This window comes from Camelina sativa, chromosome 14 (assembly GCF_030686135.1).
Source record: "Camelina sativa cultivar CO46 ecotype springtype chromosome 14, ASM3068613v1".
Classification (NCBI taxonomy): domain Eukaryota; kingdom Viridiplantae; phylum Streptophyta; class Magnoliopsida; order Brassicales; family Brassicaceae; genus Camelina; species Camelina sativa.
In genome coordinates, this window is record NC_141893.1 from 20,744,731 (window position 1) to 20,816,819 (window position 72,089).

General features: G+C 40.5%; 2 protein-coding genes, 1 non-coding gene and 1 pseudogene across 3 annotated transcripts; 3 read left to right on the forward strand and 1 right to left on the reverse strand.

Annotated features, from left to right (window-relative positions):
* The first annotated feature begins 20,363 nt into the window (after positions 1 to 20,363).
* Positions 20,364 to 23,543, forward strand: LOC147928465 (uncharacterized). Its single transcript, XM_087486160.1, has 4 exons — positions 20,364 to 21,174; positions 21,244 to 21,450; positions 22,027 to 22,925; positions 23,112 to 23,543. The coding sequence occupies exons 1-4, from the start codon at positions 20,364 to 20,366 to the stop codon at positions 23,541 to 23,543; spliced, it is 2,349 nt and encodes a 782-aa protein (XP_087342286.1).
* A 2,375-nt stretch (positions 23,544 to 25,918) lies between these two features.
* On the forward strand, positions 25,919 to 30,601 carry LOC147928466 (uncharacterized). Its single transcript, XM_087486161.1, has 5 exons — positions 25,919 to 27,416; positions 28,008 to 29,099; positions 29,418 to 29,539; positions 29,600 to 29,963; positions 30,594 to 30,601. Exons 1-5 carry the CDS (start codon positions 25,919 to 25,921, stop codon positions 30,599 to 30,601), a joined length of 3,084 nt encoding a protein of 1,027 aa, XP_087342287.1.
* A 24,565-nt stretch (positions 30,602 to 55,166) lies between these two features.
* On the forward strand, positions 55,167 to 55,872 carry LOC147928467 (secreted RxLR effector protein 161 pseudogene; annotated as a pseudogene).
* A 9,883-nt stretch (positions 55,873 to 65,755) lies between these two features.
* On the reverse strand, positions 65,756 to 65,862 carry LOC147928468 (small nucleolar RNA R71). Its single transcript, XR_015581057.1, has one exon. It is a non-coding gene; the product is annotated as a small nucleolar RNA R71 (small nucleolar RNA).
* Positions 65,863 to 72,089: the final 6,227 nt, after the last annotated feature.

A 72,089-nucleotide genomic window follows, 5' to 3' on the forward strand; every position in this document is an offset into this window, starting at 1 on the left:
AAATGCATTGGATTGTTACATATTTTGACCATAGAAAGAGTAACATAGCTGTGTACTGCTTCGAATCAATGTTTTCTCTCGCTTTTAGCCTGTTTTCTTGGTTTAAGTCGGTTTTTGGATAAAACAGGTTTTATGTGTTGTCTAAACACTCCAAATTCATCCCGAACTCTTACAATTATTCAAATGCGTTGTATTGTCAAACATTCTGACCCTAGAAACAGTAAAAAAGCTGTTTACTGCTTCGAATCAATGTGTTCTCTCGGTTTTAGCCTGTTTTCTCGGTTTAAGCCTGTTTTAGGATAAAACGGGTTTAAGTTTTGTCTAAACACTCCAAATTCATCCCGAACTCTTACAATTAGTCAAATCCATTATATTATCACAGATTCTGACCCTAGAAACAGTAACAAAGCTGTTTACTGCTTTGAATCAATGTTTTCTCTGTTTTAGCCTGTTTCGGGACAAAATGTGTAAAAGTGGTGTCTAAACACTCCAAATTCAACCCAAACTCTTATAATTAGTCAAATGCATTGGATTGTTACATATTTTGACCATAGAAAGAGTAACATAGCTGTGTACTGCTTCGAATCAATGTTTTCTCTCGGTTTTAGCCTGTTTTCTCGGTTTAAGTCTGTTTTGGGATAAAACGGGTTTAGGTGTTGTCTAAACACTCCAAATTCATCCCGAAGTCTTAAAATTAGTCAAATGCATTGGATTGTCAAACATTCTGACCCTAGAAACAGTAACAAAGCTGTTTACTGCTTTGAATCAATGTTTTCTCGGTTTTAGCCTGTTTCGGGACAAAATGGGTAAAAGTGGTGTCTAAACACTCCAAATTCAACCCAACTCTTATAATCAGTCAAATGCATTGGATTGTTACATATTTTGACCCTATAAAGAGTAACATAGCTGTTTACTGCTTCGAATCAATGTTTTCTCGGTTTTAGCCTCTTTCGGGACAAAATGGGTGAACATGGTGTCTAAACACTCCAAATTCAACCCGAACTTTTATAATTAGTTAAAACAATTGGATTGTTACATATTTTGACCCTAGAAAGAGTAACATAGCTGTTTACTGCTTCGAATCAATGTTTTCTCTTTGTTTTAGCCTGTTTTCTCGATTTAAGCTTGTTTTGGGATCAAATAGGTTTCATTGTTGTCTAAACACTCCAAATTCATCCTGAAGTCTTACAATTAGTCATATTCATTGGATTGTCACAGATTCTGACCCTAGAAACAGTAATAAATCTGTTTACTGCTTCGAATCAATGTTTTCTCGGTTTTAGCCTCTTTCGGATCAAAATGGGTTAAAGTTGTGTCTAAACACTCCAAATTCAACCCAAGTTTTTATAATTAGTCAAAAGAATTGGATTGCCACACATTCTGACCCTAGAAACAGTAACAAAACTGTTTACTGCTTCGAATCAATGTTTTCTTGGTTTTAGCCTGTTTCGGGACAAAATAGGTAAAAATGGTGTCTAAACACTCCAAATTAAACCCGAACTCTTATAATTAGTCAAATATATTGGATTGTTACATATTTTGACCCTATAAAGAGTAACATAGCTGTTTACTGCTTCGAATCAATGTTTTTTCGGTTTTAGCCTCTTTTGGGACAAAATGGGTAAAAGTGGTGTCTAAACACTCCAAATTCAACCCGAACTTTTATAATTAGTTAAAAGAATTGGATTGTTACATATTTTGACCCTAGAAAGATTTACATAGCTGTTTACTGCTTCGAGTCAATGTTTACTCTTGGTTTTAGCCTTTTTTCTCAATTTAAGCTTGTTTTGGGATAAAATTGGTTTAATTGTTGTCTAAACACTCCATATTCATCCCGAACTCTTATAATTAGTCAAATTCATTGGATTGTCACAGATTCTGAGCTTAGAAACAGTAACAAAGCTGTTTACTGCTTCGAATTAATGTTTTCTCGGTTTTAGCCTCTTTCGGGACAAAATGGGTAAAAGTGGTGTCTTAACACTCCAAATTCAACCCAAACTTTTATAATTAGTCAAAAGAATTGGATTGTTACATATTATGACCCTAGAAAGAGTAACATAGCTGTGTACTGCTTCGAATCAATGTTTTCTCTCGGTTTTAGCCTGTTTTCTTGGTTTAAGCCTGTTTTGGGATAAAACGGGTTTAAGTGTTGTCTAAACACTCCAAATTCATCCCGAACTCTTACAATTAGTCAAATGCATTGTATTTTCAAACATTCTGACCTTAGAAACAGTAACAAAGCTGTTTACTGCTTCGAATCAATGTGTTCTCTCGGTTTGAGCCTGTTTTCTCGGTTTAAGCATGTTTTAGGATAAAACGGGTTTAAGTGTTGTCTAAACACTCCAAATTCATCCCGAAGTCTTATAATTAGTCAAATCCATTGGATTGTCACAGATTCTGACCCTAGAAACAGTAACAAAGCTGTTTACTGCTTCGAATCAATGTTTTCTTGGTTTTAGCCTGTTTCGGGACAAAATGGGTAAAAGTGGTGTCTAAGCACTCCAAATTCAACCCAATCTCTTATAATGAGTCAAATGCATTGGATTGTTACATATTTTGACCATAGAAAGAGTAACATAGCTGTGTACTGCTTCGAATCAATGTTTTCTCTCGGTTTTAGCCTGTTTTCTCGGTTTAAGTCTGTTTTGGGATAAAACGGGTTTAGGTGTTGTCTAAACACTCCAAATTCATCCCGAAGTCTTACAATTAGTCAAATGCATTGGATTGTCAAACATTCTGACCCTAGAAACAGTAACAAAGCTGTTTACTGCTTTGAATCAATGTTTTCTCGGTTTTAGCCTGTTTCGGGACAAAATGGGTAAAAGTGGTGTCTAAACACTCCAAATTCAACCCAACTCTTATAATCAGTCAAATGCATTGGATTGTTACATATTTTGACCCTATAAAGAGTAACATAGCTGTTTACTGTTTCGAATCAATGTTTTCTCGGTTTTAGCCTTTTTCGGGACAAAATGGGTGAACATGGTGTTTAAACACTCCAAATTCAACCCGAACTTTTATAATTAGTTAAAACAATTGGATTGTTACATATTTTGACCCTAGAAAGAGTAACATAGCTGTTTACTGCTTCGAATCAATGTTTTCTCTTTGTTTTAGCCTGTTTTCTCGATTTAAGCTTGTTTTGGGATCAAATAGGTTTCATTGTTGTCTAAACACTCCAAATTCATCCCGAAGTCTTACAATTAGTCAAATTCATTGGATTGTCACAGATTCTGACCCTAGAAACAGTAATAAATCTGTTTACTGCTTCGAATCAATGTTTTCTCGGTTTTAGCCTCTTTCGGATCAAAATGGGTTAAAGTTGTGTCTAAACACTCCAAATTCAACCCAAGCTTTTATAATTAGTCAAAAGAATTGGATTGTCACACATTCTGACCCTAGAAACAGTAACAAAACTGTTTACTGCTTTGAATCAATGTTTTCTCGGTTTTAGCCTGTTTCGGGACAAAATGGGTAAAAGTGGTGTCTAAACACTCCAAATTCAACCCAACTCTTATAATCAGTCAAATGCATTGGATTGTTACATATTTTGACCCTATAAAGAGTAACATAGCTGTTTACTGCTTCGAATCAATTTTTTCTCGGTTTTAGCCTCTTTCGGGACAAAATGGGTGAACATGGTGTCTAAACACTCCAAATTCAACCCGACCTTTTATAATTAGTTAAAACAATTGGATTGTTACATATTTTGACCCTAGAAAGAGTAACATAGCTGTTTACTGCTTCGAATCAATGTTTTCTCTTTGTTTTAGCCTGTTTTCTCGATTTAAGCTTGTTTTGGGATCAAATAGGTTTCATTGTTGTCTAAACACTCCAAATTCATCCCGAAGTCTTACAATTAGTCAAATTCATTGGATTGTCACAGATTCTGACCCTAGAAACAGTAATAAATCTGTTTACTGCTTCGAATCAATGTTTTCTCGGTTTTAGCCTCTTTCGGATCAAAATGGGTAAAAGTTGTGTCTAAACACTCCAAAATTCAACCCAAGCTTTTATAATTAGTCAAAAGAATTGGATTGTCACACATTCTGACCCTAGAAACAGTAACAAAACTGTTTACTGCTTCGAATCAATGTTTTCTTGGTGTTAGCCTGTTTCGGGACAAAATAGGTAAAAGTGGTGTCTAAACACTCCAAATTAATTAGTCAAATATATTGGATTGTTACATATTTTTAAATATATTATTGGATTGTTACATATTTTTATTGATCAAGGTGACCGTACGGACAAGGTGACCGTACGGACATAGGACCGTACCGTACGGACACCGTACCACACTCAATGTCACATGGGCCAAAATAACGAGACAAGAGGAGTGTGTGTGTGCTCGGCCCATACAAGAGGTCTAGAATCATCTATTCTAGCCGTTGGAGTGAGAAGAGGAAGAAGTCACATGTTCTCTTAAGCCAACGGATGGGTCACTATCACCTTGGTCGCATACACCGCTCTCCTAATGTCACTATCACTTGTTTCTATTCTTGTCTTAGGAAGGTTGCCCTACTTCTAGTGTCTATTTAAAGGTTGTAAGACAACAATTGTATATGTCCATTCTAGTGGAACCGATTCTTCTTCTTCTTATTCTATTTGTTCACCTAATCTCTCTATCTCAACTCTTCTAAACTCTCAAGTCTTTCGCTAATTCTAACATGGTATCAGAGCAAGGTTGTTGTTCTTGACAATCTAGTTCCACTATTCTCTTATTCTCTAACTCGCCTTACTCTACCTCTCATCCTTACCGTTCTTATTCTCCGGGTAAACGCTTTATCCAACGGTCCATAGCATCCAAGCCATGGAAAATGCTAAACCTCTTGTTACACCGGTTGTTCTTAAGGGAACAAACTACTTGCTGTGGACAAGAACCACAAGAACCGCCCTTGGAGGTCGTGGCCTTTGGAGTCATGTCACAACCGACTATGTTTCAAAGCAAAACCTCAAAGGAGAAGATGAAGGCGCTTCTGAAGGGGAAGTAGAGGAAGAGAACGAGAGAAAGGCCAAGTGGTTTCAAGAAGACCAAGTGGTCCTGTCTGTTCTCCAGAACTCCCTAGATACGCCAATCCTTGAAGCCTACTCCTACTGCGAGACGGCCAAGGAGCTTTGGGAAACGCTTAAAAGCGTGTATGGTAATGTCTCTAACTTGACTCGATTCTTTGAAGTTAAGAGAGCCATCAACAGTCTGAGCCAAGATGACTTGGAGTTTACTAAGCACCTTGGTAAGTTCAGGGCCCTTTGGTCGGAGCTTGAGGCCTTACGGCCAAGTTCCCTAGATCCGACGGTTCTTAATGAGAGGAAAGAGCAAGACAAGATCTTTGGTCTCCTACTCACACTCAACCCACCTTTAACGACCTCATGAAGCATATTCTAAGAGGAGACAAGCTTCCTAGCTTTGAAGAAGTGTGTTCCCAAGTTCAAAAGGAACAAGGCTCACTCGATCTATTTAGTGGTAAGGGGGAGCTAATCACGGCAAATAAGGGCGTGTACAAGCAGGAAGAAAGGAAGGTGTGGGTGTGTGACCACTGCAAGAAGAAGGGTCACATGAAGGACAAATGCTGGATACTTCACCCCCATCTTAAACCAGCAAAGTTCAAAGCAAATCTCTCCAAGGAAGCGGTAGGTGAAAAAGGGGTCGGGCCATCAAGGCAAGGAGAAGAAACGGCCATGACTGCGTCCTATGGAAAGGTGGTGAGGAAGTCTGATATAGAGGCCCTTATTCGTTCTATTGCCTCACTCAAAGAATCCGGTAACTCGTTTCTTGCTTCTAAACCAAGTAGGTCTCTTGTTGTTGACTCGGGTGCTTCTCACCACATGATCAGTAACCCTAGTCTAATTAACAACATAAAACCGGCTTTAGGGAGTGTTATTATTGCTAATGGAGAACACATACCTGTGAAAGGAGTAGGGGACTTGAAATTGTTTGATAAATACTCAAAAGCTTTCTTTATGCCTACCTTCACTTCTAATCTTTTATCGGTTAAGAGGGCCACTAATGATCTGAATTGCTATGCTATCTTCGGTCCTAATAGTGTTCATTTTCAGGATATTGAGACTGGGAAAGTTCTTGGAGAAGGACAAGGGAGTGGAGATCTCTATGTCCTAGAGAAAACTTCACCAAACTTAGATACATCTATTAAATCTTGTTTTGTTGTTAATTCGAATATGGTGTGGCATGCTAGGCTAGGTCATCCACATTCTCGTGCACTTGGTTTAATGTTTCCTAGTGTTTCTTTTGATAACTCAAGTTGTGAGTCTTGTATCCTTGGAAAACATTGCAGGTCTATTTTTCCAAAGTCAACTACTATTTATGAACATTGCTTTGATTTAGTTCATTCGGATGTATGGACATCACCATGCCTATCTAGGGATAATAACAAGTATTTTGTGACATTTATTGATGAAAAATCGAAATATACTTGGGTCACACTATTACCATCTAAAGATAGGGTGTTTGATGCCTTTGTTAATTTTCAAAATTATGTTACTAATCACTTCAATGCTAAAATTAAGGTACTAAGGTCGGATAATGGTGGGGAATACACAAGTCACAAGTTCAAAGAATATCTCTCTAGGCATGGTATTCTCCAACAAACTAGTTGTCCCTATACACCCCAACAAAATGGTGTGGCCGAAAGGAAGAACCGACACCTCATGGAAGTTGCGCGATCAATGATGTTCCACTCACATGTTACAAAGAGATATTGGGGGGATGCTGTGATGACCGCATGTTACTTGATCAACCGGATACCAACCAAAGTTCTAAATGATCTGTCACCATTTGAGGTATTAAACAAATTTAAACCATCTCTTGATCACTTACGCGTCTTTGGTTGTGTTTGCTTTGTGTTAGTGCCTGGAGAGCAGCGAAGCAAACTGGATGCGAAAAGCACAAAGTGTATGTTCATCGGTTATTCAACGACTCAAAAGGGGTACAAGTGCTATGACCCAACCACAAGCCGGTTATATGTCTCTAGAGATGTTCGGTTCATGGAGAATATTGGCTACTTTGATAATAAGGATTGGGACAGCCTTAAGGACCTCTCACACTCACCAAATGACCGGGCCTCCAGCTTAAAGTTTCTTCTCGATCATCTTGGTCAACCGTCTCCGCCAACAGGTCCTATCCGGTCCGCGCCTCGTCCGCCATCCACAGTAGGAAGGCAGGCTCATGATACTGTCCCTGAAGGTGACTTCCCCTCAGATCACACTATTCCTGAGCCAAGCCCACCCGTAGCCGGCGGCCATGGTGACCCTGCCCCCATGCCACCTACCGCAGCACCCTTGGCCGGTACCGGAGGTCACTCGGATGGGGCCACTACGGACGAAGGCAGTATTGAATCCTCTGGTGTCGTTCTGCCTATGCAACCGGTCCTACGAAGGAGTGACCGTGTTAAATATCATCCATCCACTTGGAGAGATAAGCGCGTCTATTACAACGGCCAAGCCGTTGCCCATCCTATCCAGGCGGTCTGTTCACTTGAGCTGCTCCCAAGAGATCACCAAGCATTCTTTGGCCAAGTTGATGCTCACTGGGTCCCTCAAACCTATGACGAGGCTAAGAACCGCAAGGAATGGTTAGAGGCTGTCCATGACGAAACTGGTGCCATGATCCGGAACCACACGTGGGACGAAGCCGACCTTCCCAAAGGCAAAAAGGCCGTGAGCTCCAAATGGGTTTTCACCATCAAGTTCCTAAGCACCGGCGCCATTGAACGTCACAAAGCCCGGTTGGTTGCACGCGGCTTCACCCAAACGTATGGTGCTGACTACACGGAGACGTTTGCACCGGTAGCCAAACTCCACACGGTTCGGGTCGTCCTTTCCATTGCCGTCAACCTCTCATGGGATTTATGGCAGATGGATGTCAAGAACGTGTTTCTTCAAGGAGAATTAGATGAAGAAGTTTATATGACGCCTCCTCCGGGCCTTGAAGACCTGGTCGCTCCCGGGAAAGTCTTGAGGCTCCGTAAGGCCATCTATGGCCTCAGACAGTCCCCGCGTGCCTGGTATCACAAACTGAGCTCTACCCTCAAGACTCAAGGTTTTCGCCGATCGGAGGCCGATCACACTCTGTTTACACTTCAAACATCTCTTGGCCTTGTGGTGGTGCTTATCTATGTCGACGACATCATTGTGACTGGCGACGATAAGGCTGGCATTGAGGACACCAAACAGCACCTCAAATCCGCCTTTGATATTAAGGACCTAGGGGAACTCAAATACTTCCTTGGCATTGAAATCTGTCGATCTCCGGAGGGGCTCTTCCTCTCTCAACGCAAATATACCCTTGATTTGTTGGCTGAAACGGGCAAGCTTGGCGCGTCTCCGGCTCCTACACCACTTGATGAGGACTACCAGCTCAAGCGAAAGGGGGAGAGCATTCGGGCACAAGAAGGCCAACCACGGGCACCCATGGATGAGCCGTTCCCGGATGTCACACGCTACCGCCGGCTTGTAGGTAAGTTGATATATCTTACCATTACGCGCCCTGACATATGTTATGCTGTGAACCAGGTCAGTCAACACATGCAAGCTCCAACCAAGTATCAATGGAGCATGGTCGAGCGGATTCTCAGCTATCTCAAGGGGAGTCCGGGTCAAGGCATCTGGATGGGCAAGAACGATAACACTGAGATAGTGGGCTACTGTGATGCGGACTACAATGGAGATACCTTGGATAGGAGGTCAACCACTGGATATTGTACCTTCATTGGTGGAAATCTAGTCACATGGAAGTCTAAGAAGCAAAAGGTGGTATCTTGTTCAAGCGCGGAGGCCGAGTATCGAGCAATGCGGAAGCTAACAAACGAGTTGACTTGGTTAAAGGGGCTGCTCAAGGATCTTGGTATTGACTCAAAGCAACCGATCACTATGCATTGTGATAATGAGGCTGCAATCCACATAGCCACCAATTCTGTTTTCCATGAGAGAACTAAACACATTGAAAGCGATTGCCACAAGGTTCGGGAGAAGATTGAGGAAGGTGTGGTATTACCGTGTCATACTCGGAGTCAAGATCAATTGGCTGATATATTCACCAAGTCTGCGAGTCCTAAGGTTTGTGATTATATTCATAACAAACTAGGACTTGTAGACATCACAAGACCTTGATCATCTTCTCTAATCCGTGGACAGCACACTCTTTTTCCCTTGAATTAGTTTTGTCCCATGAGGTTTTCTAAGTCAAGGTTTTTAATGAGGTGCTGCTTCACGGGTTCCAAGCTTAGCCAATGCATTTGGCTAAGCTTGAGGGGGAGTATTGATCAAGGTGACCGTACGGACAAGGTGACCGTACGGACATAGGACCGTACCGTACGGACACCGTACCACACTCAATGTCACATGGGCCAAAATAACGAGACAAGAGGAGTGTGTGTGTGCTCGGCCCATACAAGAGGTCTAGAATCATCTATTCTAGCCGTTGGAGTGAGAAGAGGAAGAAGTCACACGTTCTCTTAAGCCAACGGATGGGTCACTATCACCTTGGTCGCATACACCTCTCTCCTAATGTCACTATCACTTGTTTCTATTCTTGTCTTAGGAAGGTTGCCCTAATTCTAGTGTCTATTTAAAGGTTGTAAGACAACAATTGTATATGTCCATTCTAGTGGAACCGATTCTTCTTCTTCTTATTCTATTTGTTCACCTAATCTCTCTATCTCAACTCTTCTAAACTCTCAAGTCTTTCGCTAATTCTAACATACACAACTATGTTACTCTTTCTAGGGTCAACATATGTAACAATCCAATGCATTTGACTAATTATATGAGTTCGGGTTGAATTTGGAGTGTTTAGATACCACTTTTACCCATTTTGTCCCGAAACAGGCTAAAACCGATAAAACATTGATTCGAAGCAGTAAACAACTTTGTTACTGTTTCTTGGGTCAGAATGTGTGAGAATTAAATGCATTTGACTAGTTGTAAGAGTTCGGGATGAATTTGGAGTGTTTAGACAACACTTAAACATGTTTGATCCCAAAACAGGCTTAAACCGAGAAAACAGACTAAAACCGAGAGAAAAAATTGATTCGATGCAATAAACATCTATGTAACTCTTTCTCGGGTCAAAATATGTAACAATCCAATGCATTTGACTAATTATAAGAGTTCGGGTTGAATTTGGAGTGTTTAGACACCACTTTTACCCATTTTGTCCCGAAACAGGCTAAAACCGAGAAAACATTGATTCGAAGCAGTAAACAGCTTTGTTACTGTTTCTAGGGTCAGAATGTGTGACAATTTAATGCATTTGACTAATTGTAAGTGTTCAGGATCAATTTAGATTGTTTAGACAACACTTAAACCCGTTTTATCCCAAAACAGGATTAAACCAAGAAAACAGGCTAAAACCGCGAGAAAACATTGATTCGAAGCAGTACACAGCTATGTAACTCTTTCTAGGGTCAAAATATGTAACAATCCAATGCATTTGACTAATTATAAGAGTCCGGGTTGAATTTGGAGTGTTTAGACACCACTTTTACCCATTTTGTCCCGAAACAGGCTAAAACCGAGAAAACATCGATTCGAAGCAGTAGACAGCTTTGTTACTGTTTTTAGGATCAGAATATGTGACAATCCAATGCATTTGTCTAATTGTAAGAGTTCGGGATGAATTTGGATTGTTTAGACAACACTTAAACACGTTTTATCCCAAAACAGGCTTAAACCGAGAAAACTGACTAAAACCGAGAGAAAACAATAATTCGAAGCCGTAAACAGCTATGTAACTCTTTCTAGGGTCAAAATATGTAACAATCTAATGCATTTGACTAATTATAAGAGTTCGGGTTGAATTTGGAGTGGTTAGACACCACTTTTACCCATTTTGTCCCGAAACAGGCTAAAACCGAGAAAACATTGATTCGAAGCAGTAAACAGATTTGTCACTGTTTCTAGGGTCAGAATGTGGGACAATCCAATGCATTTAACTAATTGCAAGGTTTCGGGATGAATTTGGAGTGTTTAGACAACACTTGAACCCGTTTTATCCCAAAACATGCTTAAACCGAGAAAACAGGCTAAAACCGAGAGAAAACATTGATTCGAAGCAGTACACAACTATGTTACTCTTTCTAGGGTCAACATATGTAACAATCCAATGCATTTGACTAATTATATGAGTTCGGGTTGAATTTGGAGTGTTTAGATACCACTTTTACCCATTTTGTCCCGAAACAGGCTAAAACCGAGAAAACATTGATTCGAAGCAGTAAACATTGACTCATAGGATTGTTACATATTATGACCGTAGAAAGAGTAACATAGCTGTGTACTGCTTCGAATCAATGTTTTCTCTCGGTTTTGGCCTGTTTTCTTGGTTTAAGCCTGTTTTGGGATAAAACGGGTTTAAGTGTTGTCTAAACACTCCAAATTCATCCCGAACTCTTACAATTAGTCAAATGCATTGTATTTTCAAACATTCTGACCTTAGAAACAGTAACAAAGCTGTTTACTGCTTCGAATCAATGTGTTCTCTCGGTTTGAGCCTGTTTTCTCGGTTTAAGCATGTTTTAGGATAAAACGGGTTTAAGTGTTGTCTAAACACTCCAAATTCATCCCGAAGTCTTATAATTAGTCAAATCCATTGGATTGTCACACATTCTGACCCTATAAGCAGTAACAAAGCTGTTTACTGCTTCGAATCAATGTTTTCTTGGTTTTAGCATGTTTCGGGACAAAATGGGTAAAAGTGGTGTCTAAGCACTCCAAATTCAACCCAATCTCTTATAATGAGTCAAATGCATTGGATTGTTACATATTTTGACCATAGAAAGAGTAACATAGCTGTGTACTGCTTCGAATCAATGTTTTCTCTCGCTTTTAGCCTGTTTTCTTGGTTTAAGTCGGTTTTTGGATAAAACAGGTTATATGTGTTGTCTAAACACTCCAAATTCATCCCGAACTCTTACAATTATTCAAATGCGTTGTATTGTCAAATATTCTGACCCTAGAAACAGTAAAAAAGCTGTTTACTGGTTCGAATCAATGTGTTCTCTTGGTTTTAGCCTGTTTTCTCGGTTTAAGCCTGTTTTAGGATAAAACGGGTTTAAGTTTTGTCTAAACACTCCAAATTCATCCCGAACTCTTACAATTAGTCAAATCCATTATATTATCACAGATTCTGACCCTAGAAACAGTAACAAAGCTGTTTACTGCTTTGAATCAATGTTTTCTCGGTTTTAGCCTGTTTCGGGACAAAATGTGTAAAAGTGGTGTCTAAACACTCCAAATTCAACCCAAACTCTTATAATTAGTCAAATGCATTGGATTGTTACATATTTTGACCATAGAAAGAGTAACATAGCTGTGTACTGCTTCGAATCAATGTTTTCTCTCGGTTTTAGCCTGTTTTCTCGGTTTAAGTCTGTTTTGGGATAAAACGGGTTTAGGTGTTGTCTAAACACTCCAAATTCATCCCGAAGTCTTACAATTAGTCAAATGCATTGGATTGTCAAACATTCTGACCCTAGAAACAGTAACAAAGCTGTTTACTGCTTTGAATCAATGTTTTCCCGGTTTTAGCCTGTTTCGGGACAAAATGGGTAAAAGTGGTGTCTAAACACTCCAAATTCAACCCAACTCTTATAATCAGTCAAATGCATTGGATTGTTACATATTTTGACCCTATAAAGAGTAACATAGCTGTTTACTGCTTCGAATCAATGTTTTCTCGGTTTTAGCCTCTTTCAGGACAAAATGGGTGAACATGGTGTCTAAACACTCCAAATTCAACCCGAACTTTTATAATTAGTTAAAACAATTGGATTGTTACATATTTTGACCCTAGAAAGAGTAACATAGCTGTTTACTGCTTCGAATCAATGTTTTCTCTTTGTTTTAGCCTGTTTTCTCGATTTAAGCTTGTTTTGGGATCAAATAGGTTTCATTGTTGTCTAAACACTCCAAATTCATCCCGAAGTCTTACAATTAGTCAAATTCATTGGATTGTCACAGATTCTGACCCTAGAAACAGTAATAAATCTGTTTACTGCTTCGAATCAATGTTTTCTCGGTTTTAGCCTCTTTCGGATCAAAATGGGTAAAAGTTGTGTCTAAACACTCCAAATTCAACCCAAGCTTTTATAATTAGTCAAAAGAATTGGATTGTCACACATTCTGACCCTAGAAACAGTAACAAAACTGTTTACTGCTTTGAATCAATGTTTTCTCGGTTTTAGCCTGTTTCGGGACAAAATGGGTAAAAGTGGTGTCTAAACACTCCAAATTCAACCCAACTCTTATAATCAGTCAAATGCATTGGATTGTTACATATTTTGACCCTATAAAGAGTAACATAGCTGTTTACTGCTTCGAATCAATGTTTTCTCGGTTTTAGCCTCTTTCGGGACAAAATGGGTGAACATGGTGTCTAAACACTCCAAATTCAACCCGAACTTTTATAATTAGTTAAAACAATTGGATTGTTACATATTTTGACCCTAGAAAGAGTAACATAGCTGTTTACTGCTTCGAATCAATGTTTTCTCTTTGTTTTAGCCTGTTTTCTCGATTTAAGCTTGTTTTGGGATCAAATAGGTTTCATTGTTGTCTAAACACTCCAAATTCATCCCGAAGTCTTACAATTAGTCAAATTCATTGGATTGTCACAGATTCTGACCCTAGAAACAGTAATAAATCTGTTTACTGCTTCGAATCAATGTTTTCTCGGTTTTAGCCTCTTTCGGATCAAAATGGGTAAAAGTTGTGTCTAAACACTCCAAATTCAACCCAAGCTTTTATAATTAGTCAAAAGAATTGGATTGTCACACATTCTGACCCTAGAGACAGTAACAAAACTCTTTACTGCTTCGAATCAATGTTTTCTTGGTTTTAGCCTGTTTCGGGACAAAATAGGTAAAAGTGGTGTCTAAACACTCCAAATTAAACCCGAACTCTTATAATTAGTCAAATATATTGGATTGTTACATATTTTGACCCTATCAAGAGTAACATAGCTGTTTACTGCTTCGAATCAATGTTTTTTCGGTTTTGCCTCTTTTGGGACAAAATGGGTAAAAGTGATGTCTAAACACTCCAAATTCAACCCGAACTTTTATAATTAGTTAAAAGAATTGGATTGTTACATATTTTGACCCTAGAAAGATTTACATAGCTGTTTACTGCTTCGAGTCAATGTTTACTCTTGGTTTTAGCCTATTTTCTCAATTTAAGCTTGTTTTGGGATAAAATTGGTTTAATTGTTGTCTAAACACTCCATATTCATCCCGAACTCTTATAATTAGTCAAATTCATTGGATTGTCACAGATTCTGACCTTAGAAACAGTAACAAAGCTGTTTACTGCTTCGAATTAATGTTTTCTCGGTTTTAGCCTCTTTCGGGACAAAATTATTGATCAAGGAGAGAAGAACATTCGACCAAGGGGTGTCCGTACGATTACCTGTACTGACGTCCGTACGAGTGTGTGGTGAATGGGCTACGGTCCAACAAGAATGATGGACTAAAGAGGCCATAGGAGATGCAAGTTTAGTAGGAAGAAGGATCTAGAAGAGGCAGCACACAAAATATCTCAAGTGTACTAGCGCATGGTTGGTGAGAAGAGTCACATGTGTGGGTTAAGAGAAGTCAAACCTCGGACCCGCCACTTTCACTATGCTCTTGGTCTAGAGAAGCTTCCTTTATGTCCCTTTCCACATTAATGCTCCCCTAACGGCTATATGTCGATTGTATGGCTATAATAAGCCATATACACATATTTGTAAACAACTAATCTAAGTAATATTCTCTTATTCTTATTTCTTTGTTCTTACGATTCTCTCTCTCTCTCAAGTCTTTGATTCCGCAAGTCTAACATGGTATCAGAGCTAGGTTGTTGGTCTTGACAATCTAACTCTTCTATTCTTCACATTCTTCAATCTACTCACTCGATTCTTGCTCTTGTTTCGTTTTACTCTCCGGATAAAGTCTTTATCCAACGGTCCCTAGCACACAAGTATGGAAAACTCAAAACCACTTGTGTTACCAACCGTTCTCAAAGGGGTAAACTACCTCCTGTGGTCAAGAACCACCAAAACCGCACTATGTGGTCGCGGACTATGGAACCATATCGATGGTGGTAAAATCCCAAGAAATGTCACCAAGGAAGATGGAAAAGAAACCATCAAAGAAGATGAAGAGGAGGCTAGACTCGAAGAAGAAGCCAAATGGTTCCAAGAAGATCAAACCGTCCTCTCCATCCTCCAAAACTCTCTTGAAGCTCCAATACTCGAGGCGTACTCATACTGTGAGAATGCAAGCGAGCTATGGGAGACTCTTAGGAATGTCTTTGGAAACATCTCCAACCTAACCCGTGTCTTTGAGGTCAAGAAAGCAATAAATGACTTAAACCAAGAAGATATGGAGTTTAACAAGCACTTCGGCAAGTTTAGATCTCTGTGGGCCGAGTTCGAGATGCTTAGGCCAAACACAATGGATCCGGCTGTGGTCAATGAACGAAGGGAACAAGACAAAGTGTTCGCTCTTCTACTAACCCTCAATCCGACGTTCAATGACCTCATCAAGCATATCTTGAGGTCGGACAAGCTTCCCAGCCTAGATGAGGTTTGTTCTCAAATCCAAAAGGAACAAGGGTCTCTAGGTCTCTTCAGTGGAAAGGGGGAGCTTGTCACTGCGAACAAAGGGGTTTTTAAGCCGGAAGATAGAGGACCTAAGGGAGGATGCGAACATTGCAAGAGGAAGAACCACACCAAAGAGAAATGCTGGTTCCTACACCCTCACCTTCGGCCTAGGAACAACAACAACGGTCCAAGGGCTAATCTGACTCAATCCAAGGAAGAACAAGGTCAAGCCAGTTCATCAAAAGGAGGGGAGGAGATAGCTTCTGGAGACTATGTTAAGAAGTCGGACCTAGAGGCCTTCTTTAAGTCATTGGCACTTAAGGAGCCGAGTGGTAAACCCTTCTTCACCTTAAAACCTAATAGCTCTCTAATAGTAGATTCGGGTGCTTCCCATCACATGATCAGTAACTCGAATTTGCTAAATAACATAGAACCAGCTAGAGGTAATGTTATAATTGCTAATGGAGATAGAATACCAATTCAAGGATTAGGTGACCTGAAACTGTTTAATAAAGAGTCTAAGGCATTTTACATGCCTAAGTTCACCTCTAATCTCTTATCGGTTAAGAGAGCCACTAATGATCTTAACTGTTATGCTATATTTGGGCCTAATGATGTTTACTTTCAGGATATTGAGACTGGAAAACTGATTGGTGAAGGTGGAACCAAAGATGACCTCTATATTATTGAAGATAGTTCACCAAGCTCATCCAAATCATTTTCTCTTAGTTCTCATCTTGGTGTTTCCTTTAATGTTATGTGGCATGCTAGATTAGGTCATCCTCATTCTAGAGCTCTTGAATTGATGATACCTAATGTTTCTTTTGATCACTCTAGTTGTGAAGCTTGTATCCTTGGCAAACATTGTAAGACAGTATTTTCTAAGTCTACCACTTTTTATGAAAAATGTTTTGACTTAGTTCATTCTGATGTTTGGACATCACCTTGTGCCTCTAGGGATAACAACAAGTATTTTGTGACTTTCATAGATGAAAAATCAAAGTATACTTGGGTTACTTTACTTCCTTCCAAGGATAGAGTGATTGATGCCTTCACTAACTTCCAAAATTATGTTACTAACCAATTTAATGCTAAGATTAAAGTGTTTAGAACAGATAATGGGGGCGAGTATACTAGCAATCGATTCAAAGAACACCTAGCAAAGCATGGCATTATACATCAAACAAGCTGCCCATATACTCCTCAACAGAACGGAGTGGCTGAAAGAAAGAACCGACATTTGATGGAGGTGGCGAGATCAATGATGTTTCACACCAATGTTCCTAGGAAATATTGGGGAGATGCCGTGATGACAGCATGTTATCTCATCAATCGAACCCCCACAAAGATCTTAGATGATCGGTCGCCATTTGAGGTATTAAATCAATTTAAACCATCCATTAGTCATCTAAAAGTATTTGGGTGTGTTTGTTTTGTATTAGTACCGGGGGAACTCAGAAACAAATTAGAAGCCAAGAGCATGAAATGTATCTTCCTAGGCTATTCGATAACTCAAAAGGGATACAAATGTTTCGATCCGATCAACAAGCGCACTTGGGTGTCTCGTGATGGCAAGTTCCTTGAGGAACAAGGCTACTTTCAAAAGAAAGACTGGGATGATCTTAAGGACCTTGCAACCCCTAATGATCAGTCAGCCAGCCGTCGGTTCCTTCTAGATCACCTTGGTGCACCATCAACTACAACCACACCGCTGTCCCAGGATTCTACACCTGACTCAACCGGCGAGACAACCACGAATCTACCTCAGCCTTCAATGACCGAGTTACACGATCCTATGGTTCCTGAGCCGGAGGGGGAGAACACCATGATCGAAGAAGAAGTAGAGACAGTAGAGCCGTCAGATTCGTCTCCTATCTTAACCGATCAGATCGATCCGCCTCCGCAACCAAGACGTAGCACTCGAATCAGGTCACATCCATCAACGTGGAAAGACAAAAGAGTTTACTATAACAATGAGGCCATTGCTCATCCAATTCAAGCCGTCTGCTCACTTGCTCTTCTACCGAACGATCACCAAGCCTTTCTAGGGAAGATAGATGAACACCATATACCACAAACGTATGAAGAAGCCAAGGAGCGTAAAGAGTGGTTGGATGCGGTTGATGATGAAGTGGGAGCTATGAACCGAAACCATACATGGGACGAAGCCGATCTTCCTCCGGGCAAGAAAGCCGTGAGTTCCAAGTGGGTCTTTACAATCAAGTTCTTAAGCAATGGAGATATAGAACGGTACAAAGCTAGACTGGTAGCAAGGGGCTTTACTCAAACATATGGAGAAGACTATAAGGACACTTTTGGACCGGTAGCTAAGCTCTCCACTGTAAGGGTTATCCTCTCTATTGCTACGAATCTGTCTTGGGATCTATGGCAGATGGATGTCAAAAACGCCTTCTTACAAGGAGAATTAGAGGAAGAAGTGTATATGACACCACCGCCCGGTCTTGAAGATACGATCAAACCTGGAAAGGTTTTGCGCTTAAGGAAAGCAATATATGGTTTAAAACAGTCACCGAGAGCCTGGTACCATAAACTCAGCTCCACACTAAAAGATCATGGGTTCAAGAGATCACACTCGAATGCTACCCTATTCACACTACAAACTGCTAAAGGTATAGTGGTTGTCCTCATATATGTAGATGATCTAATCATCACAGGAGACAACCAAGAAGGTATTAAAGAGGTTAAAGCTCATTTGAATTCAGTGTTTGATATAAAAGACCTTGGAAAACTCAAATATTTTCTTGGGATTGAAGTCTACCGTTCTCCGGAAGGTCTTTTTCTTTCTCAAAGAAAATACACCCTTGATTTACTATGTGAGACAGGGAAACTAGGAGCAAAGTCTATGGACACACCACTTCCAGATGGTTACCAACCTGAGCGAAAGGGGGAGAGAAAGGATCCTCCTCATGATAATCCCTCTCGCTACCGTCGTCTTGTAGGTAAGTTAATCTATTTAACACTCACTAGACCTGACATTTGCTATGCTGTGAATCAGGTAAGCCAATACATGAAGAACCCTACAACATATCATTGGAGTCTATTGGAGAGAATACTACATTATCTCAAAGGGAGCCCTGGGCAAGGCATTTGGATGGGAATGAATTCAAACACCGACCTTGTGGGCTATTGTGATGCTGATTGGGGTGGTGATAAGACAGATAGGAAGTCAATAACCGGCTATTGCACATTCATAGGAGGCAATCTTGTTACTTGGAAGTCGAAGAAGCAAAAGGTAGTGTCAATGTCAAGTGCCGAATCAGAGTATAGAGCAATGAGGAAGCTCACAACCGAACTTACATGGCTCAATGGTCTACTCAAAGAACTTGGCATCAGCATAAACACTCCTATTCCCATGCACTGTGACAACCAAGCCGCCATTCACATTGCTACGAACTCAGTCTTTCATGAAAGGACCAAGCACATTGAATTGGATTGTCACAAAGTTCGTGAGAAGATTGAAGAAGGAGTCACACTACCCTATTACACACCAAGCAAGGATCAACTGGCAGATATCTTTACCAAGGCCGCGAGTCATCAAGTCTGTGCTCACATTCACAACAAGCTTGGACTTGTGGACTTAACACACCCTTGATCTCAAGTCCTCTAGCCATGACCATTACACTCTTTTTCCCTCAATATATTTTTGTCCCATGTGGTTTTATGTATTGAGGTTTTTAACGAGGTATTGTGTCACGGCATTCCAAGTTTAGCCATCTCACTTGGCTAAACTTGAGGGGGAGTATTGATCAAGGAGAGAAGAACATTCGACCAAGGGGTGTCCGTACGATTACCTGTACGGACGTCCGTACGAGTGTGTGCTGAATGGGCTATGGTCCAACAAGAATGATGGACTAAAGAGGCCATAGGAGATGCAAGTTTAGTAGGAAGAAGGATCTAGAAGAGGCAGCACACAAAATATCTCAAGTGTACTAGCGCATGGTTGGTGAGAAGAGTCACATGTGTGGGTTAAGAGAAGTCAAACCTCGGACCCGTCACTTTCACTATGCTCTTGGTCTAGAGAAGCTTCCTTTATGTCCCTTTCCACATTAATGCTCCCCTAACGGCTATATGTCGATTGTATGGCTATAATAAGCCATATACACATATTTGTAAACAACTAATCTAAGTAATATTCTCTTATTCTTATTTCTTTGTTCTTACGATTCTCTCTCTCTCTCAAGTCTTTGATTCCGCAAGTCTAACATGGTATCAGAGCTAGGTTGTTGGTCTTGACAATCTAACTCTTCTATTCTTCACATTCTTCAATCTACTCATTCGATTCTTGCTCTTGTTTCGTTTTACTCTCCGGATAAAGTCTTTATCCAACGGTCCCTAGCACACAAGTATGGAAAACTCAAAACCACTTGTGTTACCAACCGTTCTCAAAGGGGTAAACTACCTCCTGTGGTCAAGAACCACCAAAACCGCACTATGTGGTCGCGGACTATGGAACCATATCGATGGTGGTAAAATCCCAAGAAATGTCACCAAGGAAGATGGAAAAGAAACCATCAAAGAAGATGAAGAGGAGGCTAGACTCGAAGAAGAAGCCAAATGGTTCCAAGAAGATCAAACCGTCCTCTCCATCCTCCAAAACTCTCTTGAAGCTCCAATACTCGAGGCGTACTCATACTGTGAGACTGCAAGCGAGCTATGGGAGACTCTTAGGAATGTCTTTGGAAACATCTCCAACCTAACCCGTGTCTTTGAGGTCAAGAAAGCAATAAATGACTTAAACCAAGAAGATATGGAGTTTAACAAGCACTTCGGCAAGTTTAGATCTCTGTGGGCCGAGTTCGAGATGCTTAGGCCAAACACAATGGATCCGGCTGTGCTCAATGAACGAAGGGAACAAGACAAAGTGTTCGCTCTTCTACTAACCCTCAATCCGACGTTCAATGACCTCATCAAGCATATCTTGAGGTCGGACAAGCTTCCCAGCCTAGATGAGGTTTGTTCTCAAATCCAAAAGGAACAAGGGTCTCTAGGTCTCTTCAGTGGAAAGGGGGAGCTTGTCACTGCGAACAAAGGGGTTTTTAAGCCGGAAGATAGAGGACCTAAGGGAGGATGCGAACATTGCAAGAGGAAGAACCACACCAAAGAGAAATGCTGGTTCCTACACCCTCACCTTCGGCCTAGGAACAACAACAACGGTCCAAGGGCTAATCTGACTCAATCCAAGGAAGAACAAGGTCAAGCCAGTTCATCAAAAGGAGGGGAGGAGATAGCTTCTGGAGACTATGTTAAGAAGTCGGACCTAGAGGCCTTCTTTAAGTCATTGGCACTTAAGGAGCCGAGTGGTAAAACCTTCTTCACCTTAAAACCTAATAGCTCTCTAATAGTAGATTCGGGTGCTTCCCATCACATGATCAGTAACTCGAATTTGCTAAATAACATAGAACCAGCTAGAGGTAATGTTATAATTGCTAATGGAGATAGAATACCAATTCAAGGATTAGGTGACCTGAAACTGTTTAATAAAGAGTCTAAGGCATTTTACATGCCTAAGTTCACCTCTAATCTCTTATCGGTTAAGAGAGCCACTAATGATCTTAACTGTTATGCTATATTTGGGCCTAATGATGTTTACTTTCAGGATATTGAGACTGGAAAACTGATTGGTGAAGGTGGAACCAAAGATGACCTCTATATTATTGAAGATAGTTCACCAAGCTCATCCAAATCATTTTCTCTTAGTTCTCATCTTGGTGTTTCCTTTAATGTTATGTGGCATGCTAGATTAGGTCATCCTCATTCTAGAGCTCTTGAATTGATGATACCTAATGTTTCTTTTGATCACTCTAGTTGTGAAGCTTGTATCCTTGGCAAACATTGTAAGACAGTATTTTCTAAGTCTACCACTTTTTATGAAAAATGTTTTGACTTAGTTCATTCTGATGTTTGGACATCACCTTGTGCCTCTAGGGATAACAACAAGTATTTTGTGACTTTCATAGATGAAAAATCAAAGTATACTTGGGTTACTTTACTTCCTTCCAAGGATAGAGTGATTGATGCCTTCACTAACTTCCAAAATTATGTTACTAACCAATTTAATGCTAAGATTAAAGTGTTTAGAACAGATAATGGGGGCGAGTATACTAGCAATCGATTCAAAGAACACCTAGCAAAGCATGGCATTATACATCAAACAAGCTGCCCATATACTCCTCAACAGAACGGAGTGGCTGAAAGAAAGAACCGACATTTGATGGAGGTGGCGAGATCAATGATGTTTCACACCAATGTTCCTAGGAAATATTGGGGAGATGCCGTGATGACAGCATGTTATCTCATCAATCGAACCCCCACAAAGATCTTAGATGATCGGTCGCCATTTGAGGTATTAAATCAATTTAAACCATCCATTAGTCATCTAAAAGTATTTGGGTGTGTTTGTTTTGTATTAGTACCGGGGGAACTCAGAAACAAATTAGAAGCCAAGAGCATGAAATGTATCTTCCTAGGCTATTCGATAACTCAAAAGGGATACAAATGTTTCGATCCGATCAACAAGCGCACTTGGGTGTCTCGTGATGGCAAGTTCCTTGAGGAACAAGGCTACTTTCAAAAGAAAGACTGGGATGATCTTAAGGACCTTGCAACCCCTAATGATCAGTCAGCCAGCCGTCGGTTCCTTCTAGATCACCTTGGTGCACCATCAACTACAACCACACCGCTGTCCCAGGATTCTACACCTGACTCAACCGGCGAGACAACCACGAATCTACCTCAGCCTTCAATGACCGAGTTACACGATCCTATGGTTCCTGAGCCGGAGGGGGAGAACACCATGATCGAAGAAGAAGTAGAGACAGTAGAGCCGTCAGATTCGTCTCCTATCTTAACCGATCAGATCGATCCGCCTCCGCAACCAAGACGTAGCACTCGAATCAGGTCACATCCATCAACGTGGAAAGACAAAAGAGTTTACTATAACAATGAGGCCATTGCTCATCCAATTCAAGCCGTCTGCTCACTTGCTCTTCTACCGAACGATCACCAAGCCTTTCTAGGGAAGATAGATGAACACCATATACCACAAACGTATGAAGAAGCCAAGGAGCGTAAAGAGTGGTTGGATGCGGTTGATGATGAAGTGGGAGCTATGAACCGAAACCATACATGGGACGAAGCCGATCTTCCTCCGGGCAAGAAAGCCGTGAGTTCCAAGTGGGTCTTTACAATCAAGTTCTTAAGCAATGGAGATATAGAACGGTACAAAGCTAGACTGGTAGCAAGGGGCTTTACTCAAACATATGGAGAAGACTATAAGGACACTTTTGGACCGGTAGCTAAGCTCTCCACTGTAAGGGTTATCCTCTCTATTGCTACGAATCTGTCTTGGGATCTATGGCAGATGGATGTCAAAAACGCCTTCTTACAAGGAGAATTAGAGGAAGAAGTGTATATGACACCACCGCCCGGTCTTGAAGATACGATCAAACCTGGAAAGGTTTTGCGCTTAAGGAAAGCAATATATGGTTTAAAACAGTCACCGAGAGCCTGGTACCATAAACTCAGCTCCACACTAAAAGATCATGGGTTCAAGAGATCACACTCGAATGCTACCCTATTCACACTACAAACTGCTAAAGGTATAGTGGTTGTCCTCATATATGTAGATGATCTAATCATCACAGGAGACAACCAAGAAGGTATTAAAGAGGTTAAAGCTCATTTGAATTCAGTGTTTGATATAAAAGACCTTGGAAAACTCAAATATTTTCTTGGGATTGAAGTCTACCGTTCTCCGGAAGGTCTTTTTCTTTCTCAAAGAAAATACACCCTTGATTTACTATGTGAGACAGGGAAACTAGGAGCAAAGTCTATGGACACACCACTTCCAGATGGTTACCAACCTGAGCGAAAGGGGGAGAGAAAGGATCTCTCTCTCTCTCTCAAGTCTTTGATTCCGCAAGTCTAACAAAAATGGGTAAAAGTGGTGTCTTAACACTCCAAATTCAACCCAAAATTTTATAATTAGTCAAAAGAATTGGATTGTTACATATTATGACCCTAGAAAGAGTAACATAGCTGTGTACTACTTCAAATCAATGTTTTCTCTCGGTTTTAGCCTGTTTTCTTGGTTTAAGCCTGTTTTGGGATAAAACGGGTTTAAGTGTTGTCTAAACACTCCAAATTCATCCCGAACTCTTACAAATAGTCAAATGCATTGTATTTTCAAACATTCTGACCTTAGAAACAGTAACAAAGCTGTTTACTGCTTCGAATCAATGTGTTCTCTTGGTTTGAGCCTGTTTTCTCAGTTTAAGCATGTTTTAGGATAAAACGGGTTTAAGTGTTGTCTAAACACTCCAAATTCATCCCGAAGTCTTATAATTAGTCAAATCCATTGGATTGTCACACATTCTGACCCTATAAACAGTAACAAAGCTGTTTACTGCTTCGAATCAATGTTTTCTTGGTTTTAGCCTGTTTCGGGACAAAATGTGTAAAAGTGGTGTCTAAGCACTCCAAATTCAACCCAATCTCTTATAATGAGTCAAATGCATTGGATTGTTACATATTTTGACCATATAAAGAGTAACATAGCTGTGTACTGCTTCGAATCAATGTTTTCTCTCGCTTTTAGCCTGTTTTCTCGGTTTAAGTCTGTTTTGGGATAAAACGGGTTTAGGTGTTGTCTAATCACTCCAAATTCATCCCGAAGTCTTACAATTAGTCAAATGCATTGGATTGTCAAACATTCTGACCCTAGAAACAGTAACAAAGCTGTTTACTGCTTTAAATCAATGTTTTCCCGGTTTTAGCCTGTTTCGGGACAAAATGGGTAAAAGTGGTGTCTAAACACTCCAAATTCAACCCAACTCTTATAATCAGTCAAATGCATTGGATTGCTACATATTTTGACCCTATAAAGAGTAACATAGCTGTTTACTGCTTCGAATCAATGTTTTCTCGGTTTTAGCCTCTTTCGGGACAAAATGGGTGAACATGGTGTCTAAACACTCCAAATTCAACCCGAACTTTTATAATTAGTTAAAACAATTGGATTGTTACATATTTTGACCCTAGAAAGAGTAACATAGCTGTTTACTGCTTCGAATCAATGTTTTCTCTTTGTTTTAGCCTGTTTTCTCGATTTAAGCCTTTTTTGGGATCAAATAGGTTTCATTGTTGTCTAAACACTCCAAATTCATCCCGAAGTCTTACAATTAGTCAAATTCATTGGATTGTCACAGATTCTGACCCTAGAAACAGTAATAAATCTGTTTACTGCTTCGAATCAATGTTTTCTCGGTTTTAGCCTCTTTCGGATCAAAATGGGTAAAAGTTGTGTCTAAACACTCCAAATTCAACCCAAGCTTTTATAATTAGTCAAAAGAATTGGATTGTCACACATTCTGACCCTAGAAACAGTAACAAAACTGTTTACTGCTTCGAATCAATGTTTTCTTGGTTTTAGCCTGTTTCGGGACAAAATAGGTAAAAGTGGTGTCTAAACACTCCAAATTAAACCCGAACTCTTATAATTAGTCAAATATATTGGATTGTTACATATTTTGACCCTATAAAGAGTAACATAGCTGTTTACTGCTTCGAATCAATGTTTTTTCGGTTTTGCCTCTTTTGGGACAAAATGGGTAAAAGTGATGTCTAAACACTCCAAATTCAACCCGAACTTTTATAATTAGTTAAAAGAATTGGATTGTTACATATTTTGACCCTAGAAAGATTTACATAGCTGTTTACTATGAACACACACACCCCTGTCCGTACGTCCGTACAACTAACACATTGGGCCGTCCGTACCATTTAGGGGCCTTGCAAGTCCAACCCATTGAAGACAGCCTCCAACGGTCACAAGACTTCGAGAACCTCCCCATTTAGCCGTTGGCGGCATTGTGCAAGTGGATGTGCAAGTGGGAAGCCAAAGGAAGAATCATATGTGCTATTAAGGAGATGTCTCTTTCAGTGTGTGTATTTGTGCATAGCATCTTAGTAGAATATTCTCTTTGTATATGACTATATTTAGATTGTAACCATGAACTAAATCAAGTAAGAAGGTCTTTTCTTCTTCTACACTTTCTCGCTTACACTCTCTCCCCGTCTCTCACTCGTTTACTCACTTAACTAAACACAAACTCACTTGTTCTACACACTCGATCTCCTCATTCTCTTTTGTGTCTAAACTTACATGGTATCAGAGCAACATTGTTCCTAGTTACACACTCATCACAAACTTCCGCTTTATTGTTCCTCTTGTGTTGGTTTCAAACGCTAAACACTCTTCTCTTTAACCGTTGGGTAATACTATAAACCGGTGGACAAAACTCCATGGAAGGCACCAAGACCTTGATTGTTCCAGTTACTCTCAAAGGGGAGAACTACTTGTTGTGGGCAAGAACCACAAAGACGGCACTATGCGGCCGAGGGCTTTGGACCCATATTACCACAAGTGAGGCTCCCAAGGAAGAGCCTACCAAAGACGGCAAAGAAGCGGTCACAAGTGGTGAAGACAAATGGTTTCAAGAAGACCAAAGTGTGCTTGCCATCATCCAAAACTCTCTTGATGCTCCAATACTCGAAGCCTATTCATATTGTGAAACGGCCAAGGATCTATGGGACACATTGCAAAATGTGTTCGGTAACACCACCAATTTGAACCGAGTCTTTGAGATCAAGAGGGCCATTAACAATCTTAGCCAAGAAGACATGGAGTTCACAAAACACTTTGGAAAGTTTCGGTCTCTTTGGGCTGAGCTTGAAATGCTTAGGCCGGCGACGCTTGATCCGGCCATCTTGAACGAGAGGCGCGAGCAAGACAAGGTGTTCGGCCTCCTTCTCACACTGAATCCATCTTACAATGATCTCATAAAACATATCTTGAGGTCCGACAAGCTTCCTAGCCTAGATGAGGTGTGCAGCCAGATACAAAAGGAGCATGGCTCCATGGGGCTATTTGGAAATAAAGGTGAACTTGTAACCGCAAATAAGGTGGAGGCAGCGGCTGCAAACAAAGGATACTACCGACATGATGACAAAAATCCTCCAGTATGTGACCATTGTAAGAAGCCCGGCCACTTCAAGAGCCGCTGCTGGATCCTTCATCCCCACCTTAGAGTCAACCGAGGCATGACCAACCGTGGAGGTCCAAAGGCTCACCAAGCGGCTATAGTGGGGGAAGTGACAACAACGGACACAAACCACCGAGTTATTGAAGGGAATGGTACTGCACTAGCCCCATCCTCGGAGCTGGTGAAGAGGTCAGACCTGGACGCCCTCATCAAAGCCATCAAGGAGGCCTCCGGTAACTCATTTCTTGCCTTAAAACCGGATAAACCCCTTATAGTAGATTCAGGGGCATCTCATCACATGATTAGTGATCCTAAGCTGATTAGTGACATTGAACCTGCCTTAGGGAATGTGACTATTGCAAATGGTGAAAAAGTACCGGTTAAGGGAATAGGAAACTTAAAATTATTTGATAAAGTATCTAAGGCCTTTTACATGCCTAGTTTCACATCTAACTTGCTATCAGTTAAGAGAGCTACCACTGATTTAAATTGCTATGCAATATTTGGTCCTAATAAGGTTTATTTTCAGGATATTGAGACAAGTAAAGTTCTTGGCCAAGGAGGATCTAAGGATGATCTCTATGTGCTTGAGGATTTGAACCTATCTTCTTCTTCTTCATCTTGTTTTAATTCGGTTATTGTTAAACCTAATGATCCTATTTGGCATGCTAGGCTAGGACACCCTCACTTTCGAGCTCTAGAACTCATGTTTCCAAATATTTCTTTCAAAAATGCTGAATGTGAAGCATGTATCCTTGGTAAACATTGCAAATCGGTTTTTTCTAAGTCTTTAACTATTTATGAAAATTGCTTTGATCTTGTTCATTCTGATGTATGGACATCTCCATGCTTATCTAGAGAAAATCAAAAGTATTTTGTTACTTTTATTGATGAAAAGTCTAAGTATACTTGGCTAACCTTGCTTCCTTCTAAGGATAGAGTTCTTGAAGCATTTATTAGTTTCCAAAATTATATGACTAACCATTATAATGCAAAGATTAAAATATTGAGATCAGATAATGGGGGAGAATACACAAGTCATGCCTTTAAACAACATCTCACCAAATTTGGCATAATTCATCAAACCAGTTGCCCTTACACTCCACAACAAAATGGTGTTGCGGAAAGGAAGAACAGGCACCTAATGGAAGTGGCTCGGTCCATGATGTTTCACACTAATGTCCCAAAACGTTTTTGGAGTGATGCTGTCCTTGCGGCGTGTTATCTCATCAATCGCATACCCACAAGGATTTTACAAGACGTCTCTCCATTTGAGGTATTAAACAAAGAAAAACCTATGTTTGACCACTTAAGAGTATTTGGTTGTACTTGCTTTGTGTTGAGACCAGGTGAATTACGCGACAAACTTGAGGCCAAGAGCACCAAGGCAATGTTCATTGGCTATTCGACAACACAAAAAGGGTATAAGTGCTATGATCATGAAGCCAAAAGGGTCTTAGTATCTCGGGATGTGAAGTTCTTGGAGCATCAAGGATACTACAACAAGAAAAACTGGGACGACCTACGAGACTTGTCAAACCCTCCATCCGATCGGGCAACAAACCTCCGGATCATACTCGAACGGCTAGGCGTCACAAACGATCAGAACGATTGGGACGCCCCTATCTCACCCGAGCCAAACCCACCAAGAGAGCCTGAGCCACCTATTGAAAGCAGCTCCAGCGAGTCTAACAATCACCCAACGCCAATGGCCCCATTACATCATGAAGCGACTCCCTCGGAGAATCTTGAGGATGCGGTTCATCCGGACGAGACAAATGAAAACCATGTCAATGGATACGAGGGTGATGACATTGAGGAAGTCATTCCCTTGAGACGCAGCCAAAGACTCAAGTTTCCCCCGTCTAACTGGCAAAACACGCGTGTGTACTACAACAATGCCGCCGTAGCACATCCGATTCAAGCGGTGTGCACGTTGGCTCACTTACCGGTGGAACACCAAGCCTTCCTTGGCCGAATTGATAAGCATTGGATCCCACAAACATATGATGAGGCTAAGGAGCACAAGGTATGGTGTGATGCGGTTCATGCTGAGAGAGTAGCTATGGAGAAAAACCACACATGGGATGAAGCCGAGTTACCCAAAGGGAAGAAGGCGGTCACCTCACGATGGATCTTCACCATTAAATACAGGAGTGATGGGGAGATTGAACGCCATAAGGCCCGCCTCGTCGCACGCGGGTTTACACAAACGTATAGGGAGGACTATCTTGATACGTTTGCTCCGGTGGCCAAACTACACACAGTTCGAGTAGTTCTATCCTTGGCCACCAACTTGGATTGGGAGCTTTGGCAAATGGACGTTAAGAATGCGTTCTTACAAGGTGAACTAGAGGATGAGGTGTACATGAGGCCACCACCTGGCCTAGAAGACACCATTGGACCTGGGAAAGTCTTTAAGCTCAACAAGGCCATATATGGTTTAAAACAATCTCCAAGAGCATGGTACCACAAACTAAGCACTACATTGCTTGGGAGAGGCTTCCGCAAATCAGAAGCTGATCACACCCTCTTCACACTACCAAGTGATAAAGGTATTATAGTCATTCTAGTATATGTTGATGATATCATCATATCTGGAAGTGACAAGGTAGGGATTCAAGACACCAAAGATTTCCTAAAATCAGTATTTGATATTAAAGACCTTGGAGAACTTAAGTATTTCCTTGGGATAGAGGTATGTAGGACTAATGAGGGATTATTCTTATCACAAAGAAAATATGCACTTGATCTCTTAGCTGAAGCAGGAAAACTTGGTTCAAAGGCTGTGACAACACCACTTGAAGAAAACTATAAAGCAGGAGGAAAGGGGGAGCTTGAGGCGGCTCCATTTGAAGATGTCACACGATATCGACGGCTAGTAGGTAAGCTTATATACCTTACTATTACTCGACCTGACATTTGTTTTGCTGTGAACCAGGCTAGCCAGCATATGCAAAACCCAACTGTCCATCATTGGAACATGGTGAACCGGATCCTCAAATACATCAAAGGTGCACCTGGACAAGGAATCTGGATGGGACACAATGAGAACACGGAACTAGTAGGATATTGTGATGCTGATTACGCTGGCGACCGCGAAGACCGTAGATCAACCACCGGATATTGCACATTCCTAGGAGGCAATCTTGTCACATGGAAAAGCAAGAAACAAAAGGTGGTATCCCTGTCAAGTGCTGAAGCGCAGTATAGGGCCATGAGGAAGCTAACTACAGAATTGATGTGGCTGAAAGCATTATTGAAGGATCTTGGAGTTGAGTCATCAAAACCTATCACAATGCACTGTGACAATGAAGCTGCTATTCACATAGCCACAAACTCGGTGTTTCACGAGAGGACAAAACACATTGAGGTCGATTGTCACAAGGTGCGAGAACAGATTCAGCTTGGTGTCACTCTCCCATGTCACACCAACAGCAAAGAACAACTAGCTGATATCCTTACAAAGGCAGCCAGCCCACAAGTATGTGAGTACATTCACTCCAAACTTGGCCTCAAAGATCTCACTCGGCCATGAGTATCTACACATGACACCTACACTCTTTATCCCTTGAGTATAGTTTTTCCCAAGAGGTTTTCTATACTAAGGTTTTTAATGAGATGGGTGTGCATGAGTCCAAGCTTGATCAATGCTCATGATCAAGCTTGAGGGGGAGTATGAACACACACACCCCTGTCCGTACGTCCGTACGTCCGTACGTCCGTACAACTAACACATTGGGCCGTCCGTACCATTTAGGGGCCTTGCAAGTCCAACCCATTGAAGACAGCCTCCAACGGTCACAAGACTTCGAGAACCTCCCCATTTAGCCGTTGGCGGCATTGTGCAAGTGGATGTGTAAGTGGGAAGCCAAAGGAAGAATCACATGTGCTATTAAGGAGATGTCACTTTCAGTGTGTGTATTTGTGCATAGCATCTTAGTAGAATATTCTCTTTGTATATGACTATATTTAGATTGTAACCATGAACTAAATCAAGTAAGAAGGTCTTTTCTTCTTCTACACTTTCTCGCTTACACTCTCTCCCCCTCTCTCACTCGTTTACTCACTTAACTAAACACAAACTCACTTGTTCTACACACTCGATCTCCTCATTCTCTTTTGTGTCTAAACTTACATTTACTGCTTCGAGTCAATGTTTACTCTTGGTTTTAGCCTATTTTCTCAATTTAAGCTTGTTTTGGGATAAAATTGGTTTAATTGTTGTCTAAACACTCCATATTCATCCCGAACTCTTACAATTAGTCAAATTCATTGGATTGTCACAGATTCTGACCTTAGAAACAGTAACAAAGCTGTTTACTGCTTCGAATTAATGTTTTCTCGGTTTTAGCCTCTTTCGGGACAAAATGGGTAAAAGTGGTGTCTAAGCACTCCAAATTCAACCCAATCTCTTATAATGAGTCAAATGCATTGGATTGTTACAAATTTTGACCATAGAAAGAGTAACATAGCTGTGTACTGCTTCGAATCAATATTTTCTCTCGCTTTTAGCCTGTTTTCTTGGTTTAAGTCGGTTTTTGGATAAAACAGGTTTTATGTGTTGTCTATGTTAGGATTGCGGAATGAACAAGAGTAGAATGGAGAGAAATGAGATAATAAGAGGTAAAAGAGAATGTATATTCAAAAAGACTTAATTAGCTTATTCTTATGTTTGTTACATGGCTTAATATAGAGAGACAAAGGGCATATAGCCGTTAGATACAAAGGAAGGAGGATAGAGACTTGTGTGGGCATGTCTTGGTCCTTATTAATGGCGAAAGCGACCTGCCCTTCCCTTGGTTGACTCGCCTACCACTTGCACACCAAGGTAAACATGTGACTCTTCTCTTCACTTAGATATTTATCCTCCATCTTCTCGATCCTTCTTCTCCTTGGGCCTTAACAACCCCAAGCCTCTTCTTTATTTTGCGAACCGGTCCATGGCCTATTGATCTTGGCTGTACGGACACTTGTACGGCCGTTTGTACGGACACTCGTACGGCCGGCCTTGATCTCGTGTCCTTCTTCCCTTAGATCAATACTCCCCCTCAAGCTTAGCTTAGTATAACAGCTAAGCTTGGCGACCCATAGCCATCACCTCGTTAAAAACCTCAAGAATAGAAAACCTCATGGGACAAAACTTTCTTGAGGGAAAAAGAGTGTGATGGTCATGGGTGGAGGACTAGAGATCAAGGTTGTGTTAAGTCCACAAGTCCAAGTTTGTTGTAAATGTGATCACAAACTTGGCGCCTTGCAGCCTTGGTAAAGATGTCGGCGAGCTGATCTACACTTGGTGTGTGGTATGGGAGCGTGACACCCTCTTCAATCTTTTCTCGGACCTTGTGACAATCCAACTCAATGTGTTTGGTTCTTTCATGGAACACTGAGTTTGTGGCTATGTGTATAGCAGCTTCATTGTCGCAATGCATAGGAATTGGTGTTGATGACTTGATGCCTAAATCTTCTAGTAATGCCTTGAGCCATGTGAGTTCGGTAGTTAGCTTCCTCATTGCTCGGTATTCTGATTCGGCACTTGACATCGACACTACTTTTTGCTTCTTGGTTTTCCAAGTCACTAGGTTCCCTCCTATGAATGTGCAGTAGCCAGTCGTAGATCGCCTATCTGTCCTATCACCGGCCCAATCTGCGTCACAATATCCCACAAGATCGGTGTTGGAGTTCATGCCCATCCATATGCCTTGGCCAGGACTCTTCTTGAGGTAATGAAGGATCCTCTCCAAAATGCTCCAGTGATATGTTGTAGGAGCGTTCATGTACTGGCTGACCTGGTTCACAGCAAAGCATATATCAGGTCGAGTAAGTGTCAAGTATATTAGCTTACCTACTAGACGGCGATAGCGAGAAGGGTCTTCATATAATGGATCCCTTCTCTCCCCCTTTCGTTCGACCTGGTATCCATCTGGAAGTGGAGTGTCTACTGGTTTAGCTCCTAGTTTTCCTGTTTCACAAAGTAAATCAAGAGTGTACTTCCTTTGTGAAAGAAATAAGCCCTCCGGAGAGCGACATACTTCGATTCCAAGGAAGTACTTAAGTTCACCAAGGTCTTTGATATTAAATACTGAATTTAAGTGTGTCTTTATATCCTTAATACCTCCTTGGTTGTCTCCAGAGATGATAAGATCATCTACATAGATAAGAACAACCACTATACCTTTGTCGCTTTGAAGAGTAAAGAGAGTGGTATCCGACTGAGACTTTCTAAACCCATATTCTATGAGTGTAGTGCTCAGCTTGTGATACCAGGCTCTTGGGGATTGCTTTAGGCCATAGATAGCCTTTCTTAGTCTTAGTACCTTTCCCGGAGCAATGGTGTTTTCAAGGCCCGGTGGTGGCGTCATGTACACCTCTTCTTTCAACTCTCCTTGTAAGAAGGCATTTTTGACATCCATCTGCCACAACTCCCAAGCTAGGTTAGTAGCCAAGGAGAGAACTACCCTTACCGTGTGAAGTTTGGCTACTGGTGCGAATGTGTCTTTGTAGTCTTGGTCGTATGTTTGAGTGAAACCGCGAGCTACAAGTCGAGCCTTGTATCGTTCAATGTTTCCATTGCTCAAGTACTTGATTGTGAACACCCATTTGGAGCTTACGGCTCTCTTTCCTGGTGGAAGGTCAGCTTCATCCCAAGTGTGGTTGCGTGTCATGGCCTCAACTTCATCGTCTATCGCTCCAAGCCATACTTTGCTTTCTTTTGCTTCATCATAAGTGTTTGGTATAGAATGTTCATCTATCTTTCCAAGAAACGCTTGATGATCAACCGGTAGGTTAGCAAGTGAACACACAGCTTGTATTGGGTGAGCTATGGCTTGATGGTTATAGTAGACGCGTTTGTCCTTCCAAGTGGATGGATGTGTCCGAACCCGCGTACTCCGACGCAACTGAGCTGGAGACGGATTAGTGTCCAATGATTCGACTTGTGCCTCTGATGGTTCCTCGGGTACCGTGCTGTTCTCCCCCTCCGGCTCCGGAACCACAATGTCCGTTTGATCACTAGGACGTTCGGCCATAGGCGGCGGCTGAGATGGTGCGGGTGGGCCGGTCCGGTCAGATGAGTCAGGTGAAGTATCCTGGGACACAACATGAGGCGGGCCTGATGAAACTCCAAGGTGGTCGAGGAGGAACTTGAGACTGGTAGCTTTATCAGTTGGAGTGGCCAAGTCTTCAAGGTCGGCCCAATCTCTTTTGTCGAAGTAGCCTTGTCCTTCAAGGAATTTGACATCACGGGAGACAAATGTGCGATGTTGGATGGGGTCAAAGCATTTGTAGCCCTTTTGTGTGGTGGAGTAACCAAGGAACATACACTTGGTACTCTTAGCCTCTAACTTGTTCCTCATCTCGCCGGGTACTAAGACAAAACAAACACACCCAAACACTTTCAAATGACTAATGGATGGTTTAAATTTGTTCAATACCTCAAATGGTGATCGGTCTTCCAAGATCTTAGTTGGAATCCTGTTTATGAGATAGCAAGCCATCATCACTGCATCTCCCCAGTATCTCTTAGGTACATTGGTGTGAAACATCATTGATCTAGCCACTTCCATGAGATGTCGGTTTTTTCTTTCGGCCACACCATTTTGTTGAGGTGTGTATGGGCAACTTGTTTGATGGATAATGCCATGTTTAGCTAGATGTTCTTTGAACCTATTACTTGTGTACTCACCTCCATTATCTGTTCTAAACACTTTAATCTTAGCATTAAATTGATTAGTAACATAATTCTGAAAGTTTGTAAAAGCATCAATCACACGATCCTTAGATGGAAGCAATGTAACCCATGTATACTTGGACTTTTCATCAATAAAGGTCACAAAATATCTATTATTGTCTCTAGAGACACATGGGGAGGTCCAAACATCTGAATGAACCAAGTCAAAACAATTTTCATAAAAGGTAGTAGACTTAGAGAAAACAGTTTTACAATGCTTCCCAAGAATACAAGCTTCACAACTAGAATGATCAAACATAGCATTAGGTATCATCAACTCAAGAGCTCTAGAGTGAGGGTGTCCTAGTCTAGCATGCCACAACACATTAAAAGAAACACCAAGATAAGAACTAAGGGAACATGATTTAGGTGAGCTTGGTGAACTCTCTTCAAGAATATAAAGGTCATCTTTGGTTCCACCTTCACCAATCAGTTTTCCAGTCTCAATATCCTGAAAGTAAACATCATTAGGCCCAAATATAGCATAGCAATTCAGATCATTAGTATCCCTTTTTACCGACAAAAGGTTAGAGGTGAACTTTGGCATATAAAACGCCTTGGACTCTTTATTAAATAGTCTAAGGTTACCAATCCCTTGAATTGGGATTTTATCTCCATTAGCTATCATAACATTACCCTTAACCGGTTCAATATTGTTTAGAAGATTCGAATTGCTAATCATGTGATGTGATGCACCCGAATCAACAACAAGTGAACTATTAGGTTTAAGGGTTAAGAAAGTTTTACCAGACTCTTTAAGGGCCAAAGACTTGATGAAGGCTTCCAAGTCAGATTTCTTCACATACTCCCCGGACATTGTCTCCTCTCCACTCTTAGATGAACCGGCCTGGCCTTGTTCTTCTTTGGAGTGAGTTAGGTTAGCCCTTGGGTCCTTGGTTGTATGGTTGTGACTTGGCCGTAAGTGTGGGTGGAGAAACCAGCATTTTTCTTTGGTGTGGCTCTTCCTCTTGCAATGCTCACATCCTCCCTTAGACCTTCTGTCCTCCTACTTGTACACTCCTTTATTAGCCGTAATGAGCTCCCCCTTACCACTGAAGAGACCAAGAGAGCCTTGCTCCTTTTGGATCTGCGAACACACGTCATCTAGGCTAGGGAGCTTATCCGATCTTAGGATGTGTTTTATGAGGTCGTTGAAGGTGGGGTTGAGTGTGAGGAGCAGGGCAAAAACTTTGTCTTGTTCCCTTCGCTCATTAAGAACCGCCGGGTCCATGGTGTTTGGCCTAAGCATTTCGAATTCGGCCCAAAGTGACCTGAACTTGCCAAAATGTTTGTTAAACTCCATGTCTTCTTGGCTCAAGTCGTTGATAGCCTTCCTAACTTCAAAGACTCGAGTGAGGTTGGAGACATTGCCAAAGACATTTTTGAGGGTCTCCCATAGTTCCCTTGCCGTCTCGCAATATGAGTATGCTTCGAGTATGGGGCCTTCAAGTGAGTTCTGGAGTATAGAGAGGACAGTTTGATCTTCTTGGAACCATTTGGCCTCTTCATCAGGTTTGGCCTCCTCTCCTTCTTCTTTGGTGGTTTCTTTTCCACCGTCTTCCGTGGCTTTCTTTAGAACCGTGCTTCCTTCGATATGGCTCCAAAGTCCGCGGCCACATAGTGCGGTTTTGGTGGTCCTTGACCATAAGAGGTAGTTTCCTCCTTTGAGAACTGTAGGCAAGACAAGCGGCTTGTTGTTTTCCATGGCCAAATGTTATGAACCGTTGGGTAAACCGTTTGTCCGGCAGGTAATAGTGAAATAGCACAATAGAATAGCGAACAAGAGTTGAGATTTTGGAACAAAGAATAGAGAATAAGGGTCAGTTTGTCAAGAACAACAACCTGGCTCTGATACCATGTTAGGATTGCGGAATGAACGAGAGTAGAATGGAGAGAAATGAGAGAATAAGAGGTAAAAGAGAATGTATATTCAAAAAGACTTAATTAGCTTATTCTTATGTTTGTTACATGGCTTAATATAGAGAGACAAAGGGCATATAGCCGTTAGATACAAAGGAAGGAGGATAGAGACTTGTGTGGGCATGTCTTGGTCCTTATTAATGGCGAAAGCGACCTGCCCTTCCCTTGGTTGACTCGCCTACCACTTGCACACCAAGGTAAACATGTGACTCTTCTCTTCACTTAGATATTTATCCTCCATCTTCTCGATCCTTCTTCTCCTTGGGCCTTAACAACCCCAAGCCTCTTCTTTATTTTGCGAACCGGTCCATGGCCTATTGATCTTGGCTGTACGGACACTTGTACGGCCGTTTGTACGGACACTCGTACGGCCGGCCTTGATCTCATGTCCTTCTTCCCTTAGATCAATAGTCTAAACACTCCAAATTCATCCCGAACTCTTACAATTATTCAAATGCGTTGTATTGTCAAACATTCTGACCCTAGAAACAGTAAAAAAGCTGTTTACTGCTTCGAATCAATGTGTTCTCTCGGTTCTAGCCTGTTTTCTCGGTTTAAGCCTGTTTTAGGATAAAACGGGTTTAAGTTTTGTCTAAACGCTCCAAATTCATCCCGAACTCTTACAATTAGTCAAATTCATTATATTATCACAGATTCTGACCCTAGAAACAGTAACAAAGCTGTTTACTGCTTTGAATCAATGTTTTGTCGGTTTTAGCCTGTTTCGGGACAAAATGTGTAAAAGTGGTGTCTAAACACTCCAAATTCAACCCAAACTCTTATAATTAGTCAAATGCATTGGATTGTTACATATTTTGACCATAGAAAGAGTAACATAGCTGTGTACTGCTTCGAATCAATGTTTTCTCTCGGTTTTAGCCTGTTTTCTCGGTTTAAGTCTGTTTTGGGATAAAACGGGTTTAGGTGTTGTCTAAACACTCCAAATTCATCCCGAAGTCTTACAATTAGTCAAATGCATTGGATTGTCAAACATTCTGACCCTAGAAACAGTAACAAAGCTGTTTACTGCTTTGAATCAATGTTTTCTCGGTTTTAGCCTGTTTCGGGACAAAATGGGTAAAAGTGGTGTCTAAACACTCCAAATTCAACCCAACTCTTATAATCAGTCAAATGCATTGGATTGCTACATATTTTGACCCTATAAAGAGTAACATAGCTGTTTACTGCTTCGAATCAATGTTTTCTCGGTTTTAGCCTCTTTCGGGACAAAATGGGTGAACATGGTGTCTAAACACTCCAAATTCAACCCGAACTTTTATAATTAGTTAAAACAATTGGATTGTTACATATTTTGACCCTAGAAAGAGTAACCTAGCTGTTTACTGCTTCGAATCAATGTTTTCTCTTTGTTTTAGCCTGTTTTCTCGATTTAAGCTTGTTTTGGGATCAAATAGGTTTCATTGTTGTCTAAACACTCCAAATTCATCCCGAAGTCTTACAGTTAGTCAAATTCATTGGATTGTCACAGATTCTGACCCTAGAAACAGTAATAAATCTGTTTACTGCTTCGAATCAATGTTTTCTCGGTTTTAGCCTCTTTCGGATCAAAATGGGTAAAAGTTGTGTCTAAACACTCCAAATTCAACCCAAGCTTTTATAATTAGTCAAAAGAATTGGATTGTCACACATTCTGACCTTAGAAACAGTAACAAAGCTGTTTACTGCTTCGAATCAATGTGTTCTCTCGGTTTGAGCCTGTTTTCTCGGTTTAAGCATGTTTTAGGATAAAACGGGTTTAAGTGTTGTCTAAACACTCCAAATTCATCCCGAAGTCTTATAATTAGTCAAATCCATTGGATTGTCACACATTCTGACCCTATAAACAGTAACAAAGCTGTTTACTGCTTCGAATCAATGTTTTCTTGGTTTTAGCCTGTTTCGGGACAAAATGGGTAAAAGTGGTGTCTAAGCACTCCAAATTCAACCCAATCTCTTATAATGAGTCAAATGCATTGGATTGTTACATATTTTGACCATAGAAAGAGTAACATAGCTGTGTACTGCCTCGAATCAATGTTTTCTCCCGCTTTTAGCCTGTTTTCTTGGTTTAAGTCGGTTTTTGGATAAAACAGGTTTTATGTGTTGTCTAAACACTCCAAATTCATCCCGAACTCTTACAATTATTCAAATGCGTTGTATTGTCAAACATTCTGACCCTAGAAACAGTAAAAAAGCTGTTTACTGCTTCGAATCAATGTGTTCTCTCGGTTTTAGCCTGTTTTCTCGGTTTAAGCCTGTTTTAGGATAAAACGGGTTTAAGTTTTGTCTAAACACTCCAAATTCATTCCGAACTCTTACAATTAGTCAAATCCATTATATTATCACAGATTCTGACCCTAGAAACAGTAACAAATCTGTTTACTGCTTTGAATCAATGTTTTCTCGGTTTTAGCCTGTTTCGGGACAAAATGGGTAAAAGTGGTGTCTAAACACTCCAAATTCAACCCAACTCTTATAATCAGTCAAATGCATTGGATTCTTACATATTTTGACCCTAGAAAGAGTAACATAGCTGTTTACTGCTTCGAATCAATGTTTTCTCTTTGTTTTAGCCTGTTTTCTCGATTTATGCTTGTTTTGGGATCAAATAGGTTTAATTGTTGTCTAAAAACTCCAAATTCATCCCGAACTCTTACAATTAGTCAAATTCATTGGATTGTCACAGATTCTGACCCTAGAAACAGTAATAAATCTATTTACTGCTTCGAATCAATGTTTTCTCGGTTTTAGCCTCTTTCGGATCAAAATGGGTAAAAGTTGTGTCTAAACACTCCAAATTCAACCCAAACTTTTATAATTAGTCAAAAAAATTGGATTGTTACATATTTTGACCCTAGAAAGAGTAACATAGCTATTTACTGCTTCGAATCAATGTTTTCTCTCGGTTTTAGCCTGTTTTCTCGATTTAAGGTTGTTTTGGGATAAAACGGGTTTAATTGTTGTCTAAACACTCCAAATTCATCCCGAACTCTAACAATTAGTCAAAGTTATTGGATTGTCACTGATTCTGATCCTAGAAACAGTAACAAAGCTGTTTACTGCTTTGAATCAATGTTTTCTCGGTTTTAGCCTCTTTCGGGACAAAATGAGTAAAAGTGGTGTCTAAACACTCCAAATTCAACCCAAACTTTTATAATTAGTCAAAAGAATTGGATTCTTATATATTTTGACCCTAGAAAGAGTAAGATAGCGGTGTACTGCTTCGAATCTATTTTTTCTCTCGGTTTTAGCCTGTTTTCTTGGAATAAGCCAATTTTGGGATAAAACGGGTTTAAGTGTTGTCTAAACACTCCAAATTCTACCCAAACTTTTATAATTAGTCAAAAGAATTGGAATGTTACATATTTTGACCCTAGAAAGAGTAATATAGCTGTGTACTGCTTTGAATCAATTTTTTTCTCGGTTTTAGGCTGTTTTCTTGGTTTAAGCCTGTTTTGGGATAAAACGGGTTTACGTGTTGTCTAAACACTCCAAATTCATCCCGCACTCATACAATTAGTCAAATCCATTGGATTGTCACACATTCTGACCCTAGAAACAGTAACAAAGCTGTTTGCTGCTTTGAATCAATGTTTTCTTGGTTTTAGTCTCTTTCGGGACAAAATAGGTAACAGTGATGTCTAAACACTCCAAATTCAACCCAAACTTTTATAATTAGTCAAAAAAATTGGATTGTTACATATTTTGACCCTAGAAATAGTAACATAGCTATTTACTGCTTCGAATCAATGTTTTCTCTCGGTTTTAGCCTGTTTTCTCGATTTAAGGTTGTTTTGGGATAAAACGGGTTTAATTGTTGTCTAAACACTCCAAATTCATCCCGAACTCTAACAATTAGTCAAATTCATTGGATTGTCACAGATTCTGATCCTAGAAACAGTAACAAAGCTGTTTACTGCTTTGAATCAATGTTTTCTCGGTTTTAGCCTCTTTCGGGACAAAATGAGTAAAAGTGGTGTCTAAACACTCCAAATTCAACCCAAACATTTATAATTAGTCAAAAGAATTGGATTGTTATATATTTTGACCCTAGAAAGAGTAACATAGCGGTGTACTGCTTCGAATCTATTTTTTCTCTCGGTTTTAGCCTGTTTTCTTGGAATAAGCCTATTTTGGGATAAAACGGGTTTAAGTGTTGTCTAAACACTCCAAATTCAACCCAAACTTTCATAATTAGTCAAAAGAATTGGAATGTTACATATTTTGACCCTAGAAAGAGTAATATAGCTGTATACTGCTTTGAATCATTTTTTTTTCTCGGTTTTAGCCTGTTTTCTTGGTTTAAGCCTGTTTTGGGGATAAAACGGGTTTACGTGTTGTCTAAACACTCCAAATTCATCCCGAACTCATACAATTAGTCAAATCCATTGGATTGTCACACATTCTGACCTTAGAAACAGTAACAAAGCCGTTTACTGCTTTGAATCAATGTTTTCTTGGTTTTAGTCTCTTTCGGGACAAAATAGGTAAAAGTGATGTCTAAATACTCCAAATTCAACCCAAACTTTTATAATTAGTCAAAAGAATTGGATTGTTACATATTTTGACCCTAGAAAGAGTAACATAGCTATTTACTGCTTCGAATCAATGTTTTCTCTCGGTTTTAGCCTGTTTTCTCGGTTTAATCCTGTTTTGGGATAAAACAGGTTTAAGTGTTTTCTAAACACTCCAAATTCATCCCGAACTCTTACAATTAGTCAAATGCATTGGATTGTCACACATTCTGACCCTAGAAATAATAACAAAGCTGTTTACTGCTTCGAATCAATGTTTTCTCGGTTTTAACTTGTTTCGGGACAAAATGGATAAAAGTGATGTCTAAACACTAGAAATTCATCACGAACTCTTACAATTAATCAAATGCATTGGAATGTCACACATTCAGACCCTAGAAACAGTCATAAAGCTGTTTACTGCTTCGAATCAATGTTTTCTCGGTTTTAGCCTGTGGTTGGCAACAAAAACACGAGATAATTAGTCAAATGCATTGGATTGTTACATTTTTTTACCCTAGAAAGAGTAACATAGCTGTTTACTGCTTGGAATCAATATTTTCTCTCGGTTTTAGCCTGTTTTGGGATAAAACGGGTTTACGTGTTGTCTAAACACTCCAAATTCATCCCGAACTCATACAATTAGTCAAATGCATTGGATTGTCACAGATTCTGACTCTAGAAACAGTAACAAAGCTGTTTACTGCTTCGAATCAATGTTTTCTTGGTTTTAGCCTATTTCGGGACAAAATGGGTAAAAGTGGTGTCTAAGCACTCCAAATTCAACCCAAACTCTTACAATTAGTCAAATGCATTGGAGTGTTACATATTTTGACCATAAAAAGAGTAACATAGCTGTGTACTGCTTCGAATCAATGTTTTCTCTCGGTTTTAGCCTGTTTTCTTGGTTTAAGTCGGTTTTTGGATAAAACGGGTTTAAGTGTTGTCTAAACACTCCAAATTCATCCCGACCTCTTACAATTATTCAAATGCGTTGTATTGTCAAACATTCTGACCCTAGAAACAGTAAAAAAGCTGTTTACTGCTTCGAATCAATGTGTTCTCTCGGTTTTAGCCTGTTTTCTCGGTTTAAGCCTGTTTTAGGATAAAACGGGTTTAAGTGTTGTCTAAACACTCTAAATTCATCCCGAACTCTTACAATTAGTCAAATCCATTATATTATCACAGATTCTGACCCTAGAAACAGTAACAAAGCTGTTTACTGCTTTGAATCAATGTTTTCTCGGTTTTAGCCTGTTTCGGGACAAAATGGGTAAAAGTGGTGTCTAAACACTCCAAATTCAACCCAACCTTTATAATCAGTCAAATGCATTGGATTGTTACATATTTTGACCGTATAAAGAGTAACATAGCTTTTTACTGCTTCGAATCTATGTTTTCTCGGTTTTAGCCTCTTTCGGGACAAAATGGGTAAACATGGTGTCTAAACACTCCAAATTCAACCCGAACTTTTATAATTAGTTAAAAGAATTGGATTGTTACATATTTTGACCCTAGAAAGAGTAACATAGCTGTTTACTGCTTCGAATCAATGTTTTCTCTTTGTTTTAGCCTGTTTTCTCGATTTAAGCTTGTTTTGGGATCAAATTGGTTTAATTGTTGTCTAAACACTCCAAATTCATCCCGAACTCTTACAATTAGTCAAATTCATTGGATTGTCACAGACACTGACCCTAGAAACAGTAATAAATCTGTTTACTGCTTCGAATCAATGTTTTCTCGGTTTTACCCTCTTCCGGATCAAAATGGGTAAAAGTTGTGTCTAAACACTCCAAATTCAATCCAAGCTTTTATAATTAGTCAAAAGAATTGGATTGTCAAACATTCTGACCCTAGAAACAGTAACAAAACTGTTTACTGCTTCGAATCAATGTTTTCTTGGTTTTAGCCTGTTTCGGGACAAAATAGGTAAAAGTGGTGTCTAAACACTCCAAATTAAACCCGAACTCTTATAATTAGTCAAATATATTAGATTGTTACATATTTTGACCCTATAAAGAGTAACATAGCTGTTTACTGCTTCGAATCAATGTTTTTTCGGTTTTAGCCTCTTTTGGGACAAAATGGGTAAAAGTGGTGTCTAAACACTCCAAATTCATCCCGAACTTTTATAATTATTTAAAAGAATTGGATTGTTACGTATTTTGACCCTAGAAAGAGTAACATAGCTGTGTACTGCTTCGAATCAATGTTTTCTCTCGGTTTTAGCCTGTTTTCTTGGTTTAAGTCGGTTTTTGGATAAAACGGGTTTAAGTGTTGTCTAAACACTCCAAATTCATCCCGACCTCTTACAATTATTCAAATGCGTTGTATTGTCAAACATTCTGACCCTAGAAACAGTAAAAAAGCTGTTTACTGCTTCGAATCAATGTGTTCTCTCGGTTTTAGCCTGTTTTCTCGGTTTAAGCCTGTTTTAGGATAAAACGGGTTTAAGTGTTGTCTAAACACTCTAAATTCATCCCGAACTCTTACAATTAGTCAAATCCATTATATTATCACAGATTCTGACCCTAGAAACAGTAACAAAGCTGTTTACTGCTTTGAATCAATGTTTTCTCGGTTTTAGCCTGTTTCGGGACAAAATGGGTAAAAGTGGTGTCTAAACACTCCAAATTCAACCCAACCTTTATAATCAGTCAAATGCATTGGATTGTTACATATTTTGACCGTATAAAGAGTAACATAGCTTTTTACTGCTTCGAATCTATGTTTTCTCGGTTTTAGCCTCTTTCGGGACAAAATGGGTAAACATGGTGTCTAAACACTCCAAATTCAACCCGCACTTTTATAATTAGTTAAAAGAATTGGATTGTTACATATTTTGACCCTAGAAAGAGTAACATAGCTGTTTACTGCTTCGAATCAATGTTTTCTCTTTGTTTTAGCCTGTTTTCTCGATTTAAGCTTGTTTTGGGATCAAATTGGTTTAATTGTTGTCTAAACACTCCAAATTCATCCCGAACTCTTACAATTAGTCAAATTCATTGGATTGTCACAGACACTGACCCTAGAAACAGTAATAAATCTGTTTACTGCTTCGAATCAATGTTTTCTCGGTTTTACCCTCTTCCGGATCAAAATGGGTAAAAGTTGTGTCTAAACACTCCAAATTCAACCCAAGCTTTTATAATTAGTCAAAAGAATTGGATTGTCAAACATTCTGACCCTAGAAACAGTAACAAAACTGTTTACTGCTTCGAATCAATGTTTTCTTGGTTTTAGCCTGTTTCGGGACAAAATAGGTAAAAGTGGTGTCTAAACACTCCAAATTCAACCCAAACTTTCATAATTAGTCAAAAGAATTGGAATGTTACATATTTTGACCCTAGAAAGAGTAATATAGCTGTATACTGCTTTGAATCATTTTTTTTTCTCGGTTTTAGCCTGTTTTCTTGGTTTAAGCCTGTTTTGGGGATAAAACGGGTTTACGTGTTGTCTAAACACTCCAAATTCATCCCGAACTCATACAATTAGTCAAATCCATTGGATTGTCACACATTCTGACCTTAGAAACAGTAACAAAGCCGTTTACTGCTTTGAATCAATGTTTTCTTGGTTTTAGTCTCTTTCGGGACAAAATAGGTAAAAGTGATGTCTAAATACTCCAAATTCAACCCAAACTTTTATAATTAGTCAAAAGAATTGGATTGTTACATATTTTGACCCTAGAAAGAGTAACATAGCTATTTACTGCTTCGAATCAATGTTTTCTCTCGGTTTTAGCCTGTTTTCTCGGTTTAATCCTGTTTTGGGATAAAACAGGTTTAAGTGTTTTCTAAACACTCCAAATTCATCCCGAACTCTTACAATTAGTCAAATGCATTGGATTGTCACACATTCTGACCCTAGAAATAATAACAAAGCTGTTTACTGCTTCGAATCAATGTTTTCTCGGTTTTAACTTGTTTCGGGACAAAATGGATAAAAGTGATGTCTAAACACTAGAAATTCATCACGAACTCTTACAATTAATCAAATGCATTGGAATGTCACACATTCAGACCCTAGAAACAGTCATAAAGCTGTTTACTGCTTCGAATCAATGTTTTCTCGGTTTTAGCCTGTGGTTGGCAACAAAAACACGAGATAATTAGTCAAATGCATTGGATTGTTACATTTTTTACCCTAGAAAGAGTAACATAGCTGTTTACTGCTTGGAATCAATATTTTCTCTCGGTTTTAGCCTGTTTTGGGATAAAACGGGTTTACGTGTTGTCTAAACACTCCAAATTCATCCCGAACTCATACAATTAGTCAAATGCATTGGATTGTCACAGATTCTGACTCTAGAAACAGTAACAAAGCTGTTTACTGCTTCGAATCAATGTTTTCTTGGTTTTAGCCTATTTCGGGACAAAATGGGTAAAAGTGGTGTCTAAGCACTCCAAATTCAACCCAAACTCTTACAATTAGTCAAATGCATTGGAGTGTTACATATTTTGACCATAAAAAGAGTAACATAGCTGTGTACTGCTTCGAATCAATGTTTTCTCTCGGTTTTAGCCTGTTTTCTTGGTTTAAGTCGGTTTTTGGATAAAACGGGTTTAAGTGTTGTCTAAACACTCCAAATTCATCCCGACCTCTTACAATTATTCAAATGCGTTGTATTGTCAAACATTCTGACCCTAGAAACAGTAAAAAAGCTGTTTACTGCTTCGAATCAATGTGTTCTCTCGGTTTTAGCCTGTTTTCTCGGTTTAAGCCTGTTTTAGGATAAAACGGGTTTAAGTGTTGTCTAAACACTCTAAATTCATCCCGAACTCTTACAATTAGTCAAATCCATTATATTATCACAGATTCTGACCCTAGAAACAGTAACAAAGCTGTTTACTGCTTTGAATCAATGTTTTCTCGGTTTTAGCCTGTTTCGGGACAAAATGGGTAAAAGTGGTGTCTAAACACTCCAAATTCAACCCAACCTTTATAATCAGTCAAATGCATTGGATTGTTACATATTTTGACCGTATAAAGAGTAACATAGCTTTTTACTGCTTCGAATCTATGTTTTCTCGGTTTTAGCCTCTTTCGGGACAAAATGGGTAAACATGGTGTCTAAACACTCCAAATTCAACCCGAACTTTTATAATTAGTTAAAAGAATTGGATTGTTACATATTTTGACCCTAGAAAGAGTAACATAGCTGTTTACTGCTTCGAATCAATGTTTTCTCTTTGTTTTAGCCTGTTTTCTCGATTTAAGCTTGTTTTGGGATCAAATTGGTTTAATTGTTGTCTAAACACTCCAAATTCATCCCGAACTCTTACAATTAGTCAAATTCATTGGATTGTCACAGACACTGACCCTAGAAACAGTAATAAATCTGTTTACTGCTTCGAATCAATGTTTTCTCGGTTTTACCCTCTTCCGGATCAAAATGGGTAAAAGTTGTGTCTAAACACTCCAAATTCAATCCAAGCTTTTATAATTAGTCAAAAGAATTGGATTGTCAAACATTCTGACCCTAGAAACAGTAACAAAACTGTTTACTGCTTCGAATCAATGTTTTCTTGGTTTTAGCCTGTTTCGGGACAAAATAGGTAAAAGTGGTGTCTAAACACTCCAAATTAAACCCGAACTCTTATAATTAGTCAAATATATTAGATTGTTACATATTTTGACCCTATAAAGAGTAACATAGCTGTTTACTGCTTCGAATCAATGTTTTTTCGGTTTTAGCCTCTTTTGGGACAAAATGGGTAAAAGTGGTGTCTAAACACTCCAAATTCATCCCGAACTTTTATAATTATTTAAAAGAATTGGATTGTTACGTATTTTGACCCTAGAAAGAGTAACATAGCTGTGTACTGCTTCGAATCAATGTTTTCTCTCGGTTTTAGCCTGTTTTCTTGGTTTAAGTCGGTTTTTGGATAAAACGGGTTTAAGTGTTGTCTAAACACTCCAAATTCATCCCGACCTCTTACAATTATTCAAATGCGTTGTATTGTCAAACATTCTGACCCTAGAAACAGTAAAAAAGCTGTTTACTGCTTCGAATCAATGTGTTCTCTCGGTTTTAGCCTGTTTTCTCGGTTTAAGCCTGTTTTAGGATAAAACGGGTTTAAGTGTTGTCTAAACACTCTAAATTCATCCCGAACTCTTACAATTAGTCAAATCCATTATATTATCACAGATTCTGACCCTAGAAACAGTAACAAAGCTGTTTACTGCTTTGAATCAATGTTTTCTCGGTTTTAGCCTGTTTCGGGACAAAATGGGTAAAAGTGGTGTCTAAACACTCCAAATTCAACCCAACCTTTATAATCAGTCAAATGCATTGGATTGTTACATATTTTGACCGTATAAAGAGTAACATAGCTTTTTACTGCTTCGAATCTATGTTTTCTCGGTTTTAGCCTCTTTCGGGACAAAATGGGTAAACATGGTGTCTAAACACTCCAAATTCAACCCGCACTTTTATAATTAGTTAAAAGAATTGGATTGTTACATATTTTGACCCTAGAAAGAGTAACATAGCTGTTTACTGCTTCGAATCAATGTTTTCTCTTTGTTTTAGCCTGTTTTCTCGATTTAAGCTTGTTTTGGGATCAAATTGGTTTAATTGTTGTCTAAACACTCCAAATTCATCCCGAACTCTTACAATTAGTCAAATTCATTGGATTGTCACAGACACTGACCCTAGAAACAGTAATAAATCTGTTTACTGCTTCGAATCAATGTTTTCTCGGTTTTACCCTCTTCCGGATCAAAATGGGTAAAAGTTGTGTCTAAACACTCCAAATTCAACCCAAGCTTTTATAATTAGTCAAAAGAATTGGATTGTCAAACATTCTGACCCTAGAAACAGTAACAAAACTGTTTACTGCTTCGAATCAATGTTTTCTTGGTTTTAGCCTGTTTCGGGACAAAATAGGTAAAAGTGGTGTCTAAACACTCCAAATTAAACCCGAACTCTTATAATTAGTCAAATATATTAGATTGTTACATATTTTGACCCTATAAAGAGTAACATAGCTGTTTACTGCTTCGAATCAATGTTTTTTTGGTTTTAGCCTCTTTTGGGACAAAATGGGTAAAAGTGGTGTCTAAACACTCCAAATTCATCCCGAACTTTTATAATTATTTAAAAGAATTGGATTGTTACGTATTTTGACCCTAGAAAGATTAACATAGCTGTTTACTGCTTCGAGTCAATGTTTACTCTTGGTTTTAGCCTATTTTCTCAATTTAAGCTTGTTTTGGGATAAAATTGGTTTAATTGTTGTCTAAACACTCCATATTCATCCCGAACTCTTATAATTAGTCGAATTCATTGGATTGTCACAGATTCTGACCCTAGAAACAGTAACAAAGCTGTTTACTGCTTCGAATCAATGTTTTCTCGGTTTTAGCCTCTTTCGGGACAAAATGGGTAAAAGTGGTGTCTTAACACTCCAAATTTAACCCAAACTTTTATAATTAGTCAAAAGAATTGGATTGTTACATATTATGACCTTAGAAACAGTAACAAAGCTGTTAACTACTTCGAATCAATGTGTTCTCTCGGTTTGAGCCAGTTTTCTTGGTTTAAGCCTATTTTAGGATAAAACGGGTTTAAGTGTTGTCTAAACACTCCAAATTCAACCCGAAGTCTTACAATTAGTCAAATCCATTGGATTGTAACACATTCTGACCCTAGAAACAGTAACAAACCTGTTAACTGCTTCAAATCAATGTTTTCTCGGTTTTAGCCTGTTTCAGGACAAAATGGGTAAAAGTGGTGTCTAAACACTCCAAATTCAACCCAACTCTTATAATTAGTCAAATGCATTGGATTGTTACATATTTTGACCATAGAAAGAGTAACATAGCTGTGTACTACTTCGAATCAGTGTTTTCTCTCGGTTTTAGCCTGTTTTCTTGGTTTAAGCCTATTTTGGGATAAAACGGGTTTAAGTGTTGTCTAAACAGTACAAATTCATCCCGAAATCTTACAATTTGTCAAATTCATTGGATTGTCACAGATTCTGACCCTAGAAACAGTAACAAATCTGTTTACTGCTTCGAATCAATGTTTTCTCGGTTTTAGCCTGTTTCGGGACAAAATGGGTAAAAGTGGTGTCTAAACACTCTAAATTCAACCCAAACTCTTATAATTAGTCAAATGCATTGGATTGTTACATATTTTGATCTTAGAAAGAGTAACATAGCTGTGTACTGCTTCGAATTAATGTTTTCTCTCGGTTTTAGCCTGTTTTCTTGGTTTAAGCCTGTTTAGGGATAAAACGGGTTTAAGTGTTGTCTAAACACTCCAAATTCATCCCGAACTCATACAATTAGTCAAATGCATTGGCTTGTCAAACATTCTGACCCTAGAAACAGTAACAAAACTGCTTACTGCTTCAAATCAATTTTTCTTGGTTTTAGCCTGTTTCGGGACAAAATAGGTAAAAGTGGTGTCTAAACACTACAAATTCAACCCAAACTCTTATAATTTATCAAATGTATTGGATTCTTACATATTTTGACCCTATAAATAGTAACATAGCTGTTTACTGCTTCGAATCAATGTTTTTTCGGTTTTAGCCTCTTTTGGGACAAAATGGGTAAAAGTGGTGTCTAAACACTCCAAATTCAACCCAAACTTTTATAATTAGTTAAAATAATTGGATTGTTACATATTTTGACCCTAGAAAGAGTAACATACCTGTTTTCTGCTTCGAGTCAATGTTTTCTCTTGGTTTTAGCCCATTTTCTCAATTTAAGCTTGTTTTGGGATAAAACTGGTTTAATTGCTGTCTAAACACTCCAAATGTAAGTTTAGATTCAAAAAAGAAGATAAGAGGAGAAAGTATAGTGAAAGAGGGAGAGTTTGCGGTTTAGGGTTGTGTGAGTGAGTAGAAGTGTAAGAGAGAGTATAGAAGAAGAATTCAACTTCTTACTTGATTTAGAACCTAGATACAAACTAAATATAGACATGTGAAAGCAATAGGAATATTCTATACAAGATGCTAAATGTAATTAAGACATGAAAGTGACATGTCTTGTTCCTTATCCTAACATGTGATTTCTTCTCCCCCACTTGCTTGAATCGCTAACGGTAGGAATAGAAGGGTCTAGAGACTTGTCTTGGTTCACTATGAGGCTTGTGACACAACGAATGGGCCTTTACATGTTTGGACATCACGGTTGTACGGACGGCCCGGCTAGAGTATGTACGGACGGTGGCTGTACGGACAAGGTGACCATGATCCCAATTTATACTCCCCCTCAAGCTTAGTCATTGGACCCCAAGACTAAAGCTTGAACCAATGATCACCTACCTCGTTAAAAACCTTAGTATAGAAAACCTCTTGGGAAAAACTATACATAAGGGAAAAAGAGTGTAGGCTTCATGGTTTAGTGAGGTCCATGAGTCCAAGCTTTGAGTGTATGTACTCACACACTTGTGGGCTAGCTGCTTTTGTGAATACATCGGCCAATTGTTCGGAGCTCTCGCTGTGACACGGGATGGTGACGCCTAGTTGGATTTGCTCTCGAACTTTGTGACAATCGACTTCGATATGTTTTGTCCTCTCGTGGAAAACCGAGTTGGTTGCAATATGGATAGCTGCTTCATTATCACAATGCATAGTGATGGGCGTGGTAATTTCAACTCCAAGGTCTTGAAGTAGATTCTTGAGCCACATCAACTCAGTAGTAAGTTTGCGCAACGCCCTATACTCCGACTCCGCACTAGATAGAGATATCACTTTCTGTTTCTTGCTCTTCCATGTCACTAGGTTGCCTCCTAGAAAGGTACAGTAGCCGGTTGTTGATCGTCGGTCATCTCGGTCTCCAGCATAGTCCACATCACAATAGCCTACAAGCTCCGTGTTGTTGTTGCATCCCATCCAAATACCCTGGCCCGGTGATCCTTTGATAAACTTGAGAATCCGGTTGACTATGTTCCAGAGGTGGATCTTTGGAGCTTGCATGTGCTGACTAGCCTGATTCACGGCAAAACAAATATTTGGTCGTGTAATAGTTAAGTAAATGAGCTTACTGACCAATCTTCTATATTGGGCTACATTCTCAAATGGTTGGTCTTCTAGCTCCCCCTCACGACAGACTTTGTAGTTCTCATCCAGCGGTGTACTAACCGGTCTTGATCCAAGTTTCCCTACATCACTTAAGAGATCAATAGCATATTTTCTTTGAGATATAAATAATCCCTCTTCCGAGCGAGACACTTCTTATTGATCAAGATAACCTTGAGTGTAATCGGCCGTCCGTACGGTTATGTGATAGGGCCGTCCGTACGGTTAGGTGTTAGGGCCGTCCGTACGGTTTGGTGAGGCCAACCACGAATGATGTGAATAAAGGGCTGAGAGTGTTCTACAAAGGCCCATGAGGAAGAGAAGGATCGAGAAGATGGCAAAGAGCCGTTAGAGATCACATGTTCCCCTAAGAGAAGCAACGAGAGGTCGCTATCACCATAGGGACACACCCTTCTCTCTCCCTATGTCGTTATCAAGTTTGTAATAAGAGTAGCCCTAGTTTTATTTCTATTTAAGGCCTACAGCCGACATTGTATGTATTCTATTCTAATACTGAATCTCTTCTCTTTATTCTCTTTGTTCTTGTTCACTAATTCTCTCAACAATTTCTTTCTCTACTCCAAACTAATCTAAACCAACAATCTCATTCCGCCTAAACTAACATGGTATCAGAGCAAGTTTCTCGATCTACCACTCTCTAAACTCACTCTTTAGTCTACTTCTCTACCCTCTAGAAAACTATACTCTTTCTCTTGCCATGGAAACTGCAAAACCGATAGTTACTCCGGTGGTACTCCAAGGCGCCAACTATCTCTTGTGGAAAAGAACCACAAAGACTGCTCTTAGTGGCCGGGGACTCTGGATTCATGTGGAAACAAACCAACTCCCCAAGAAAGCCAACAAAGAGGACAGCAAAGAAGAAACAGAGGAAGACAAGGAGGCTGAACTCGAAAAGGAAATCAAATGGTTTCAAGAGGATCAGACCGTGCTTGCCATCCTTCAAAACTCGCTGGACGCGCCCATCTTAGAAGCCTACTCATACTGTGAGACAGCGAAGGAACTATGGGACACGCTAGCTAATGTGTACGGGAATGTCACGAACCTAACCTGTGTGTTTGAAGTCAAGAAGGCCATTAATAGCCTTCATCAAGAAGACTTGGAGGTTACCAAGCACTTTGGGAAGTTTCGGTCATTGTGGGCCGAACTAGAGATGCTCCGGCCAAGCACCATCGATCCGGCGATTCTGAACGAAAGGAAGGAGCAAGACAAAGTCTTTGGCTTGCTCCTTACCCTCAACCCTGCCTTCAACGACCTCATCAAACACATACTCCGTGGTGACAAGCTGCCTACTCTTGACGACGTATGTGCTCAGGTTCAAAAGGAACAAGGGTCTCTCGGTCTCTTTAGTGGGAAGGGCGAGCTGGTTACGGCTAACAAGGGGGTCTACAGGCCGGACGAGAGGAAGATGGTGGTGTGTGACCACTGTAAGAAGAAAGGTCACGTGAGGGACAAGTGTTGGATTCTTCACCCACATCTTAAGCCAGCTAAGTTCAAAGCGAATCTGTCTCATGAAGGTACAAGCGGTCAAGCACCCGGAACGGTGAGCCAGGGGGAGACAACGGCGATGGCTGCGTCCTATGGAGACTACGTGAGAAAATCTGACTTGGAGGCTCTCATTAAGTCCATCGCCGCACTAAAAGAATCCGGTACCACATTCTTTGCCACTAAACCTTCTAAAATGCTTGTCATTGACTCGGGGGCTTCTCACCATATGATTAGCAACCCGAGTCTACTAGACAATATAGAACCAGCTTTAGGTAATGTGGTTATTGCTAATGGTGATCGGATCCCTGTAAAAGGTGTTGGTAATTTAAAACTGCTTGAACATAACTCTAAAGCATTTTACATGCCAACATTCACGTCTAACCTCCTATCAGTAAAGAAAGCAGCTAATGATTTGAATTGCTATGTTGTTTTTGGTCCTAATAGTGTTCATTTTCAGGATATTAAGACTGGAAAGATACTTGGGGAAGGAAATGGAACCGGAGACCTTTATACTTTAGAGAAGACTTCACAAAGTCCTTCTAATTCTATTTCACTTACCTCTTGTTTATTGTCTAATAAGAATGATAATGATGCATTGTGGCATGCTAGACTAGGCCATCCCCACTCTCTTGCTCTTGAGTTGTTATTGCCTAATGTTTCTTTTAGTAGTTCTAGGTGTGAGTCTTGTATCCTTGGGAAACATTGTAGAACTGTGTTTCCTAAATCTTCTACCATTTATGAAAATTGCTTTGATTTGGTTCATTCTGATGTTTGGACATCACCATGCTTGTCTAGAGATAACAACAAGTACTTTGTGACCTTTATTGATGAAAAGTCGAAATATACTTGGATAACTTTGTTACCCTCTAAAGACCGTGTGTATGATGCATTTATAAATTTCCAAAACTATGTCACTAATCACTTTAATGCCAAGATCAAAGTGCTTAGGTCAGACAATGGAGGAGAATACACTAGTCACAAACTTAGAGAACACCTAACCGCACATGGCATCTTACAACAAACGAGCTGCCCGTACACTCCACAACAAAATGGTGTGGCGGAGAGGAAGAACAGGCACCTTATGGAGGTGGCGCGGTCAATGATGTTCCATATGAATGTGCCAAAACGTTTTTGGGGAGATGCGGTCATGACAGCCTGCTATCTTATCAACCGAATGCCAACAAAAATCCTAAGCGACCTAACTCCTTTTGAAATTCTTACTAAAACTAAACCATCATTAAACCATTTACGAGTATTTGGCTGTGTGGGTTTCGTTTTGATTCCAGGAGAGCAGCGGAGTAAACTAGATGGAAAGAGTACCAAATCATGTTTATTGGTAACTCAACCACACAAAAAGGCTACAAGTGCTATGATCCGGTCAATGGCCGCATGTACGTGTCTAGAGACGTCAAGTTTCTGGAAGATCAAGGCTACTATGAGACAAAAGACTGGAACAGCCTTAAGGACCTATCTCACTCCACCACTGACCGTGCGGCCAACTTACGGTTCCTACTAGATCATCTTGGTGTTACACAACAATCTTGTCCCGGGGCACAGTTACCGCCAGTAGCTCCCAATGAATCTACACAGCTGGCAGAGCCCCCAGCTGATTATGATCCATCTCCACGTCCTGAGGAACAACTTCCTGAGCCGGGAGAGGACATATCCGAAGGAGTCGTTCCCACACCTCCCGCTGAGCCTATCCCTTCTACCGCCGAGCTAGTACGAGGCGCTACTACTACCGCCGAGCCAAGTCAGCCAGCCTCATCCACACCTCTCATACCACTCAGACGGAGCGAACGTGTCAAGTCTCATCCATCTACCTGGAAGAACAAGCATGTGTATTATAACAATCAAGCGGTTGCCCATCCGATTCAGGATGTTTGTTCGCTTGCCGTGTTGCCGCCTAATCATGCAGCATTCCTAGGGTCTATTGATGCTAATTATATACCCCAGACATACGATGAGGCCAAAGATCATCAAGTGTGGCGAGATGCCGTATCCGATGAAACTGGTGCCATGGTTCGCAACCACACTTGGGATGAAGCTGACCTGCCTAGAGGCAAGAAGGCTGTCAGTTCGCGATGGGTCTTTACCATCAAGTATTTAAGCACTGGTGAGATAGAACGGTACAAAGCTCGCCTTGTGGCTCATGGCTTTACTCAAACATATGGGTCGGATTATACGGAAACCTTCGCCTCGGTCGCCAAGCTTCATACTGTTAGGGTGGTGTTCTCCGTTGCCACTAACCTCTCGTGGGATCTTTGGCAAATGGATGTCAAGAATGCATTTCTTCAGGGGGAGCTTCAAGAGAAGGTCTATATGCACCCCCCCCCAGGGCTCGAAGACATGGTTGCACCCGGCAAGGTCCTCCGACTTCGCAAGGCCATTTACGGTCTCAAGTAGTCTCCTCGAGCCTGGTACCACAAGTTGAGCTCTACGCTCAAAGATCAAGGCTTCAAACGTTGTGAACCAGACCACACCCTCTTCACTCGTCGTTCTCCCGATGGTCTCGTCGTCGTCCTCATCTATGTTGATGATCTTATCATCACCGGCGATGATTAAGAGGGCGTTCAGGCCACCAAGGTTTTTCTTCACTCTGCGTTCGACATCAAAGACCTCGGCGAGCTTCGTTACTTCCTTGGTATAGAGATCTTTCGCTCGCCAGGCGGCCTGTTTCTCTCTCAACGGAAGTACACTCTTGATCTCTTGGCCGAGACTGGCCACCTCGCCGTAAGACCGTCTCTCACTCCACTGGACGAAGGCTCCCAGGCCAAGCGAAAGGGGGAGAGCATTCGGGCCATGGAGGGACAATCGCGAGATCCAATGGATGAACCATATGAGGACGTTACAAGATACCGGCGACTTGTGGGGAAGCTCATATATCTCACGATCACGCGGCCTGACATTTGTTATGTAGTCAACCAGGCGAGTCAATACATGCAGGCTCCGACTAAGTATCACTGGAGCATTGTAGAGAGGATACTTAGCTATCTTAAAGGAAGCCCGGGTCAAGGCATATGGATGGGCAGGAATTCAAACACGGAGATAGTGGGCTATTGTGATGCTGATTACGCTGGAGATACATTGGACAGGAAGTCAACTACCGGGTATTGTACATTTGTTGGTGGGAACTTGGTCACATGGAAGTCAAAGAAGCAGAAGGTGGTCTCATGCTCTAGTGCTGAAGCCGAGTATAGAGCAATGCGGAAGCTAACAAATGAACTGACCTGGTTGAAGGCACTCCTCAAGGACCTCGGCATTGATTCAAAGAAACCAATCACCATACGTTGCGACAATGAGGCTGCGATTCACATTGCTACTAATTCAGTGTTTCATGAGAGAACCAAACACATTGAGGTTGACTGCCACAAGGTTCGAGAAAAGATAGAAGAAGGGGTCATCCTACCGTGTCATACTCGGAGTCAAGACCAACTGGCAGACATTTTCACCAAAGCTGCAAGCTCCAAGGTTTGTGAACATATTCATAGCAGACTTGGACTTGTAGACATCACTCGCCCTTGATCACCTCACTTAATCCATGGACATCACACTCTTTTTCCCTTGACATAGTTTTGTCCCATGAGGTTTTCTATGCCAAGGTTTTTTTTAATGAGGTGATGCTTCATGGGTTCCAAGTTTAGTCATTTCATTCGACTAAACTTGAGGGGGAGTATTGATCAAGATAACCTTGGGTGTAATCGGCCGTCCGTACGGTTATGTGATAGGGCCGTCCGTACGGTTAGGTGTTAGGGCCGTCCGTACGGTTTGTTGAGGCCGACCACGAATGATGTGAATAAAGGGCTGAGAGTGTTCTACAAAGGCCCATGAGGAAAAGAAGGATCGAGAAGATGGCAAAGAGCCGTTAGAGATCACATGTTCCCCTAAGAGAAGCAACGAGAGGTCGCTATCACCATAGGGACACACCCTTCTCTCTCCCTATGTCGTTATCAAGTTTGTAATAAGAGTAGCCCTAGTTTTATTTCTATTTAAGGCCTACAGCCGACATTGTATGTATTCTATTCTAATACTGAATCTCTTCTCTTTATTCTCTTTGTTCTTGTTCACTAATTCTCTCAACAATTTCTTTCTCTACTCCAAACTAATCTAAACCAACAATCTCATTCTGCCTAAACTAACACTTCTATCCCTAAGAAGTATTTTAACTCTCCCAGGTCCTTGATATCAAACACTGACTTCAAAAATGTTTTGGTTTCTTGAATACCTACCGAGTCATTTCCTGATATGATGATGTCATCAACATATACAAGAATGACTATAATACCTTTGGTGCTAGGATATGTGAACAAGGTGTGATCAGGTTCGGATCTCCTGAAGCCTCGATTGAGCAAGGTCGAGCTTAGCTTGTGGTACCATGCCCTTGGTGATTGTTTCAGTCCATAGATTGCTTTGTTCAGCTTAAGTACCTTTCCCGGACCGATCGTGTCTTCTAGGCCAGGTGGTGGTCTCATGTATACTTCATCCTCCAATTCACCTTGTAGGAACGCATTTTTAACGTCCATCTGCCACAGTTCCCATTTCAAGTTGACCGCCAATGATAGAACCACACGAACGGTATGTAGTTTAGCCACCGGAGCAAACATATCTTTATAATCTTCCCCGTATGTTTGCGTAAAGCCTCATGCCACAAGTCGTGCTTTGTAACGTTCAATCTCCCCGTCACTATGATACTTGATTGTGAATACCCATTTGGATGTAACGGCCTTCTTGCCTTTAGGCAAGTCAGCCTCGTCCCATGTGTGGTTTGTCTCCATGGCCGTTCGCTCATCTTGTGCCGCATCACGCCACACCTTATGGTCTTTGGCCTCTTCATATGTTTGTGGGATCCAGTGGCTATCAACTTGGCTGAGGAACACTTGGTGTTCCATAGGTAAATGGGCAAGCGTACATACTGCTTGGATCGGATGTGCTACCGCTGCATTGTTGTAGTACACCCGAGTGTTCTTCTAGTTGGATGGGGGAAATTTGAGACGTTGGCTGCGTCTTAATGGGATAACTTCATCATGAGCATCACCTTCATCTTTAGAGTCTTGTGGATCAGTATCTCCTCCAGGATGTATACTGGTGTCAGGATTATGCGAGTTGAGCTCTTCATCGTTTGACTGGTTAACTTGATCTGTCTGAGGAAAGGGCTCGGTAGACTCACGAGTGCTGCTGTCTAGAGGTGGCTGGGACCCTTCTGGTGAGTTTGGCCCGGGAGAACTATGTGCGTCCCGATCATTTGTGGCCCCTAAGCGTTCGAGGATGATACGGAGGTTGACCGCCCGATCGGAGGAGGAGGTCGATAGGTCTTAGAGATCTTCCCAATTTTTCTTGCTGTAGTACCCTTGAGATTCAACAAACTTCACGTCCCTAGAGACAAGAACTCGTCTAGCCTCATGATCATAGCACTTATACCCCTTTTGTGTGGTGGAGTACCCAATAAACATTGCTTTGGTGCTTTTGGCCTCTAGTTTGTCTCGTAATTCACCTGGTCTTAACACAAAACAAGTGCACCCAAACACACGTAAGTGATCAAATGTAGGCTTTTCTTTGTTCAATACCTCAAATGGAGAGACGTCTTGTAAAATCTTAGTGGGAATGCGGTTTATAAGATAGCACGCCGCAAGGACCGCATCTCCCCAAAAACGCCTTGGAACATTTGTGTGGAACATCATGGACCGGGCTACCTCCATGAGATGTCTATTCTTGCGTTCGGCCACACCATTTTGTTGGGGGGTATAAGGGCAGCTGGTTTGGTGGATAATGCCATGATTGTTCAAGTGTTGTTTGAATGCGTGACTAGTGTATTCACCGCCATTATCTGACCTTAAAATCTTGATCTTAGCATTGTAATGGTTAGTCACATATTTTTGAAAACTAATGAAAGCTTCAAGAACCCTATCCTTAGTAGGTAACAAGGTTAGCCAGGTATATTTAGACTTTTCATCAATGAAGGTAACAAAATACTTTTGATTTTCTCTAGACAAACAAGGAGATGTCCACAAATCTGAGTGAACTAAGTCAAAACAGTTTTCATAAATAGTTAAAGATTTTGGAAAAACAGTTTTGCAGTGTTTACCAAGGATACAAGCCTCACATTCATTGTTTTTAAAAGAAATACTTGGAAGCATAATTTCTAAAGCGCGAGAATGAGGGTGTCCCAATCTAGCATGCCATATAGCATTGTTTGCTTTAACAGAAACTGAACTAAAACAAGAAGCATTAGAAGTAGATAGATTTAAGTCTTCAAGAACATATAAGTCATCCTTAGAGACTCCTTGTCCAAGGACTTGGCTGGTCTCAATATCCTGAAAATGTACATTGTTAGGACCAAATATAGCATAACAGTTTAAATCGGTGGTGGCTCTCTTAACAGATAAAAGATTTGATGTAAAGCTAGGCATGTAAAATGCTTTAGTAGTCTTATCAAACAATTTTAAGTCACCTATTCCCTTAACTGGTACTTTCTCACCATTAGCTATAATCACATTTCCAACTGCCGGTTTAATTTCACTTATTAACTTGGAGTCACTAATCATATGGTGTGATGCACCAGAATCGACTATAAGCGGTTTAGTTTGATTTAAAGCAAGATAGGAGTTACCAGAGGCTTCCTTGAGAGCTTTGATAAGGGCATCAAGATCTGACTTCCTCACCAGGTCGGACATCGCTGCTAGGGCAGTTCCTTGTCCTTCGATGATTCGCTGATTTGATTCGGTGATAGTAGGCTCTATGGTAGCTTGATGTGCTCTAGGTCCTCCGCGGTTGTTTACTGGTCGATTAACCTTAAGATGTGGATGGAGTATCCAACACCGGCTCTTGAAGTGACCAGGTTTCTTGCAGTGGTCGCACACTGGAGGATTCTTGTCATCATGCCGATAGTAGCTCTTGTTTGCAGCCGCTACTTCAGCCTTGTTAGCGGTTACAAGTTCTCCTTTGTTACCAAACAGCCCCATGGAGCCATGCTCCTTTTGAATCTGGCTACACACCTCATCTAGACTAGGCAGCTTATCTGACCTCAAGATATGTTTAATGAGGTCATTGTAAGAAGGATTTAGTGTGAGAAGTAGACCGAACACCTTGTCCTGCTCTCGCCTCTCGTTCAGTATGGCTGGATCAAGTGTGGCCGGCCTAAGCATCTCAAGTTCAGCCCAAAGAGACCTAAACTTCCCAAAGTGTTTGGTGAACTCCATGTCTTCTTGGCTTAGGTTGTTAATGGCCCTCTTGATCTCAAATACTCAGTATAAATTCGTGGTGTTGCCGAACACATTTTGTAATGTGTCCCACAGATCCTTAGCCGTCTCGTAGTATGAGTAGGCTTCAAGTATTGGAGCATCAAGAGAGTTTTGAATGATGGCAAGAACACTTTGGTCTTCTTGAAACCATTTGTCTCCACCACTTGTGACCGCTTCTTTGTCGTCTACGGTGGACTCTTCCCTTGGAGCCTCACTCGTGGTAATATGGGTCCAAAGCCCTCGGCCGCATAGTGCCGTATTTGTGGTCCTCGCCCACAACAAGTAGTTCTCTGCTTTGAGAGTAACTGGAACAATCAAGGTCTTGGTGCCTTCCATGGTGTTTTCTCCGCTGGTCAATAGCTTTATCCAACGGTTAAAAGAAATCGCTTCTTGCGATTGAAACAAAAATGTAGGAAAGTAATAGGAGCGGAAGTGATGAATGGATGAGAGATTGAGAACTAGGAGCAACAAGGCTCTGATACCATGTAAGTTTAGATTCAAAGAAGAAGATAAGAGGAGAAAGTATAGTGAAAGAGGGAGAGTTTGCGGTTTAGGGTTGTGTGAGTGAGTAGAAGTGTAAGAGAGAGTATACAAGAAGAATTCAACTTCTTACTTGATTTAGAACCTAGATACAAACTAAATATAGACATGTGAAAGCAATAGGAATATTCTATACAAGATGCTAAATGTAATTAAGACATGAAAGTGACATGTCTTGTTCCTTATCCTAACATGTTATTTCTTCTCCCCCACTTGCTTGAATCGCCAACGGTAGGAATAGAAGGGTCTAGAGACTTGTCTTGGTTCACTATGAGGATTGTGACACAACGAATGGGCCTTTACATGTTTGGACATCACGGTTGTACGGACGGCCCGGCTAGAGCATATTCCCTAAGATACTATACACGATTTACATGGTTGAAAGCGACATCCTTCCCTTAACCCAACATGTGACTATTATTTGACTTGTGCAGCCTCCCACTTGCTTGATCTCGCAACGGCTACCTAGGGGAAGGATCTAGAAGTTTTTGGGACACCATTAGGGTTTCTACTTCACGGGCTGGACTCATAAAGCCTCCAAACTGTACGGACGGCCCAATGTGATGGTTGTACGGACATGGTGCACTTGTATGGACATGGTGTGCTGTTCTCATACTCCCCCTCAAGCTTGATCGAGTATGATCATCAAGCTTGGACTCACGAGCACCCACCTCATTAAAAACCTTAGTATAGAAAACCTCTTGGGAAAAACTGTACATAAGGGAAAAAGAGTGTAGGTGCCATGGTAGGGAAGCCTCATGGCTGAGTGAGATCTCTAAGGCCAAGTTTGGAGTGAATGTACTCACAAACTTGTGGACTAGCTGCTTTGGTGAGGATATCGGCTAGTTGTTCTTTGGTGTTGGTGTGGCATGGAAGAGTAACACCTAGTTGAATCTGCTTTCGCACCTTGTGACAGTCGACTTCAATGTGTTTGGTCCTCTCATGAAATACCGAGTTTGTGGCTATGTGAATGGCTGCTTCGTTGTCACAGTGCATCGTGATAGGCTTTGTAGTCTCGACTCCAAGATCCTTCAGTAAAGCTTTAAGCCACATCAATTCAGTAGTTAGTTTCCTCATGGCCCTATATTCAGCTTCGGCGCTTGATAGTGATACTACTTTTTGTTTCTTGCTCTTCCATGTCACTAGATTGCCTCCTAAGAATGTGCAATATCCAGTGGTTGATCGGCGATCTTCACGGTCTCCGGCGTAGGCAGCGTCGCAATAGCCCACCAGTTCCGTGTTTTCATTTCTTCCCATCCAAATGCCTTGTCCAGGTGCACCTTTAATATACTTGAGGATCCGATTCACCATGTTCCAATGATGTATGGTTGGGTTGTTCATGTGTTGACTCACCTGGTTCACAGCAAAGCAAATGTCAGGTCGAGTTATAGTAAGATATATAAGCTTACCCACTAGTCGCCGATATCTAGTAACATCTTTGAATGGTGCTGCCTCAAGCTCCCCCTTTCCTCCTGTCTTGTAGTTTTCTTCAAGTGGTGTAGGCGCTGCCTTGGATCCAAGTTTCCCTACTTCACTTAAGAGATCAAGGGCATATTTTCTTTGTGATAGAAATAAACCTTCATTAGACCTATATATTTCTATCCCTAGAAAATATTTAAGCTCTCCTAGATCTTTGATGTCAAATACTGATTTAAGGAAGTCTTTAGTAGCTTTAATGCCTACCTTGTCACTTCCAGATATGATGATATCATCAACATATACTAGAATGACTACTATACCTTTTTCGCTTTGAAGTGTGAAGAGGGTGTGATCGGCCTCTGATTTTTGAAAGCCCCTCCCAAGTAGTGTAGTACTCAGTTTATGGTACCAGGCTCGTGGTGACTGTTTTAGGCCATAGATCGCCTTGTTGAGTTTAAAAACTTTACCCGGCCCAATACTCTCTTCTCAGCCAGGTGGAGGTCGCATGTAGACCTCAGTAACAAAGCTGTTTACTGCTTCGAATCAATGTGTTCTCTCGGTTTTAGCTTGTTCTTTCGGTTTAAGCCTGTTTTAGGATAAAACGGGTTTAAGTGTTGTCTAAACACTCCAAATTAATCCTGAATCTTACAATTAGTCAAATCCATTGGATTATCACACATTCTGACCCTAGGAACAGTAACAAAGCTGTTTACTGCTTTGAATCAATGTTTTCTCGGTTTTAGTCTGTTTTCTCGATTTAAGCTTGTTTTGGGATAAAACGGGTTTAATTGTTGTCTAAACACTCCAAATTCATCCCAAACTCTTACAATTAGTCAAATTCATTGGATTGTCACAGATTCTGACCATAGAAACAGTAACAAAGCTGTTTACTGCTTTGAATCAATGTTTTCTTGGTTTTAGCCTCTTTCGGGACAAAATGCATAAAAGTGGTGTCTAAACACTCCAAATTCAACCCAAACTTTTATAATTAGTGAAAAGAATTGGATTGTTACATATTTTCACCCTAGAAAGAGTAACATAGCTGTGTACTGCTTCAAATCAATTTTTTCTCTCGGTTTTAGCCTGTTTTCTTGGTTTAAGCCTGTTTTCTTGGTTTAAGCCTGTTTTGGGATAAAACGGGTTTAAGTGTTGTCTAAACACTCCAAATTCAACCCAAACTTTTATAATTAGTCAAAAGAATTGTATTGTTACATATTTTGACCCTAGAAAGAGTAACATAGCTGTGTACTGCTTCGAGTCAATTTTTTCTCTCGGTTTTAGCCTGTTTTCTTGGTTTAAGCCTGTTTTGGGATAAAACGGGTTTAAGTGTTGTCTAAACACTCCAAATTCATCCCGATCTCATACAATTAGTCAAATCCATTGGATTGTCACACATTCTGACCCTAGAAACAGTAACAAAGCTGTTTACTGCTTCGAATCAATGTTTTCTCGGTTTTAGCCTCTTTTGGGACAAAATGGGTAAAAGTGGTTTCTAAACACTCCAAATTCAACCCAAACTTTTATGATTAGTCAAAAGAATTGGATTGTTACATATTTTGACCCTAGAAAGAGTAACATAGCTATTTACTGCTTCGAATCAATGTTTTCTGATGTTCATATATTTTACCCTGTTTTCCCTTAATATATTCACATCTTTTGCATCTTTTGCTATCCATTTTGACCATTATTGCATAGCTTTAGGACTGTTCTTGCATTAGAGTTTAGTTGCATTGCATTTGCATCTTTTCATGCATAAACAGGTGATTTTGGAGCTTAAGGAGCATGGAAGCAATGCTGAGGAGAAGTGAAGCAATCATGAGGAGAAAGCAAGAGAGCTTAGGCTGAAGAACCAAGGTCCGGAGTCCAACTCGACTGCCTACTCGACCAGACACTCGACCGTGTGCTGAGAGGGACTCGACCGAGTGGAAGGAGCACAAGAGGAGCCAACTCGACCGGTCACTCGACCAAGCACCAGGTCGAGTTGGTCGAGCCGCCTGGCTATTTTGTCTTTTAGCGTTTTTAGGGCTTCCACTACTTTTTCTATATAAGGGCTTGTACCTGCAGCCACCAAAAGAGTCCAGCTTTTTAGAGAGTCAAAAACCTAGTTTTTACCTTTTTGGGAATTATTCCTTTTGCACTTTTATTTTTAGATCTTTTACCTCCTTGAAGGAGAAAAACAAAGAATTCTTGGATTTTGTTGGTTCCATAACTTTCAAGATATTAAGAATTCGTGTTTGATTCCTTCTTCAATATTGTAGATCTTTGCTTTATCTATCTAATCATGCAAGTTTCATCATTTTCTGGGTTTATGACTTTGATGTTCATCATGTGTTCTTGTGAGTAGTTGCTTAGGATCTTGAGGATGGGTTAGGCTGGGCTGTGTTTGAGGTTTGTTTGATTTGGTCAAGCTTGATTGTTGTAGATCTCTTCTAGGCTAGATGTTCTTAATGCTGATCCTATATCTGAGAGGGTAGGATCTGATTTCAAGCCTCTTAGCATCACACCAATGTCTAAGGAGCATAGATAAGGCTAGATCTAGAGACTATCATTAGGCTTGCTAAGAGATTAGAAGTCTTGTTTGATTTTTGACATATTGCTTAATGCCTGCTTGTGTAGATTCTTTACTTTGTGAGAACAAGTCTAGAGATGCATGAGTTTGATTGTTTCTTGCCATGAGAGTGGATTAAACATGTCTTAGAAATATATGTCTAGAGATTAGCTCAAGTTGTTTGAGATTTGTTGACCAAGTTAGATGACCTCAATCATAGTCCAGCCCATGAATCCCTCCTCAAGACCTTCCTTGTTTATTGATTTCTTAGCTTAAATCCTGTTGTTTGATCTTTGTTTGATTTGTTTTGGTATTGCTCTGTTTTTCTTGTGTTGCTCTGTTTTGCGTATTTTTCCAGCTCGACCCTGCACTCGATCAGCACTCGATCGAGTGCTTGCTCGAGTTCCAACCCAGAACTTGTGTTTATGATTTGTGTTTGTCCTGTTTCACCCTAGTTGCATTTCTGTTGCATTCATTTAGTATCCTGTTCATTACTTACCTTGCATTAGTTCAATACTTGCATTTCCATAGTTTCTATTTCTGTTTGTTATAATCACTCTGTTCCATTTGCATTTAGCTCCTAGTTCTTGTAGTTTTACTTTCTGCATTTTACATTTCATAATAGGATTGTTAGTGACAAACATCCTTTACATCTTGCTTGACTTAGACTCATATGCACATCTTGATTGTTCACAAACACTCAGATTGGATTGACACCTCTTATACTACAATTGCATAAGGGGAATTGAAACACCCTGACATCCATTCATTCATAAGTCATCATTCCATACATCATTCACTACCAAGAAGAAAAAATAGTCAGTTTCAATTTGGCGTCGTTGCCCATTTGAGTTTGTTTTGTGACATTGAGGATCATTATTAGTCTAAGATTAAGTTCGTTTACGCACTTGTGAAGTTACTGAACTTGAATCTTCCTTTGCTTGGCTGTCTTGAGTTTCAGGTACCCACTCGACCACCCACTCGACCACCACTCGACCGAGCCGTGATCGAGCACCTGATAGAGTCAGAAGCCGGATCCAAATAGCCATTACTTCCCAGTTGACTCGACCACCCACTCGAGCCTGCGCTCGACCGTGTACCTGTTCGAGTCTGTAGTCGAGTTTGTTGATGCACACAAGGTCAAAAGGCAAAGACAGTCTTCAAAGGCCTATTGACAACATCCACAGGCTACAAAAGGGTTTGAGACATAAGCAAAGAAGAGTAGTTCAACAACAACAAGAACAAGTAGTCATGGAGCAGCAAGATCACCATGATCATAGACCTAGACACATTGGTGCTGGGGATGCACCTAACACACACAACCAAAGAGCTGGTATTGTGCCTCCTGCTGTGGTCAATAATAATTATGAAATAAAGAGTGGATTAATCTCCATGATACAAGCCAACAAATTTCATGGGTTGCCAATGGAGGATCCTCTAGATCACCTTGATGAGTTTGACAGAATATGTGCCTCACAAAAATCAATGGAGTAAGTGAAGATGGCTTCAAGTTAAGGCTATTCCCATTTTCCCTTGGAGACAAAGCTCATCTATGGGAGAAGACTCTTCCTACTGGAGCTATAACCACATGGGATGCATGCAAAAAAGCTTTTCTGGCCAAGTTCTTCTCCAATGCTAGGACTGCTAGATTGAGGAATGAAATTTCTGGGTTTGCTCAAAGGAATAATGAGAGCTTTTGTGAAGCTTGGGAGAGGTTTAAAGGATTCCAAACTCAGTGTCCTCACCATGGCTTCAGCAATGAGTCCCTTCTAAGCACTTTGTATAGAGGAGTGCTTCCCAAGATAAGAATGCTTCTTGATACAGCTTCAAATGACAACTTCCTCAACGAGAATGTGGAAGAAGGATGGGAATTGGTTGAGAACCTTGCTCAGTCAGATGGTAATTATAATGAAGATTATGATAGAACCATGAGGATCCCCTCCACTGATCAGGAGGACAAATACAAGCAGGATTTAAAGATGGTCAATGGGAAGCTTGACAAGATTCTCCTAAGCCAGTCAAAAACCATTCACTTCATTGGTGAAGAAGAAGCTCCAGTCCAGGAAGGAGATAGGGAGTTTGCTGAGTTGTGTTATATGCAGAACCAAGGAGGAGGATACAAAGGCTACAACCAAGGTGGAGGTTTCAAGCAGAACAACCTCTCCTATAGGAGCACCAATGTAGCCAACCCTCAAGACCAAGTCTATCCACCTCCTCAGCCTCAACAACAGCAAAACTATGCACCAAAGCAGCAACAACAAGTGTTCCAGCCCCAATTGTGTCCACCACCAGGGTTTCAGACTAACCAAGGCCAGGAACAAGACCTAAGAGCAATGATACAACAACTGTTGATTGGGCAAACCAATGGAAAAATTGAGGAAGCCAAACAGTTTGCTGAGCTGAATCAAAGGTTAACATCACAATATAATGATCTCAATATGAAGTTTGAGGGACTTAACTCAAGAGTGAAGTATATGGAGAGCAATATAGCATCTACTTCAGCTCCAAAACCCACCCAACTCCCTGGAAAAGCAGTTCAAAATCCAAGGGATTTTACTGCCAAAGCCATTCATCTCTTTAAAGAGGAAGTCACTGGGGACAGTGAAGATCAAGTTGGGGAGGATTGGTCATTTCTTGAAGCTCAAAGTGAAGTTTGTGCAAAGCAGACTGACTCCGGTATTGCACTCGACCAGGTGCTCGAGCATGCACTCGACCGAGTGAGTGTTCGAGTGGCTAATTGAGCTGAAGAGTCAGAAGCTGTCAAGCCTGCTAAGTACATCCCTCCTGCTTACAAACCGCCTCTACCATTCCCAGGACGTTTCAAGGCACAGAAGCTTAAGGAATTAAGGGAAATCATTGAGAAAAAACAAATGTTGGCTTTGCAACAAAAGGAAGAGAAGGCTTTGAAGGAAGTGGTTGTGATTGAGAAACAAGAAGAAGTGATGGCCATACAAGAGATCACCATTGCTTACCAAGAAGAAGAGAGAGGACCTGCCTTGGAACAGTATGATCCATATCCTCTCTATAAGGATTTTTTGCTTGATTTATCAAAGAAGAAGGCTCAAGCTCAAGATGAGAAAGATCTTGAAGACCTTGGAGGAGTAATCATCCCAATTAAGCTTAAGGATCCAGGTCCATTCTATCTGCCTTGCACTCTTAGCTATCTTCACTACAACCAGTGCTTATGTGACTTGGGAGCATCTATCAGTGTGATGCCCTATTCTATAGCACAAAAGCTTGGGCACACTGACTTCAAGTCCACCAACCTTTATATATGCCTAGCTGATGGTTCAAACAGAGATGTGGTTGGCAAATTGGAGAATATTCCAGTCAAGATCGGAAGAGCAAGGATTCATACAGATTTTGTGGTATTGGAGATGGACAAGGAACCTGAAGATCCTATCATCCTTGGGAGGCCATTCTTAGCCACAGTTGGAGCTGTTATTGATGTTAAGGAAGGTCTTGTGACCTTGAACATTTCTGAGGATATAGCTATGAAGTTTTACATCTATAACCCAACCAACCTTCCTACCATTGATGATCAACCTTTTACTATCAAGGAGAAAGGTGGTCATGAAGGTTAAAGTGAAGTGGCAACTCCAAAGGACAATCTCCCTCTTCAAGAAGATTCTGTGGAAAAGCTTAAGAGGTCAGTTCAAGAGTTGACTGGTATGGTTAAAGATCTCCAAGTCAAGCTAAACAAGAGGTCTTTGAGGAAAGCAAGACCAAGGCTCAAAATCAAGAAGAAATATTGTTTGTGTGTTAAAGGTGAGGTGATCAAGGATCAGACTCACAATGATCAAGAAGTGCCAGGGAGGATTTCATCACCTCCTTGGTATCTAAACAAAGCCTAAGAAGGCAGCCAAAGTCAAGCTTAGTGACTCTAAACAAGCTCACTAGGGAGGAAGTCCCTAAGGTATCCTTTGTAAATATGCTTTATTTTCTTAGTAGTTTTGATGTGTTTTGTTTTATGTTTGTGTTGGGCAGGCCTTTCAATGAAAGTGTAGATGGGTATGGAGAGATTTGGACTTGGGGAAGGAGATTCGCAAGCCCACTTGACCAGCCCACGAGAGGTACTCGACCGAGTTGGCAAAGAACTAAGGCCCACTCGATTCTCATTTCTCTAGAATGATCGAGTGGAGGGAAGAACAAGAAGAAAAATTTTGAAATTTCAAACTTTGGTCAAGGAGCTCGACCACGTGCTGGTCGAGTGTGGGGTCGAGTGGCATCAAAAAGCAGGTCAAAGATTCTCATTTCAAATTTGAATGGTATGGACGCTCCACCCTTGTCTCCTTGCCCCCTTAGCTTCTTTAAATAAAGCCTTACACGATCCTATGTCTCTCACACTCTCTCACTTGCTCAAAACAACTAAAATCAAGTTTTAAAATCTCTCTCAAAGTTCATCTTTTGCTCAAGCTTAGCTCTTTTGAGTTTTTGGGTCACTAACCTATTAAACTTAAGCTTTGAGTCTATTCCCTTCAGTTCTATTCGAAAATGTCTTCAAGGATTACAAGGAAGTCTCAACAAGCGGCTGCAAGCTCCATGGAACGTTTTGATGATCGGCTACAATCAAGAGGAGAAGCTGGAAGAACCACTCGACGCCCCACTCGAGCATGCACTCGATCGAAGCTGCCAAGGTCCCACTTAGAGGAGAGAAGGTTTTGGCCAGATGGATTGACTCAAGCTACCTCACTTCCACTCTCATATTGGCCAAGGAAATGCATCAAGGAAATCACATCTTCAACTTTGAGCTTCCAACAGTTGGGAAAAAACAGTTGATCTTACCTAACCAAGAGTTTACCACCATTCAAGAAGGAGCAAACATTGACTTTTGGCCAGCTGATGAGTTCTTGTTTGATGGGATAGTTCAACCTAGAGTTGATGAAGCTGGAGATGTGCAAATGGCTGATGGGGAGGAGCAATTTTACTTGCAGACTATGAGCCCAACCCAAGGGATAGTAGAGGAGTGAGAGAGACTAGCAAGAGGTTAACTCTCCTACAAAAGGGGAGCAAGTGGCATGGGAAGAGGTTTGATAAGCTTAAGAAGAAGGTGACCAATATGGCTAAGTCCATCAAGGGCCTAAAAAAGGAGATTGCTGAGCTGAAGAGTGCAAACTCATCTCCAAGCCATTCAAGCCCTTTGAGGAGGAGTAGCTCAACTAGAGCACTCTCAAGAGTTGCAAACCCTGTGGAACCAGCTAGAGCATCAATGTACGAGCCCAATTAGAGGAAGAGGAGTTCAAGTAGCCGAGAACAACAATTTTCGAGGCACTCGACCGGGTCACTCGAGCACCCACTCGACCGAGCACCCCAGATGCACTCGGCCGAGTTCCAGCCCAGATCACCATATGGCTTCCCACCTCCAGGTGCTTATCCAGGATATCCAGGTTACCCTCCCATCCCACCCCAGTACTTCATGGATCCAGCACTATACCAGCAGCTCTACCAGCAGCAAGGTCAGAATTTTGACACTCGCGGTCCAGCTCGACCCACCCACTCGAGCACGTACTCGACCGAGTCCCGGTCGATTCCCATCGTCGAGCTGCCCCAATCTCCACCTCCAAGTCGTCAACAAGATCCCACTACACTTTTGACAGCATGCAAGAGGATGTGGACAGTTTCTTCTCCAATCCTTGATGTACCACTATCACCTTCCCTTGTAAATACCATAGCATTTGATGTTGTGTTTTGTTTTTAATCTTCAATCCTCTTACAAATTTCTTTCACACAGAGGACTGTGTGATTTAAGTTTGGGAGAGGGTTTGAGATAGCATTTGATGTTGTGTTTTGTTTTCTTATTTCAAATTTTTAGCATCATCATGTTAATACTTGCATAGCATCTAAGGCATAGAAAAACCCTAAAAATTTGAAAATTTTTGCAAAATTCTTTATAAAAAAAAGAGTGTTCATGTAGTTTGCATTGCATAATAGCATCTTGTTTAACATGTTTCATGTAGGATTGTATAATATTTGCATTAGGGACCTATGATGAGTTTTGCCTTGTTAGCTTGTTTAATTCACTAGACTAGGATCAATGCCCAAGTTAATAGTACTTTGATGCTAGTTGAGTGGTTAGAAGCATAAGATTGAACCAAGCCTTGAATTCCTGCATTGCATTTGGTCTAAATTGAAGCATGTTGTGATTTGATGCCATTTCCTACTTATAAGAACTTAATATTGACTGTTAAATATCAATGTGTGCATTGCTTTAAACTCATGGATACCATATACATATTTGGATCATCTTTCTCCTTTTTACCACTCTTGTTGATCCAAGTAGCTGATTGAATCATTAAAATCAGTTTCCAATACCCTTAACCAACCCTTCTTTCAAACCACGCTTATTCTTGAGTGTGTGAGGCCTTTTTGGGATTGAGCTTGGTAGAAAGTGTTAGGTTTGAACTGACAAGAATAATGCCTTGTGTAGTTCTAGTTTGCATTTTCCAAACTAGATAGGACTAGGTGATTTCATTATTGGGTTTGGGATTTGGTTGTTTGAAAAAGAAAGAAAAGAAAAGAGGAGAAGAGAAAGAAAAGATTAGAGTCTTTAGGAGAGGAATGTTTTTAAGTAAAATCAAAGTCTAGTGAAAGAATGGGAAGTATGATATTGTTTAAAGATGGTTTCAGTTAAAGAAAAGAAAGAAAAGAAAAGTCTAGCAAAATGCTTATATGTCTTAAGAATAAGAAGAAAAGAGAACCATAGCAAATAAGTAAGAATCTCCCATTCCACTAGAAAGATCAAATAAGAAACCTCTCCTAAGACTTTAAAATCAAAAGAGAAAAGGGTGAAAGAGAAGAGAAGAAGTTAAAGGGTAGCACGAGGATCAATTGGGTTTAGATTGATAGGATAAACACTTTGGGTGCCTTTGGGTAGACAAGGTTTTGTTCTTGTATGTGTCTAAGTGTTCTTACCTTTAGCATTCTTCTAAAGCTCAATCCATTTTTTATGAGAGAACCTTGATATTGATAAACCCCACTCTAAAGAGAGACCATCATTGTCTCTAAACCTTTTACTGCCAAGCCAAATGAGTTTAACCAATGCATATAATTGATTCATGTTCTTGATTAATGAATGTTAAAGGAAATTGTTGATTTGAATGCATGTGGACATCTAAGGCTCAAATCAGTAAAGGTTATGATATGCTTGTCTAAAATCTTTAAGTACAGCTCATTCAACTTGCATCATAGTACTAGTAACTTGGACATTGATTCTAGATGGTCTATTTGCAAGCTTTAGGAGCTGAGATCCCACTTTCAAACCTCACCTACCTTCTTATGTCTTGTTCATTTGCTTGAGGGCAAGCAAAGACTAAGTTTGGGGGTGTTGATGTTCATATATTTTATCCTGTTTTCCCTTAATATATTCACATCTTTTGCATCATTTGCTATCCATTTTGACCATTATTGCATAGCTTTATGACTGTTCTTGCATTAGAGTTTAGTTGCATTACATTTGCATCTTTTCATGCATAAACAGATGATTTTGGAGCTTAAGGAGCATGGAAGCAATGCTGAGAAGAAGTGAAGCAATCATGAGGAGAAACCAAGAGAGCTAAGGCTGAAGAACCAAGGTCCGGAGTCCAACTCGACTGCCCACTCGACCAGACACTCGACCGTGTGCTGAGAGGGACTCGACCGAGTGGGAGGAGCACAAGAGGAGCCAACTCGACCGATCACTCGACCGAGCACCAGGTCGAGCCGCCTGGCTATTTTGTATTTTAGCGTTTTTAGGGCTTCCAATACTTTTTCTATATAAGGGCTTGTACCTGCAGCCACCAAAAGAGTGCAGCTTTTTAGAGAGTCAAAAACCTAGTTTTTACCTTTTTGGGAATTATTCCTTTTGCACTTTTATTTTTAGATCTTGTACCTCCTTGAAGGAGAAAAACAAAGAATTCTTGGATTTTGTTGGTTCCATAACTTTCAAGATATTAAGAATTCGTGTTTGATTCCTTCTTCAATATTGTAGATCTTTGCTTTATC

Bases quoted from the DNA above. Each gene is read 5' to 3' on its own strand.
- LOC147928465 (XM_087486160.1), top strand. From the start codon at position 20,364: ATGGAGTTTAACAAGCACTTCGGCAAGTTTAGATCTCTGTGGGCCGAG. The intron at 21,451-22,026 runs GTAAGACAGTAT...GTTTTGTATTAG, and splicing joins TTGTATCCTTGGCAAACATT to TACCGGGGGAACTCAGAAAC. The intron at 22,926-23,111 runs GTAAGGGTTATC...GGTTTAAAACAG, and splicing joins CGGTAGCTAAGCTCTCCACT to TCACCGAGAGCCTGGTACCA.
- LOC147928466 (XM_087486161.1), top strand. From the start codon at position 25,919: ATGGAAGGCACCAAGACCTTGATTGTTCCAGTTACTCTCAAAGGGGAG. The intron at 29,100-29,417 runs GTTTAAAACAAT...TTGATCTCTTAG, and splicing joins GCTCAACAAGGCCATATATG to CTGAAGCAGGAAAACTTGGT. The intron at 29,540-29,599 runs GTAGGTAAGCTT...GCTGTGAACCAG, and splicing joins TCACACGATATCGACGGCTA to GCTAGCCAGCATATGCAAAA.